We start from the raw sequence: 72,089 nt of genomic DNA, 5'->3' as shown, positions 1-72,089 counted from the left end.
CCTAGGCGTGCCCTCCACCCTGGTGGGCCTCCTGTTGCTCCACCGGCGTACTCCTTCCTCCTATATATACCTACGTACCTCCAAACGATCAGATACGGAGCCAAAAACCTAATTCCACCACCGCAACTTTCTGTATCCACGAGATCCCATCTTGGGGCCTGTTTCGGAGCTCCGCCGGAGGGGGCATCGGTCACGGAGGGCTTCTACATCAACGCCATAGCCTCTTCGATGAAGTGTGAGTAGTTCACCTCAGACCTACGGGTCCATAGTTAGTAGCTAGATGGCTTCTTCTCTCTTTTTGGATCTCAATACAATGTTCTCCCCCTCTCTCGTGGAGAACTATTCGATGTAATCTTCTTTTTGCGGTGTGTTTGTTGAGACCGATGAATTGTGGGTTTATGATCAAGTTTATCTACGAACAATATTTGAATCTCCTCTAAATTCTTTTATGTATGATTGGTTATCTTTGCAAGTCTCTTCAAATTATCAGTTTGGGTTGGCCTACTAGATTGATCTTTCTTGCAATGGGAGAAGTGCTTAGCTTTGGGTTCAATCTTGCGGTATCCTTTCCCAGTGACAGTAGGGGCAGCAAGGCACGTATTGTATTGTTGCCATCGAGGATAACAAGGTGGGGTTTTCATCATATTGCATGAGTCTATCCCTCTACATCATGTCATCTTGCTTAAGGCGTTACTCTATTTTTAACTTAATACTCTAGATGCAGGCTAGATAGCCGTCGATGAGTGGAGTAATAGTAGTAGATGCAGGCAGGAGTCGGTCTACTTGTCTCGGACGTGATGCCTATATGCATGATCATACCTAGTGTTGAGGCATATCTCTCTCGAGGTAGTTTTGGTGATTGATGACAACATATTTGTGGACTAATCATGTGTGTTGAGTAGTTCACAGATTCATCCTTGGCACGAGACGTTTTCTTCCCTTCGGAGTGTCATTCAAGACGGTGTAGCTCTTTCGTTTCTCTTTCGGTGGACTAGTTGCGTATAGGGCACTGTACTATCAAGAGGGGGTCCGCTGGGGTATTGCTTGGGTGGAATCAACACGTACACATCAGCTTCTCACCCTCAGAGCTCTTCCACTTTATTGCAGAGATCTCTTCTCTTTCTGTGTCCTGTCTGGGTTCCAGCGGTAGTACCGCGCAACCCAGCGGTAGTACCGTTGAGGAGTCGCAAGCGGCAGTACCGCTTCGCAGCGGTAGTACCGCCAGTGACTCCACATCAGTAGTACCGCTGGCCTGCCTGGCACCACCGCCTCATCCTTAGCCTCGACGGAGAGATCTTCTCTCTCTCTTGTCTGTGTCCCAGCGGTAGTACCGCACTACCAGCGGTAGTACCGCCAAAGGGTCACAAGCGGCAATACCGCTCCCCAACGGTAGTACCGCCGGTGACCCTGCAGCTGTACTACCGCTGGGCTGTCTGGCCCCTACCGCCTTGACTCGAGGGCTCTTTTTCTCGTGTCAGGTTTTGCGGCACTAGTTGCGGCAGTAGAGGCAATAGTACCGCTTTGGAGCGGTAGTACCGCCCTTACCACCGCGGTAGTATCGCGTTGGGTCCAGATCCCTACTGCTCTTCTCTGCGCAACAGTACCGCTAGCTGGAGTGGCAGTACCGCTGGCTCAGCGGTAGTACCCCCCCTTAGCAGTACTACCGCCCTGTGCGGGGCTGGTTGGTGGGGCAACGGTTGTATTGTTGCCCCCACTATAAAAGGGGGTCCCCTTCTTCCCCTTTGACTCACCTCTTCCCCCTCAAGCTCCATTAATGCTCAAGCTCCATTAATGCTCCAAGCTCCATTTTCGCCCGATCTATCTCTCTAGCCAATCAAACTTGTTGATTTGCTCAGGAGTGGTTGAGAAGGCCCCGATCTACACTTCCACCAAGGGATTTTCGATTCCCCCACTCATCCCTAGTGGATCTTGTTACTCTTGGGTGTTTGAGCACCCTAGACGGTTGAGGTCACCACGGAGCCATAGTCCATTGTGGTGAAGCTTCGTGGTATTGTTGGGAGCCTCCGATTAAGTTGTGGAGATTGGCCCAACCTTGTTTGTAAAGGTTCGGTTGCCGCCTTCAAGGGCACCAATAGTGGAATCATGACATCTCGCATTGTGTGAGGGCGTGAGGAGAATACGGTGGCCCTAGTGGCTTCTTGGGGAGCATTATGCCTCCACACCGCTCTAACGGAGACGTACTTCCCTTCAAAAGGAAGGAACTTCGGTAACACATCCTCGTCTTCACCGGATCCACTCTTGGTTATCTCTTACCTTTACTTGTGCAAGCTCTTTAGTGTTACTTCTCTTGCTTGCTTGTATGCTTGTTGTTATTACATCATATAGGTTGCTCACCTAGTTGCACATCTAGACAACCTACTTTGATGCAAAGTTTAATTTGGTAAAGAAAAGTTAAAAATTGGTAGTTGCCTATTCACCCCCCTCTAGTCAACCATATCAATAGTTTCAATTGGTATCAGAGCCTCGTATCTTTATTAAGGACTTTACCGTCCAAAGAGTATGGTTGATACCGTAGACGGTGTGGAGGAACACTCCAGTGTGAATCCGACCTCGTCTACGGGCGATGGGGGAACCTTGGTCTCTCGTGAGGAGTTCAGTGTGGCCTTGGAGACATTGAAAACCTCCATGACGACCGAGGTTGAAAGCATGTTTACTAAATTTCTTGAGGGGCTTAAACTATCCACCGCACCGTTGAAAGTGGGTGACCCCACCGACAAGGTGACGGATGCTATCTCCGACAAGGGGGAAGCTAGTAGTGAAAAGGCTCCTTCTTCTAGTGGTAAAAATGGCACCGGCATCTTTGCTCATGTGGAACCACCACTTGTTTATGGTGGACCGGTTCCTTCCACTCATTTGAATCATGCCGGTCCTCCCCCTAAGATTGTGAAAAATGAGGACTTTGATTCTTGGGTTTACCGCTTTAAAAGTCATTTAAATCATGTGAACACTAACCTTTGGAGAATCATTGAAGAAGGTTTCTATCTGCATGATCCAAGCAACTTCACTCCTCGAGAAGCCGCGGATAATCAATTCAATGAGAATGCTCTCTTCATCATTCAAGATGCAATCCCACCCGAAGACCTACCTCATTTTCGGCCCTTCGCCTTGGCCAAAGACGCATGGATTTGTGTTGTCTCCCTCTACCGGGGAAGCGCAAGCATTCAACGCTCCAACTATGAAGTGGTGCAAGATGAGGCCGATGAGTTTGCAATGAAAGAAGATGAAGAACCTCGTGAGCTTTATCGGAGGGTAACCAAACTCGCGGTCTCACTCCGAGATCACGGGAGCAAGGACACGGATGACAATTTGATCAAGCGCAAATTCCTCAAGGCAATGATGCCCTACCACAAGGCCATGTCCTCCGTCATTCGTCAAAGACCGTACTTCCACACTTTGACCTCAAGCGAAGTGTTGGATGAGTTTGTGGCCATGAACATTTTGGACAAGACCGCCGACAATGCGGTGCTTCGTTCTCAAAGGGCAAAGAAGCCCAACCTTGCTTTGAAGGACAAGCTCTCCATTGAAGAATAAGAAGAGGAAGAAGAGGAGAGCAACCCCGAGGATACGAAGTATGCATATCATGAACACATGGCACTCGCTTCAAGGCAATTTTGGAGCAAGAAAAACTCGAGGCCAAACTTTAACAAGAACAACTCAAGTGGCACGAAGAGCAAGCAACGTGTAAGGACTTGCTACAATTGTGGCAACGTGAGTCATTTTGTTGCGGAGTGCCCGTATGAGAAGAGGGAAGACAATGGTGGCAAGCTCATCCGAAAGGACAAGGCCAAGTCGTTCCCCAACAAGAGAAACTTCACCAAGAAGACTCCTCCCAAGGCATTGGTGGTACAAGAAGAGTACAATGAGGATGACGACGATGATGAAGGTGATGAGTCAGTTGCCATGGCCTCCGTTTCCATTGTGACGACTCCACGGGTGTCCCTCTTCGACTCACCCAATGAGAGCATCACCGCCAAATGCCTCATGGCTAAAGCCACCAACAAGGTAACCCCCAACATCAAAACTACCATCATTAATCATCCTTCTCCGACGGATAGCATTAATGAACTTGACGGAGCGAATGTGGAGACAAATGAGTTTGAGGCCTTTATGGGCAAACTTAAGGGAAAATCCAAGAAGCACTTTGTTGCTCTCTTGGAACAACTTGGTGAAGCCAATGACATGATCGAGGCTCACGAAGACACCATCACTAAGATGGAAGAGCATAGTCGTGACTATGCCGATGAGATTTCGGATCTTTCCAATGCTCTTGAAGGGTGCTCATGCTAGCCTCAAAGAGTCTCATGATCAACTTCAAGTAAAGCTAACCAAGGAAAAAGCCATTTTCCTCGTGTGATGTTAATTGATAATGCAAATGCTACTAACCCGTGTTGTGAGCATGTGCATCTCGTTGAGGAGAACGCTAAGCTAAAGGGGCAACTTGAGAGAGGTCTTGCGACTTGCAAACAAGGCAAGAAGAACCTCAATGACCTCTTGATCAACCAAAAGGGAGTGGTGGCCAAGGAAGGGGTTGGATACGTGCCCGACTCCAAGAACAAGAAGAAGAATGACCAGACCAAATGACCTCCTCCTATCATGCAAACCTTTGTGAAGGAGGGAGAGAGTGCCTCCGAGGAGAAGAAGAATAACAACAATGAGAAGGGTGGCGTTTTCAAAAAGGGCAATGCCACTCCTCGCATCAAAGCCGGCGACTTTAATCCTTCATATGTGTTATGTCGTGCTAGTGATGGGCATGTCTATGCCAAATTCGTTGGTTCTCCTCATGAATACATTGAATGGTCTATTTGGGTTCCAAAGACCCTTGTTACTAACATCAAAGGACCCATTACAAAATGGGTACCTAAAACCAAGCATTAATCTCTTGTAGGTGTTTGCTTCCGATGGGGGATCATGGTTGCTCGATAGCGGAGCTACAAATCATATGACCGGAAGCAAGGACTTGGTGGCGGATGTGCACAAGATTCCATCTATGCCCACCAATGTCGAGTGGGGTGACGCCTCATCCTCTAAGGTATTGGGACTCGGCAAGGTGGTCATCTCTCATGATCTCACGATCGAGAAGGTCATGCTTGTTGAGTCCCTTGCATACAATTTACTTTCCGTTCGTCAACTTGCAATCATGGGCTTTGCCACTTTCTTTGATATCTATACCGTGGCCCTCTTGTGGAGCAAGACTCTTAAAGTAGCCTTTGTTGGGCATGTCGAGAACGGTCTATATGTGATTAACTTTTCAGAGCGACCCACTAAGACCGCGACATGCCTAATGGCTAAAGTTGTTGTGTGATGGCTTTGGCATCGTCGTCTAGCCCACGTCAATATGAGATATTTGCAAAGTCTTCTCAAGGGGGACCATGTCCATGGACTAACGAATGTTAGTTTTGCTAAAGATCGTGCTTGCAGTGCTTGTATCGAAGGAAAGCTACATGAGAAGGCTCACCCTCCCACGACTATCATTTACTCAAAGAGGCCTTTGGAGCTCCTTCACATGGATCTCTTTGGGCCTCCATCCTTCGATAGTCTTGGAGGTAGGAAGTATTTCTTGGTGATTGTGGATGACTACTCAAGATACACATGGGTGTATTTCTTCAAGAGGAAGAGCGAGACCCAACAAACCATCATTGACTTTGCAAATGAAGCACAACGTCAACACAATGCAAAGATCTTGACAATAAGAAGTGACAACGGCACCGAGTTCAAGAACTACACCTTGGATGAGTTTCTTAGTGATGAGGGGATCAAGCATCAATATTCCGCACCTTACACCCCTCAACAAAACGGTGTTGCGGAGAGGAAGAACCGGACGTTGATGGATGCGGCAAGGACCATGATGGCGGAGTTCAAGTCTCCGTACAACTTTTGGGCCGAAGCCATCAACACCGTGTGTCATGCATCCAATCGGCTCTACCTCCGCAAGGGCTTGAACAAGACTCCATATGAGATACTCACCGGTAACAAGCCCAACCTCAAGTACTTTCGGGTGTTTGGGTGTAAGTGTTTCATTCTCAAGAAAGGTGTTCGGTTGTCTAAATTTGAGGCTAGAGCTTATGAGGGCATATTTGTTGGTTATGCTACAAACTCTCATGCTTACAGTGTCCTTAATAAATCCACGGGACTTATTGAGGAGACATGTAACGTGGAGTTTGATGAGAATAACGGCTCCCAAGTGGAGCAAAGTGGCACTTGTGATGTAGGTGATGAAATTCCTCCTCAAGCCATAAGAAGAATGGGTGTTGGTTTTATCCTACCCATTGAGAAACCCCTTGTGGCCGAAGGAGAAGGACAATGCTCCACTCAAGTGGAGCCATCACCAACCCAAGGCCCACACGCTTCCGAAGAACAACATGAAGGCCCTCGTCCTCAAGAGCATGACCAAGGGCAAGATCATGCTCAAGACAGTGTTGACACATCAAGTGATGCCCAAGGTCAAGTTCTCTCCTCCGAGCAAGTTCAAGAACAAGAACAAGCTCAAGACGACGCTCAAGATAATCAAGTGATCACTCCTCGTCTCACCCCCGAGGAGGATTTGGAGCGTCGTGCCGCCAAGGTTGCTTCCAAGCTCTCCACCAAGGATCATCTCATGACGAATGTGCTTGGAAGCTTAAGAAAGGGGGTAAGTACTCGTAGACAATTAGCAAACTATTGTGAGCATCACGCGTTTGTCTCTTGTGTCGAACCCCACAAGGTCTATGAGGAGCTAGAAGATCCGGATTGGCTCAATGCCATGCATGAAGAACTCAACAACTTCGAGTGCAACAAAGTGTGGAGATTGGTGCCAAGACTGACGGGGAACCACAATGTCATTGGAACCAAGTGGGTATTTAAGAACAAGCAAGATGCCCATGGGATTATCATTCGCAACAAGGCTCGTTTAGTAGCACAAGGCTACTCCCAAGTCGAGGGTATCGACTACGGTGAAACCTTTGCTCCCGTTGCTCGTCTTGAATCCATTCGCATGTTGATTGCATATGCTTCTCATCATAACTTTAAGTTACAAAAAATGGATGTGAAGAGTGCTTTTCTTAATGGTCCTATTAATGAATTGGTTTACGTCAAGCAACCCCCCGGGTTCGAGGATCCCTACTTTCCCAATCATGTGTATCAACTCGATAAGGCACTCTATGGCCTTAAACAAGCCCCACGTGCGTGGTATGACCACCTTACCGAGTTGTTACAAGACCGTGGTTTTGAAGTTGGGCTAATCGACCCCACTCTTTTTACTAAGAAGGTCAAAGGGGAGTTGTTTGTGTGCCAATGATATGTTGATGATATTATCTTTGGTTCACTTAACAAAGCTTTCAATGAGGAATTTGCCGCTCTCATGACCTCAAAGTTCGAGATGTCTTCCATGGGAGAGTTGAAGTTCTTTCTAGGGTTCGAAGTGAAGCAAAGAAGAGAAGGAACCTTCATCAACCAATCCAAATACAATCAAGATATGCTCAAGAGATTCAAGCTAAGTGACGTCAAGCCGGCTTCCACTCCAATGCCCACCAAGTGCCAACTTGACATAGATCCCAATGGTAAAGTGGTGGATCAAAAGGTATATCGCTCCATGATTGGATCCTTGCTTTACCTTTGTGCATCTAGACCGGATATCATGTTGAGTGTGGGAATTTGTGCATGGTTTCAAGCCGCACCTAAGGAAAGTCACTATGTGGCGGTCAAACGAATCTTTCGATATTTGGCTCATACCCCAAACTTTGGCTTATGGTACCCAAGAGGATCAAACTTCAAGCTTGTAGGGTACTCGGATTCCGATTGGGCGGGAGACAAAGTGGATAGGTAGTCCACTTCCGGAGGGTGCCAATTCCTTGGTTGCTCTTTGGTAAGTTGGTCTTCCAAAAAGCAAAGTTGTGTGTCTCTCTCGTCCACCGAAGCGGAGTATGTAGCAGCCGGTAGTTGTTGTGCACAACTCCTATGGATGAGGCAAACTTTAAAGGATTACGGTGTCACTTGTGACAAAGGGCCTCTTTGGTGTGACAATGAAAGTGCCATCAAGATCTCTCTCAACCCGGTGCAACACTTCAAGACGAAGCATATTGAGATTCGGTATCACTTCATCCGGGATCACATTAGGTGAGGAGAGATCGAGCTCAACTATGTCAACACTCATGATAACCTTGCAGATATTTTCACGAAGCCCTTGGATGAAGCAAGATTTCGCGAGTTAAGGCATGAGCTAAATATCATTGATTCGAGCAATGTGGCTTGAACCCTTGCACACCCCACCACGCTCAATTTGTTGTCTAGTTTAGGTGTAGGCATGGACATAGGGGGAGTGTTGTTCTCTAAATGAACTCTTCCTCCCCCAATTATGCATAAATTGATCAAGTTAGCCATTGTTGATGGTACTTGTGTTTCAAAGACGAGTTTCGGTCATGGGCCTAAGGTTAAAATCTTCGCGGCGCCGTACCTCTTGACTCAAACATAGGTGGCCTCGGCCACCGCCCTCTCTTGAAGAGGTGTGTCTTGGCCGTTTGCTGGTGTGCTCTCTCTTCTTGCCTTTTGTTTTTCTGAGCTAAGCCTTGTTGTTTGGTTGCTGTGGCGTGCTGGGCGGTACTACCGCTGGTGGTGCGCGGTACTACCGCTGAGGGACGGGACCAGGGGGTTATATCGGGGCAGGGGGAGGTTTCTTCTCCCCCATACCCATTCACTTTGCCCCCTCGTTCCTCTTCCTCTCTCTCCAGCCTCGCCACACCGCGGGAGGGCTCCGGCGGATCTTCGTCTCCGGGGCGTCCCTCTCCATTTCCTTCGGTGGAGTCGATCCCCACCTCGTTCTCTTGCCATGGATGCCGGTATTGCCCCCGTTCCTTCTCTCTCTTTGTCTTGTTTTCAGATCTTGCTTCTTAGGGGGAATGGTGGTTGCATCTCTAGATTTTTGGCTAAATCTAGGCTTGAGTAGGTTGGAGAAGGAAACTAGACTATCTAGATTAGAGTTTGGTAGGAATATTTTTGAATTTGGCAGGCCGGTAGTGCCGGATCTAACCACGGTAGTAGGAAACCGCTGTTTCCCCGCCTCGAGCGGTACTACCGCTCTCGTTGGAGCGGTACTACCGCTTGACCTCGAGCGGTACTACCGCTCTCTTTGGAGCGGTACTACCGCTTGGGCGGTACTGCCGCAGGCATGTCACGGTACTATCGCTGCCTGCCAAGTTCCATCATGTTCCTGCCTTATCTTGATCCTTTTGTTGTGTTTGTTGGCTTATGCTCGTTCTTTCTGATTGTTTTGTGCGTTCTTGTGTTTGGCTCCAGGTGATGAACATCCTGAGCATCAAGCTCGCCGTATCAACCCCAGGCATGCAATGTCAAAGCGCTACCGCACCTCTGAGTCAGTCGGTGGTTCCTCTAGCACCCAACCGCCACCAGCAGGTGCATCTACAAGTGTTCCTCCACCTCCTCAGCAGTCGAAGAGATCCGCCAACAAGCCAAAAGGAAAGACTGACTGAGATGACTGCCAACGAGTTTTGGGAAAGGCGTCGTCGCAATACCTATGAGGTGGACCAAGATCCCACTTTGGTCAACCACCCGTTCTGGAACCGATTTCAGTTTGCCATCTATTTTGATGTGATCAAGGCCAAGAAGAATCTCTATGTTGATGTTCGCTCCATTGACACTGATGCCATGGAGAAGGACCCTGAGTACTTTGGCGAAGCCCTTCAAATGTGCACTCAGTTGAACATTCTCAGGATCATGCAGTTCAACAAGGATTTCGATGCAGAGTTGGTGGCTCAATTCTATGCTACCGTTCATCTTGGAATGGATGCCGACAGGACTCTGACTTGGATGACCAATGGCAAGTTGCTTTCCGTCAAGTGGAAGGCCTTCATGGAGTTACTTGATATGGAAGATCGCGGGCTTGAGACTTCAGTAGGTTTCCGCCCTCACCGCAATACTACATCCACCCACAAGCAAGCCCTTTGGCCCTACTGCATTGTGAAGGTTCACCTAGTTACTAAGAAGGAAACCTATGAGCTGTCTCCGTATCTGGACATTCTTCATCGTGTCTTCCGTGAGACTCTCTTCCCTCGCATCGGGAATCTGGATATGGTCCACTCATATCTCGTGGACATGCTTCTTTTCTGTCAGCATGAGAAGGAAGCAAACACTGGAGAGAGCCTGGATATTTCTCATGTTATGTGGTCTGAACTTCTTTTTGCCGTTTCTGAGCGCAAGTGCCCGATATATGGTCCATTCATCATGAGGCTCATTGAGAGGGCCTGGGCACAGATCTATCCCAGAGTGATGCTAGAAACTGGAGACTTGGTTTCCCATGAGATCAAGCGTGTGAGGAAGAAGGACAATTGGGTCACCCCAGCGCCTAAACCCGAGGGTCCGTCTGCTGCTGCTGCTGCTGCCATGGAGACTGAGGGTGGGGCTGCCACTGATGATCACGAGGAGGACTTTGGGCCCTCTAGTCCAGAACCTTCGTGGGCGAAGAAGCTTAAACGCAAGATGAAGAAGCTTTTCTGCATGGAGTCTCATGGTCAGTACATGACTCATGTGGCGGAGAAGCATGCCAGGGTGCGCCACAAGGAGCTCATGCGTCACCTGGGAGCAACAGTTGCCAGTGGTTCTGAGGGACAGATCACTGAAGAGGAGGAATGGATTCATCAGCATTGCCCTTGGACTGACTCCGACGCCGAGCAGTTTCCGACCAACGACGAAGATGCAGACGATCACGCTGAGATGTGATGTTCGAGATCCTCAGCTTGCCATCACCTGGAGTCGTAGCGTCGCTCTTTGCCCTTTTGGTGTCTCGATGCCAAAGGGGGAGAGAGTGTAGGGATTTGTGTTGTTGCCGTGCTTTGAGTGTGTCTTTGTGTCGTCTTGTGTTTTCTTGTGTGTTCTCTCGGTGTCTTTGTTTGGTTTGGTTTGGTGCCTGTGAGACCTAAGTTCTAGACATATGGTGTGAGACATATGCTCCCTATCACTACCTTATTACTTATGTCTATTCAGTACTGTAGTATATTATGAGTTGCATGCTTGTCCTGTTTTATACTCTTCTCTCATATATCATGTGCTTAGAATTGTTGGACTATAAAATATAGGGGGAGTGTTGATCCGGATGTGTGTTTCTTGCTTTCCTAATGCTCCTCTAACTAGGTGCACACATTCAGGGGGAGCCCGTCTATATTTTGTAGTTCTTAGTTTTCTTACTTTTATATCTTTTCCTTGTGCAAATCCCTAGTTGTCATCAATCCACCAAAAAGGGGGAGATTGTTGAGGCATATCTCTCTCGAGGTAGTTTTGGTGATTGATGACAACATGTTTGCGGACTAATCATGTGCGTTGAGTAGTTCACAGATTCATCCTTGGCACGAGACGTTTTCTTCCCTTTGGAGTGTCATTCAAGACGGTGTAGCTCTTTCGTTTCTCTTTCGGTGGACTAGTTGTGTAGAGGGCACCGTACTATCAAGAGGGGGTCCGCTGGGGTATTGCTTGGGTGGAATCAACACGTACACATCAGCTTCTCACCCTCAGAGCTCTTCCACTTCATTGCAGAGATCTCTTCTCTTTCTGTGTCCTGTCTGGGTTCCAGCGGTAGTACCACGCAACCCAGCAGTAGTACCGTTGAGGAGTCACAAGCGGCAGTACCGCTTCGCAGCGGTAGTACCCCGGTGACTCCACAGCAGTAGTACCGCTGGCCTGCTTGGCACCACCGCCTCGTCCTCAGCCTCGATGGAGAGATCTTCTCTCTCTCTTGTCTGTGTCCCAGCGGTAGTACCACACTACCAGCGGTAGTACCGCCGAAGGGTCACAAGCGGCAGTACCGCTCCCCAGCGGTAGTACCGCCGGTGACCCCGCAGTTGTACTACCGCTGGGCTGTCTGGCCCCTACCGCCTCGACTCAAGGGCTCCTTTTCTCGTGTTGGATTTTGCGGCACTAGTTGCGGCAGTAGAGGCAGTAGTACCGCTTCGGAGCGGTAGTACCGCCCTTACCACCGCGGTAGTACCGCGCTGGGTCCAGATCCCTGCTGCTCTTCTCTGCGCGGCAGTACAGCTAGCTGGAGCGGCAGTACCGCTGGCTCAGCGGTAGTACCGCCCCCCTTAGCGGTACTACCGCCGTGTGCGGGGCTGGTTGGTGGGGCAACGGTTGGATTTTTGCCCCCACTATAAAAGGGGGTCCCCTTCTTCCCCTTTGACTCACCTCTTCCCCCTCAAGCTCCATTAATGCTCCAAGCTCCATATTCGCCCGATCTATCTCTCTAGCCAATCAAACATGTTGATTTGCTCGGGAGTGGTTGAGAAGGCCCCGATCTACACTTCCACCAAGGGATTTTCGATTCCCCCACTCATCCCTAGCGGATCTTGTTACTCTTGGGTGTTTGAGCACCCTAGAGGTGACCACGGAGCCATAGTCCATTGTGGTGAAGCTTCATGGTATTGTTGGGAGCCTCCGATTAAGTTGTGGAGATTGCCCCAACCTTGTTTGTAAAGGTCCGGTTGCCGCCTTCAAGGGCACCAATAGTGGAATCACGGCATCTCGCATTGTGTGAGGGCGTGAGGAGAATACGGTGGCCCTAGTGGCTTCTTGGGGGAGCATTGTGCCTCCACACCGCTCTAACGGAGACGTACTTCCCTTCAAAAGGAAGGAACTTCGGTAACACATCCTCGTCTTCACCGGATCCACTCTTGGTTGTCTCTTACCTTTACTTGTGCAAGCTCTTTAGTGTTACTTCTCTTTCTTGCTTGTATGCTTGTTGTTATTGCATCATATAGGTTGCTCACCTAGTTGCACATCTAGACAACCTACTTTGATGCAAAGTTTAATTTGGTAAAGAAAAATTAAAAATTGGTAGTTGCCTATTCAACCCCCCCCCCCTCTAGTCAACCATATCGATCCTTTCACCTAGATATTCTCACAACTATGCTCAATTCTGTCAATTTCTCAACAGTAATTTGTTCACCCACCGTAGAATACTTATGCTCTCGAGAGAAGCCACTAGTGAAACCTATGGCCCCCGGGTCTATCCTTGTCATATTGATCTCCTACTACTTAGTTATTTCCTTTGCTGTTTACTTTGCCTTTATTTTACTTTGCATATTTTATCATAAAAATACCAAAAATATTATCTTATCATATCTATCAGATCTCACTCTCGTAAGTGGCCGTGTAGGGATTGACAACCCCTATTCGCGTTGGTTGCGAGGATTTATTTGTTTTGTGCAGGTATGAGGGACTCACGCGTAGCCTCCTACTGGATTGATACCTTGGTTCTCAAAAACTGAGGGAAATACTTACGCTACTTTGATGCATCATCCCTTCCTCTTCGGGGAAAACCAACGCATTGCTCAAGAGGTAGCACCTAGCCATGAGGTGTGCTACTCGAGCACCTGGTGGCCCCTCTTGGATGCCCTTTCTACCATGTCTATGTCTTGCCCTGCAATCCTAATCAAAATTTCGATAGATTTTATCAGGGCGACTGTCGGTGTCAAAACCGGCGGATCTCGGGTAGGGGGTCCCGAACTATGCGTCAAGGCCGGATGGTAACAGGAGGCAGAGGACATGATGTTTTACCCAGGTTCGGGCCCTCTTGATGGAGGTAAAACCCTACGTCCTGTTTGATTAATATTGATGATATGGGTAGTACAAGAGTAGATCTACCATGAGATCACAGAGGCTAAACCCTAGAAGCTAGCATATGGTATGATTGTATGTTGTGATTGTTGTCCTACGGACTAAAACCCTTCGGTTTATATAGACACCAGAGAGGGTTAGGGTTACACAAGGTCGGTTACAAAGGAGGAGATATCCATATCCGTATTTCCTAGCTTGCCTTCCACGCCAAGTAGAGTCCCACCCGGACAGCTTCAATCTTGTATCTTCATAGTCTAACAGTCCGGCCAATGGAGATAGTCCGGCTGTCCGTAGACCCCCTAATCCAGGACTCCCTCAGTAGCCCCTGAACCAGGCTTCAATGACGATGGGTCCGGCGCACAGTATTGTCTTCGGCATTGCAAGGCAGGTTCCTTCTCCGAATACATCACAAAAGAATTTGAATACGAGGATAGTGTCCGACCCTGCAAAATAAGTTCCACATTCCACCCTAGAGAGAATAATATTTTCATAGATCTAATTTGCTGGCTTGTTTTGGCAGCACGGCGTTATGTCATGGCCCGGTGATTATTCGAACCGTTTCTTTTAACCAGCTCCGCACATAACGCGAGGCAGTTTATCGACACGTCTTGTCAAAGCAGAGATCGTGTCCCCTTATTACGTGATTCTTATCAATACGGGCGTGGGTAACCCAACCGCGCCATCAATTGCGGCGCTTGGGGGATAAGCGAGTTTTACCAGGCAAGTGGGGACGCTTAGTTCCGTCCGCCCATATAAAGGGATAAGGATTCACCTTTCCATCCACGCCTTCTTCCTCCTTTGCTCATCCATTTTCGCACACTCGAGCTCTAGTGCCCAAGTCCACACTTCCACCTCAACCTTCTCCAACCATGTCTGGAGCGGGAGGCAAGTGGATGGTCTCCTCCGTCATGGAGGGAGACATCAAGAAACTGAGAAGAGCCGTATACCTGCCCAACGACATCGTGCACCGGCTCCCAGATGAGGTGCAGCTCATCCCCACCCCCAGGCCCCATGAGAGGGTAGCATTTCTCACCCATTTCCTCCGTGGACTAGGATTCCCTCTCCATCCATTCGTCTGGGGGCTCATGTTCTATTACGGCCTGGACTTCCATAATCTGGCCCCGAACTTCGTCCTCAACATCTCGGCGTTTATCGTCGTGTGCGAGGCCTTCCTCCGCATCAAGCCCCACTTCGGCTTATGGCTGAAGACCTTCAATGTCAAGCCGAAGGTGGTGGGCGGCCGCCAGGCGGAGTGCGGAGGCGCCATGGTGGGCAAGATGCCCAACATAACATGGCTCGAGGGCTCCTTTGTGGAAACCATAAAGGCCTAGCAATCGGGATGGTTCTATATCACCGAGCCGCGCGACCCTGCATGGGCGGCGGCCCTAGAGTTCCGATCTGGCATCCCCACGCGGCTCACCTCCTGGAAAGAGAAGGGCCTGTCCCGGGGTAGTTCGAAAGAGCTGACCGGACTCCAAACATGTATTAAAACATGGTGGACAAGAAGCTCAAGCTTGTCAACATAGTCCAAGTTATGCTCATCCGCCGGATACTCCCGTGCCAACAACGGGAGTTCAACTTGTGGGAGTTCAATCCGGTGCTGCACCGAACTCTGAACAGGCTCTTCGACACGACTCATGAAGACGCCTGGAGGGTGCTGTTCAAAAGTGCCGAGTCCCCCCCCCTTTACGGAGGATCGTGGATTTAGCGCGAAGCGCCAAGCCAGTGCGGTAAGCTGCTTTACCTTTCACAGGATACTTATTTTTTCATATAGATTGACTCTATGCGGGATCTAAACTCCCGTACCTTTGAGAGGACTGGCAGAAGATGGCCGGACAGATCGACTGTCCGGCTCCTTTGCCCGAAGGCCCCGCAGACGCTCTTCTGGCGAAGATGTTGACTCCGGCCCCTTATAAGGTGCCGGAGAAGACCAAGAAGGCCAAGGGAACTGGAAAGAGTTCCCGACGCCAGGCATCGTCGGACTCACCGTCCGATGACTCTGCGGCGCACTCTTCCCCCGAAGACGAGGAGGAAGAAGAAGAAGATGCTCCCCCACCGACTGGGGGGATAGAAAAAGGAAGGCCGCCCCAACTGGGGAGGGGCGAAGGGTCCAAGAAGGGAAGGACTCTCCTTCCGGACAGCTCCACCGCCGCCGACGAAGGTGAAGATGAGTGGTTGCCCAGGTCCAAGCCCCCGGGGAGATCGTAAGTATTCGGATACCAAAGTAACCCATAGGATTCCTTTGTCGCACTGCTTTCCCTAATCGCCGAACATAATTATGCAGGCCGCCACGAGCCAATATCAAGGTATCATCGGACGGCTCCCTGGGCTCGTCGGACATGGATAGCGATCCAGTCCCGACCGCCACCTCCCCTCATCCTGCCGACGACACCGAGGTGTTGTCTCAAGAGGCACCGGATCGAGGGGAGACAGTCCCGGAGGCGCCTCAAGGCGACTTTCCGGACTCCGGGAGCCGAGGGGACAGGGCCCCCGAGAGCTCCGAGTTCGGCCCTCAGCCGAACACCGCGCCGGACCCTCCAGCGGTTCCGGGCTCGGGCAGGCGGCCTCCTTCTAAGAGGGGCAAGACGCTTGTGCCGGTGACCTCTGTCCATCCGGAGGCGCCGGACAATCTGCTGGAAGCACTTCGCAGCGCTTCCATCGACGAGGAGCACCGCACTGTCATGAGTGCGGTGATCCAGAAGGTTCAGTCCGCCAAGAGCGGATTGACTGAAGCCTGTGCCAGCCTTCTAACAGGCTTCGAGGTAAGTGTTTTAAAATGTAGTAGAAATATTACCACATAGACAGTAGCCCCTGATGCTTTGTTCGGTGTTCACAAAGAAAAGCCGAACAAAGGATCAAATAATATCGCAGGAGTCTAATATAAGTGTGTCAATATGCATATGCAGGCTTCGCTGCTGGCGTTCGCTGCACTGACTGCGGAGGTCGCCGTACTGAAGCAGGACCTCGAGGAGTCCAGGAAAGAGCTCGGCCTTGCCAAGAGGCAGCTCGAGGAGAACAAGGGTAAGTAATACCCTGTCTACAGAAATGTATATATAAAAAAGGACGTGATTGCAAAATGACAGGATCATTGTATGTTTGCCATGGGCCACGACCGAGGTGGCGAACCTGAAGCAAGCGCTAGCCAAGGCCAAAGATAAAGCGGCCAAGGAGCGCACCAAGCGAGAGAAGCATGAGGCTTGGGTGGGCGAGGTGCAGCAAGAGCTCCAGGCTCTCATGGCGAAGCGAGGCGTTGGAGCTTGACTCAAAGACGTGGGAGTCTGAGCTTGACGCGGCCCTCGAGAGTGTAAAAAGTGCCAAGGCTGAAGCCCAAAAGGCCCTCCAAGAGATCGACGCGATGAAGAAGATAGCGGCGGGTAAGGCTTTCTATATGCAAAGCAAGCATGTAAAAGTAAATTACCGATTACTTACCCGGATCCGGAGCTCTTTAGGAGCATTCGCAGATTTGCCCCGCAGTGTGTCCGATGCCGCACAATTTTACCAGGCCGAGGACGGAAGCTCGACGGAGAAGCTGTTCTGGTCTCAATATACTGAGGCTGAACATCCGGTGCCAATGAGCGACCAGCTGAAGCAGATGGTCGAGCTACATAAGGCGGCCGATCAGGCCATGAAGAGCTTTATAGTCCAGCTGTGGCCTGGCGACGCCCTTCCGAACAGCTTCTTCGGCCTGGTGAGGCGGCTCGTGGATGCCTGCCCGCGGCTGGAGGTCGTCAAGCGATCTGTCTGCATTGAAGGTGCACGTCGGGCTTTCGCCCGTGTGAAATTGCAGTGGGTCAAGCTAGACGCCGTGAAGCTGATCAAGGAGGGGCCGCCAGAGGGCAAGGAGCACCGCCACCCCGAGATGTACTACGAGGGTGTTCTGCTGGGCGCCCGTCTCATCGCGGACGAGTGTTCGAAAGATATAATATTTGAATGAGACTTGCTCGTTTTATCCTGTATGTATGAAAACTTGTTTCATATGCGCTATGCAACGCTTGTTGGAATTTAAAATATTATCTTCTGTTTGGCTATTTATCCAATCTGAGAGATGGCTAGTCCTCGGCTTCTGCCCCCATGCCACGAGTGCTGGGGTGTTCGGGATAAACCTGAGCACTCTTGTTCCCATGTTTGGGTCCTTCGAGGAAGGTGCTCAGCACAACGAACAAGGCAACCGGACTGATAATGCTTTATCACTCTTACTTAGCCATAGAATTCTATAATTTTAAATTTCGACAAAGCCCCTGGTATTCAGAAGGCCGAATTCGGGGCGCGATACACGCCTGTAAGCCGGACAGGGCCAGCCCCTCGCCCTAAGCGGCGTAAGTCTTTAGGGACTCGAAAAACCTCGCCGAACAGCGACCAGTCTCTCGCCTTATCATGACAGTCAGTTTTAGCTTTCTCTACTGAGGTGCTAAGCCTGGCAGAACCGGGGCACAATCGCAGTAGTTCTCCTAGCGCTACCTTAGCCGATAGAGCGGAACGTAAGGTACCAAAACATAGGAGCCGGGCAAACCCAACGTTTGACCAAAGACATGATTCGGAGCTGATGCATATAATGCTATAAGTTCGGGGTGCCGCACTTATGAAAGCGTTCGGACTTTTCACACCACATTGTGGGGTACGTAAGCCCCTGGTGTATTGGCCGTACCAGAGTGTACGGTTGCAAGGCGTCATTAATGAACACACACACACACACACATATATATATATAACAAGAATGCAATAATAGTCGTAATGTCATGCATTGTTTATTAAAAAATTGCGTTAAAGCAGAGGGATACAGATAGTGCGATAAGCAAAGAGTAGGACTATGTCCCTTCCAAGGGCAAGCTGAGGAATGATATTAAATTGAATATTTCACTCGTTACTATAATCAACCTGGGAATTCCGTGGTATAATGTAGCTGTCTGCCTCCTTGGTTGCTGGATCATGTGTTCGACAATAGTGCTGCCGGACAGTGTTTCCAGAGATTAAGGTCCTGAAAGAAAAAAAAGGAAAATAACCAAACGGGAAGCCCCTAGTGCGGTTTAGGCCGCGTTTTGGGGCGTGCCGCGGTTGTGCCCCCCTCCCCACCTGTGCCCATGGTATTTTTAATATGTAATTATGTACGTGCGGCACGAATGTCGCCATTGGGCTGGGATTGGGGTGGCCGCTGTATTTCTACACGAGCTCAGATCGCGCCAGGCGGTCTATTTGCCGATTGCCCCGAGCGCGCTTGAAGGTGTCCGGGCTTTGAAGCGCTGAACTGGTTGATTGCCTTGAGAGGTTGCTTTGTGCTTCTGCCGCGAGGGCCGCGGTGTGCTCCTCTGTTCGGAGAGAGCGCTCTGTGTTTCCATTGACTGTAATAACTCCGCGAGGTCCTGGCATCTTGAGCTTGAGGTATGCATAATGTGGTACCGCATTGAATCTAGCAAATGCGGTTCGCCCGAGCAGCGCGTGATAACCACTGCGGAATGGGACTATATCGAAGATTAACTCTTTGCTTCAGAAGTTATCCGGGGATCCGAAAACCACTTCCAGTGTAATTGAGCCTCTGCAATGGGCCTCTACACATGGAATGACGCCCTTAAAGTTCGTTTTTGTGGGTTTAATCCTTAAGGGGTCTATACCCATTTTGCGCACTGTGTCCTGATAAAGCAGGTTCAGGCTGCTGCCGCCGTCCATAAGGACTCGAGTGAGGTGAAATCCATCGATGATTGGGTCTAGGACCAGTGCGGTGAATCCGCCATGACGAATACTAGTGGGTGGTCCCTGTGATCGGACAGGAGGACCAAGGGTTGAACTTTGGGGCGACTGGCTCCAACGCATATACGTCCCTGAGCGCACGCTTCCGCTCCCTCTTGGGGATGTGGGTTGCGTATATCATGTTCACCGTCCGCACTTGCGGGGGAAACCTCTTCTGTCCTCCAGTGTGCGGCTGTCGGGGCTCCTCCTTGTCATCGCTATGCGGCCCCTTGTCCTTGTTTTCGGCAATTAACTTGCCGGCCTGCTTGAACACCCAACAATCCCTGTTGATGTGATTGGATGGCTTGTCTGGGGTGCCGTGTATTTGACACCAGCGATCGAGTATACGGTCCAAGCTGGACGGACCCGGCGTACTTTGTTTGAATGGTTTTTTCTGCTGACCGGGTTTAGAGCCTTTGAATCCGGCATTGACTGCCGTATCCTCAGTATTTTCGCTGTTAATGCGGCGCTTATGCTTGTTGCGACGTGACCTGCTATTGCCGTCCTTGGTATCTGAGGTACCATGGTTCTTTGATCTGTTATTACTGCGAGCCAACCAGCTATCTTCTCCCGCACAAAAGTGGGTCATGAGCGTCGTGAGAGCTGCCATAGATTCGGCTTTTCCTGACCAAGGTGCCGGGCTAGCCACTCGTCTCAGATGTTGTGCTTGAAAGCCGTTAAGGCCTCCGCATCCGGACAGTCGACGATTTGATTTTTCTTTGTAAGGAACCGAGTCTAGAATTGCCTGGCCGACTCTTCTGGCTACTGAATTATGTGGCTCAAATCATCGGCGTCTGGTGGTCGCACATAAGTGCCCTGAAAGTTGTCGAGGAATGTGGCTTCCAGATCTTCCCAACAGCTAATGGAGTCCGCTGGCAAGTTGTTAAACCAATGCCGCGCTGGTCCTTTGAGCTTTAGTGGGAGGTATTTGATGGCGTGTAAGTCATCGCCGCGGGCCATGTGGATGTGGAGGAGGAAGTCCTCAATCCATACTGCGGGATCTGTTGTGCCGTCGTATGATTCAATATTTACAGGTTTGAAACCTTCTGGGAATTGATGTTCCATTACTTCGTCTGTGAAGCATAATGGGTGTGCGGCGCCTCTGTATTGGGCTATATCTTGACGCAGCTCGAATGGGTCTTGCCCGCTGTGTTCGGCCCGGCCGGATTTGCTTTTACTGTATCCGCGTGACATTTGTCGTCTCGCAGAGTGGTGCGCCCTCGTGATCCGTAGATCGATCTTGAATGCTTTGCCTTGTCCTCCAATATGTCTCGCAGGTCTGGCGTATCTCCCCATGCCTTTTTATTTGAATTGCGTTGGGGTGGAGGCTGAGCTTTTGGCTGGAATGCCTCTCTATCGTGGCCACGAGGTGGCCGGTCAGCCGGATCATACGCTTCTTCCTCCAGTCGGGATAGTAACCCGCGCCTTGGGTAACTCTTGGAGGGGCGTTCGAGTTTATATTCCTCGGCCGCGAGGACTTCGGTCCATTTGTCAGCTAGCAGATCTTGGTCAGCTTGAAGCTGCTGCTGCTTTTTCTTCAGGCTATTTGCCGTGGCCATAAGCCGGTGCTTGAAGCGCTCTTGTTCGACGGGATCCTCTGGGACGGCGAATTCATCATCGCCGAGGCTTGCCTCCTCTTCGGAGGGGGGGATGTAATTGTCATCCTCCTCCTCTCCGTCTGCCGGTCTCTCAGGAGAGCTGACTCCTTCATTCTCCTGCTCTAAATCTTGCTGGAGGAGATTGTTGTTTTCTTCGGCACTATCCGGAGTGTTATTATCTCCTGTGCCGGTATCACCACTTTTTCTTTGGCGGGACTTAGAGCGGTGCCGCTGACGTTGGCGCTTGGGTTGCTTCTTGGAGGGGTCATCCTCCGCTATCCCGTCGCCATTGCCTTCTTTGGGTGTATCCAACATGTATATGTCATATGACGAGGTGGCTTTCCAGTGCCCTATAGGTGCTGGTTCATGTTCATCTCCGACATCGTCGTCCATACCGTCGTTGTCTTCGGAGTCGAAGTCGAGCATGTCGGTTAAATCATCGACAGTGGCTACGAAGTGGGTGGTGGGTGGGAGTCAAATTTCTTCGTCGTCCGCATCCCAATCCTGTTGGCCATAATCCGGCCAGGGCTCTCCTGACAAAGAGAGAGACCTTAGTGAATTCAGAATATCGTCGAAGGGCGAGTGCTGAAAGATATCCGCGGCGGTGAATTCCATGATCGGCGTCCGATCGGATTCGATTGGCAGGGGCATGGATGGTTCGGAGTCCGGAAAAGAGTCCGGCACCTTGGAGTCACGGGCTGCGCAGAGGTTTAGGCTGGTGTTCGGCTCAATCGCTGTTGAGACTGCAGCCCTGAGGCAGTGTCTAACCACCCGTCCTCGACTGGCGCAGTTGGCTCCGAGCTAAGGGTCGGAGCTGATGCGGGCGCAGCCTCTAGGGTACTGTTCGGCGGTAGAGCTAGGTCATACCCATCGCGACAGTGCGGCGCGCCCGGCTGTGGCTCGAATCCGTCGAAGATCAAGTCTCCGCGGATGTCGGCCGTGTAGTTCAAACTTCCAAATCTGACCTGATGGCCAGGGGCGTAGCTTTCAATCTGCTCCAGATGGCCAAGCGAATTAGTCCGCGGTGCAAAGCCGCCGAATACGAAGATTTGTCCGGGGAGAAAAGTCTCACCCTGGACCGCATCGCTATCGATGATAGTAGGAGCCATCAAGCCTAATGGCGACGACACAGAGGAACTCTCAATGAAAGCACCAATGTCGGTGTCAAAACCGGCGGATCTCGGGTAGGGGGTCCCGAACTGTGCATCAAGGCCGGATGGTAACAGGAGGCAGGGGACACGATGTTTTACCCAGGTTCGGGCCGTCTTGATGGAGGTAAAACCCTACGTCCTGCTTGATTAATATTGATGATATGGGTAGTACAAGAGTAGATCTACCACGAGATCAGAGAGGCTAAACCCTAGAAGCTAGCCTATGGTATGATTGTATGTTGTGATTGTTGTCCTATGGACTAAAACCCTTCGGTTTATATAGACACCGGAGAGGGTTAGGGTTACACAAGGTTGGTTACAAAGGAGGAGATATCCATATCCGTATTGCCTAGCTTGCCTTCCACGCCAAGTGGAGTCCCACCCGGACACGAGACGAAGTCTTCAATCTTGTATCTTCATAGTCTAACAGTCCGGTCAATGGAGATAGTCCGGCTGTCTGGAGACCCCCTAATCCAGGACTCCCTCAGCGACAATACAGAAAGGCACTCCTTCACTCGGAGGGGCTAGATTTTCCGATTCCACCATCTCCACCAAGAGAACTTGTCTATGTATTGTCAACACTAAGGAAACATATGAAGCATCATCTCTGTCATTTTCTTCGTCCAGATCTCCATCTTCAATGGTATCCATTGTGTAATTGGTATATCAAGCATTGTAACTATTTCACAATGTTGTCTATTGTTGATTGCCATGTTTGTTTATTTAGTATAATATTTTGTTCAGATTGTATCTTATTACAATATGTGATTGGTTTGTTATGCTCTTGAGGACATTTGTTGTACGAAATATCAGTTTGCATTGCAATTTTTATTTCTTTAAAATAAGTCACTTAATTATTATTAAAAAAACACATCTATCACCGTGGTTTCGTTGCATCGTGTGCTGCTATTTATTTTTATTATGAACAAGAGTATATATTTGTTTTTTCATGTAGTTTGTTCATCCACAACATAAGGTAGAAAATGTTATCATTGGATGTTCTTGTTGAAGATTATAATACAACATGTCTTCATTTCTATTGGATGTTATTTACTTATGGAATAATATTGTATAAATTTTGAGATTTGAAAATGTCATGAATAAAAACTAATAAAATTAATTTATCTATTTATCACTCAATAAATGTATTTTGTATTTCATTGTTATTCTAGTGATTTTTTTTCAATTCACATTAACATAGTTAAATTTAAATCCCAGTATGTGAAGTAGTTTTTCGATTATAAACTCGGTACGCTTGGTAGAAGAGGCTAGAGTTGGGCCCAGGATACATGCGAGTTTTGTTAAGTTGTACTTATTCATATATTTTATCGAGGTAGCATATGATAGTTTTTTATTGCTTAATTGAGATAATAAATCACAACTTTAAAGCACAAAACAAATTTCACGCGTCTTTAAAAACATTTTATACAATCATATTATACTCAAAGAGCTTCTAGTAGGTCCGGTGCTGAAGCGTAAGCCGCTTATAGTGTACATAATAACATCGACAACTGTGCACATACATGAGATAAGAAATGCACTCCCTCCATTTCAATTTATATTACACGTATTATTTTTTGTTTAACTTTTTCAAGTTGCATCACGCATTAAGAGATTGAAACACACCAATCAAACACCTGCATAACAATTGTAACCAACAACTCCATGAGCAAATGCATGACGCTTAAACCCTTTTAACTTCTTGTTAGTTTTCCTTTTTGTTTTTGATAAAGAGAGTGTCCTCTCCGATTTCCATTATTAGCAACCATCATGTCTTATAGACCAGACTACTGCAAACGCTACTGCCAACACCTAGCTAGCCAGCATGTCACACGATGCACGCTCCTGCAGGATGATGGGAAATCTTAACTTATTATTAGTATTGTATAAATTTTCTATAATGAAAGGTAAAATATAAACCACGGTAATTTTCTATAACTTATTATTAGTATTGTATAAATTGGATGATCAATTGGATGGTTCCACATGGAAATGACCATCGATGCAACCACGGTAATTGCCCAGACGTCATGGTCTTCCAGAAAACGCTGATGACTCGATCAACTCACCTAACTAGTGACCGACTCATAGATTTCGTGTTAATTAGTTGTCGCTGTCAATAATACGTTTTCGAACGAGAAAAAGCGCACCCCTTCATGCGTGTCAGTATACATATGCCCGGTTGTCCATGTCACAGCAGCGTGTCCGCGTTACAATTCAAAGCGGTGGTGCTCGTCGGTCAGGCTCCACAATGGGCGGCCGACGACGAACTTATCTTTAAACCTTGCCGATTAAGCGGCTGATTAAGCTAAGAATAGACGGGGGAGCGGAGCGCTGTCCGAGTAAGCGGCCACTGTCGCGTAAAGCGCGAGGCAAAGCCGATCCGTCCGTCGCTCCGGGAAGAAATTAAAAAGCAGATCAAGGTTGGCCAATATCGCATTGTTTCGGGTGCTCTTGCAGCTGCGAGCATGCATGTCGGCTGCCAAATCGACCGCACGGCGAAGAAAGCCGATCAGTTCCTTGGACGGACTAGTTTGTTTTTGTACGTACTCCGGTCATTGAAGCACGATTCGAGCGCCGCCGTTCTTGAACCGTCCCTCGCCGCTCGCCCTCGACCCCCCTCGTGCGCGGCGGCGGCGCGACCAACACGAGCGGCCGAGCCTATCCCCACACCACGCGATGCGCCGAACCCACCGCCCGCGGGGCATTCGCTTCCGTGGCAGCGGCGCACGCACAGGTAGTAGTCTCGGAGGTAGCTAGGTCAGCTGAGGCGGTCCAGGGATTTCTTCGGCGCCCGTGGCAGCGGATGTGGAGAGGCGGCCGCTTTTCTTGGCTCACACCCCTCGCGCCTCTTTCCCACGGGCACAGGGGCTAAATTTCGTGTTTTGATCTTTTTCTCAAATCTATTCAAGATTTAACTTTAATTTATTTATTTTTCGATATCTGATCCTTTTGCTACCGCCAGGGACCATGACGATAGGGTATAACAGCCTATCGTCAAGGACCCTGGCGATAGGGTTGCATGCCCTACCGCCAAAAACCTCGTAAGTATTGAACACAATGCGTGCTCGTGCCTACCACCAAGCACCTTGACGGTAGGGTTGTGCAGGCTACCGCCAGCCTATTTGACCCTATCGCCATGGACTCTGGCGATAGCAAAAGGGTTAGATCTTGAATTTTTTTCAATTTAGGATCAGATTTTGAATAGGTTTCAGAAAATGATCAAAACATGAAATTTTGCCGGCACAGGGTGTAGACTACAGACGGTGGGTCATTTTCGACCAAAGGCATTTCAGCCACTGTATGGCCCACTTTTTCTTGTGAATTATCGTTCTAGTACAATCCACTGGTGTGAGTCTGGGATTTGACGGCTCGGCTATGGATAGTACTAGTACGAACCTAACCTTGATGCTCTTTTCGAAAAGAGTGGTGGGATGCTCAGCTTACCAACTGAGGGTCCAGACCATGCTCGGCTACAATACACTACTAGTATAGGTTGCTTGCTGCAGAATGAAGGAATACGTACAGCCCGCGAGCGTACTTATTATGGGCACGTTCCGAACAGTGTCGTGTACTCTTCCGTGTACTTTATTGAGCGGTTATATTGCTTGTTTAAAGAAAGATTGCCACCTACGTAGTATACTACTCCCTCCGTTCCTAAATACTTGTCTTTCTAGTCATTTCAACAAGTGACTACATACGGAGCAAAATGAGTGAATCTACACTCTAAAATATGTCTACATACATCCGTATGTAGTAGTTATTTGAAATATTTAGAAAGACAAATATTTAGAAACGGAGGGAGTACTATACAGTTGTTTGCTGACTGCCGAGACTTTTTCTGTTTTTTTAGACGAGTTTGCTTGGTGAGACTTGAGAGCGAGATCCTGAGGTGGGTGTGGCTCCGGTTTTCTCGATAAGTAGGAAACCCGAGGGCCAAAGGGTGAAAAAAGGGGCCGCCCAGCCCACCCGCAAGGCTCTGCTTCCGCCGGACTTCCCCTGCCTACTCTACCAGAGTAGGCTCTGCCTCGAGCAGCGCAGCTGCTTCCCAACGACAACGCCACGCCTCCTTCCTCCCCCCTCGCTCTCCGTTTCTCGCCCCGGATCGGGACGCAGCCTCTCGCTCCGCGCCAAACGCACCGCATCGAATTGTCCGCGGCCCCGCGCCCATGGACCGCGCCGACGGGCCGGCGCCGCCACGCTCCGGCGACCGCGCGGTGAGATCCCGACCACCCCCGCTCCTCTATGCCCCGGCCTCGGCTACCTCCCTTGCTTTTCTGCGCAAATTCTGCGGCGCTCTGCCGACTGCTCGTACCCGTGCCGCCGTTCGTTTACCATCTAGGAGTACTGATTGCTCGACTCTGCTTCCCGTTAAATTCTGCGGGTAGTTCGGTGCTCGGTTGATTTTTCGGCTGCTCCTGCTCGGGAGATGCGGGCTTTGGTTTTGAATCGAGGCTGCGCTGGGCGAATCTTTCGGTTTTGAATCGGGGATGCCTTCCTTTTCTGCTGGGGCAGGTTCAATTGCTAGTGGAGGATCGATTTGTTTCTTAGATTATTTTGCTCTTAACAAAGCGGCTTTCCTCAATTGTCAAAAACGGGCCATGTGTGCCTACCATGGTCTCCATCTCCGTCTGTCACCGTCCTCACATGAGCTCTAATTATAGCAGCAGTAGCTAGCGTCTATTATCAGGTTTCCTGACAGTTTCTGGAGAATTTGCACCACTGAAATGGCTTGCTCGATTTGTGTTCATGTAGCTACTAGTGTGATTTTGTCGGATACATTGTTCATCACAAAAATAAATGAAAAAACAGTTGTATACATTATTGCCTTGGGAATAGAGGACCATCGTTCAATTTTTAACATTGGAAATGGTATGATCATTCGGGTAGGTATTTTATTCTAAGCCATGGTCCTCGTAGACTCATGCATCATGGTGATGGTGCTGTCACACTCCTCAGATTCTTGTTTCTTATCAGTGTGTGAATCACTGAATTTAGAGTGCTAGACTATGTGGAAGAGCGCTGAAAGAGAACATCTGATGGTGCTACTCCATGTGTTTATAAGCTATAAGATGAGTGCCCTGAGCTTGATATTAAGAGTACCGGCTCAAGAATCATTACGCGTCTCTTACATCTTTGTATGCCTTGCTCTTCTTTCTACTCCATTACTTTTACAAGCTCAATTTTAATTTTGTTCTTTGCTTGACCATGTAGGTGCATGACCAGGATGACACTGCCCAAGGTGCACAGGGGAACAATTCGCGAAGGCCAAACCTTTCTTTGCAAATACCAACCAGGACCTTGGATAACCATATACCTAGTTCAACGAGGATTAATATATCCGCCAGCCCCAGTTCGACAAGAGCTGGACTGCCGCCAAGGCCTAACTCAGCTAGACCAAAATCATCTATCAAGCAGCAGAGTTTCAGGTTAAGGAATTCAACACAGGAAGGTGACCGGACAATCCTTCTACTTCCTGGGACGGCGTCGGAAGGGTCGCAAGATAATCCAACTCAACCAGGATCTTTCTCTTTTAGAAAGGTCATTAACTCATTATCGGCAAAACGTACCTATTCTTTGCCAGTCACACCTGTTGGAACCTCTGATAAAGCTTCTTCTCCGGGAATTCAGATAGTCGACCACCCAACTACATCCGTAAGTACATTCATATTTTCTGCTGTATCCAGATAAATGCAAGATTATATACCTTTTACACGGGCCAGTTGCAAATGGGGCCTTGCACTGTCTTAAGCAATTGCAGTTTTGCAAAGGTCCTATTTTTTTAACAGTATGTTTTATGATGTTGTCAGAAACAAGAAGTTCAAGCACAAATTAGGCGATCACTTTCAGTACCAGGAAATCGCAAAAACAGGAGTTTGAGGAGAGCAGATTCATTGGGTGTCATCCGTGTGATTCCAGCAACTCCGCGACCTGTTCCAGCTGATACAGTTGCACCGACTGATGTCATTGAAGAAACAGTTGACGGTATCTACTCTCTTTAAACCTTTACCCTGATATTTTATTAGACCAAACCATTTCCTTCCAGAAGCAGCATTTGTTCATTCCAGTCGTCCTGTCAGGTCCTGAAGATGGAGGTGAAGATATTCCTGAAGAAGAGGCAGTCTGCAGAATTTGTTTTGTTGAACTCAACGAAGGCGGAGAAACACTTAAAATGGAGTGCAGCTGCAAAGGAGAGCTTGCCCTCGCGCACCAAGATTGTGCTGTCAAATGGTTTAGCATCAAGGGTAACAAGATATGTGATGTCTGCAGACAAGAAGTTAAGAATCTGCCGGTGACTCTGTTGAGAATTCCGACTCAAACCGTTACCAGGCGACTAGCAAATGGTGCTCAACAAAGAGCTGCTCAACAGTACAGGTAAGAATGCTTCAGAGAATAGTTTGGTTAGCAAATACGAAGTATTTTTAGGTTCAGTGCTATCTGGATTGATAGGTAGGAATGCCGCCATTTTCTCCTGGTTATGTGCACTTTCTGAAACAGAGAAGAGAAAACTAATTTCAAATGTATTTTCCAGTAATTTTTGTGATTGATCTACTCTTAGAAGTTAGAAAACAGCAATATACTCCCTCTGTTCCTAAATATTTGTCTTTCTAAAAATTTCAACAAGTGACTATATACGGAGCAAAATGAGTGAATCTACATTCTAAAATATGTCTATATACATCCGTATGTGGTAGTCCATTTGAAATCTCTAAAAGGACAAATATTTAGGAACAGAGGGAGTAATAAATATTGATTGATGAGTTTGCATGTTTGGCAAAATCTGATACTTCCAATTTCGTGCAGATTTTGGCAGGACATTCCAATTTTAGTGATGGTTAGCATGCTTGCTTACTTCTGTTTCTTGGAACAACTTCTGGTATGTGTTTGTTGCTTGTTTCTTTACCAGTTCACTTGAATGTAATTCAACCTTTTTTCCATTTCTGTGAAAGCCATCTAAATTGCATCTACTCTTTCACTGGAACAGGTCACTGATTTGCAGTCACGTGCACTGGCAATTTCATTGCCTTTCTCATGTGTGTTGGGCCTCCTTTCTTCCATGATAGCATCTACTATGGGTAAGTAAGCATACTCTATTCTTTGGGCCATTTTTGCTACTGTCAGAGGCATTTCCAGCATGACGAACACTAGATATTTTATTGAGAATTTGAGATAGTAAACAGGCTTTTCAGTGTTGTCTATGCAGTGAAAGACCAAAATTCTAGTGTTCCACTACTGCGCCTTCCGATTTCTAACTCAAATTAGTGTTGAGTTTGCTGAAAATTTTGAGTAAATCATAAGTTTATAATGTATAACAAGTGTCAATGGTGGCACATTCGATTCCAGTAGTGCTGCAGTTGAACTGTTGCGCCAATTTGCTGTGGGTTATTTATCTGTTATAGGTAGTGGACTTCTTGTCAACATTATAATCCGAATCTTCTTTGCTCCTGCAGTGACCAAGAGCTACCTATGGGCCTATGCATCCTTCCAGTTTGCTATCGTGATCCTGTTTGCTCATATCTTTTACAACGTGGTATGAAGCTTCTTCCCATAATTACATCCGATGCAGATACAACGCCTTTACAGCACCTCTTAATGTTATCGCCAAACTTGCAGCTAAGAGTGAATGCAGTCCTTGCGGTCCTACTGTCATCATTCACCGGGTTCGGGATTGCTATCAGTACAAACTCACTGCTAGTAGAGTGCATGAGGTGGAGATCCAGGAGGAGGAGCCAACGGTTAGCCCAGGCGCACCCTCAGCCTGCGAACGAAGGTCAGCATCCAGGATCCGGGAGTAACGCCATGAGCGAGAACAGCGGTGATAGGCAGCAACAAGGGCAGCCTCCACAATCTGGCGTTCACATCGTCTGATCATTCAGGTTTGTTACCAACAAAATGTTAGAGATTCACTTTGTCGCTTCTCTTTTTCTCTAGTGAGAACATTAACTGATATTTATACCCGTGCTTACCACCGCTCTTGCTGACGGCTTTCTGCAGATCGAGACGAGCAGTGATCCAAATGTGTGAATAGCTAGCTTTGATCTGCGCAGTAGTCATAGCTTGTCGGACTTCAGAACCATAATGGTGGCAAGAATAGATACACGGGAGAAGATCTTCCTGGCCTTTGCATCGGAGGAGGCAACATGCCGCCTGAGTTTGGCCATGGGTATAGTTAGTCTAGCAGTTTGTGACATAAAATACCGGGTTTCTTGAGGGTAAGCATTATACAAAATCACACCAGAAAAGCAGAGTGCAGCGATGGCTGTTGTGTTTTAGTGGCCACACAGGAATATAGGCAAATGAGACGTAGTATGCGAGAGCTCCTTAGCTTTGCTTGTGAGAAGCTTTTACGAATTATAATTGTCTCTTTTTTATGAATTATATTTGTCAAGAGTGATTTTTTAGTGGGTGTGACACAATTTGTCTGAATTCACAACTATATACGTATATGATTGTGTATCTCGAGAGAATGAGTAAATAGCATAAAACTACCACTTTTCGTGCTAGGGTTCCAAAAAACATCACTTTTTTGTTTGTGACTGATACCTATCACTTTTCTCGTTGGCTGTCTCAAAAAACCCAAATTGCCCGTTGCTAGCGTTTTAAACCGTTTTTTGAAGGCCCGGGCCCGCCTGTCAGGCCACGTTAGCGCCGCGCGTGACGGCGAGGCCGTTAACGGCCGTTACTCGGACCGCACCTGCTTTTGCGCTCATTAAGTCGTCTCCCTCCCTCTCACTCTGCTCCGCTGCCCGCACTCATCTTTGCTCTCACTCTCACTCTCCTCTCCTCTCTGCTCTTCGACGCCGGCGGTGACTTGCGCTGCTGAAGCTCCACTGCCGCCATGCCTTCCTGGAATGACGGGGATACGAGCTTAGAGGATGAGTGCGACATCACAAGCATGGACATGGCTCTTTGGGTAAGTTTTTCGATCTGCCGAGCTAGGGTTAATCTAGGAGCTAGATTAGGTTAGGGTTCATCTTGGTGAGCTAGGGTAAGCTTTGGTTACTGTTATTTAGTAGGCAGGGTTATGGTTGCTGTTTGAGCTAGGTTTATGTATGCTTCAAAACTAGGGTTAGGGTTAGGGTTCTTCCTGGATTGGGGAATTGATTTTCGATCTATGTCTGGTTCTGTAAGCTAGCTAAGGTGATTTTGTTGATGTGTTCATGCAGGAGACTCCTGACACCACCGTGGAGCCTCTTTTCTGTGGCCAGATGGAGCTTTTTGAACCCACCTGCATGATGCACCACATGAGGCCAATTAAGTGTGTGGCATTTGAAGGAACCTTAACTGGAAGGCGTTTCTATGGTTGTCCAGTGCAGCAGGTATAGTACCTTAATTGGAATCATTTTCATCTGAACCCACACATGTATTTACTATGATGACAAGTTGCTGTTCTGAACCCACACAATATTAAGGTATTGAGGGATATGGTACTATCAAATATGCTTTTGTATAGGAAGCATATATCTGTGAATGAACTTGTACAAGCAGGTTGGGTTTCAGTTATAGTTTGAGTTATATTAAACAACATATTCAGCTTACTTAAGCATCACCTTCAGTTTCTTAGTCTGATATGATTTGTTGTTATGAAATTGAGTGCACTTAGTGATGTATATTACAATTTTCAAATGCAGAGTGAAGGTGTTAACTGTGGTGTTACTGAGTGGGTTGACCAGCCCTGGCCTACAATTCTTCAGAATTGCTTGTCAAGGTTGTGGGACATGTTCCATGAACATAATTGTGGCAGGGTAGTTGATAAGCAGAAGTATGAGAAGCATTTGGCCAAGCTTAAGACTGAAAATGACAAGCTGTGCATTGAGTACACAAAGCTTGTCGAAGATGTATCCAAGATGTTTGATTGGCAGGATGGTAGGGTAGACCACATGGTTTACCAGAAGGCAGTTGAGGAGGAAGACCTTGAGAAGAAGAAGAAAGAGGTAGAAGAGAGTGCTAGGTTGGAGGTTCAGATGGAGAGGCTCAAACTTGCCAAGGAACATAGGTGCATTTTACAGAGTCAAGCTGACATTATCAAGAACACCAGGAAGGCAATGAAGGAGGTTCAACAGGAGAGAGATTTGCTTAAGATTGAGAAGGCCAAGCTTGAGCATGTGGTGAATGAGCCGCGGAAAGATGGTCATGCAAGCAAGGAGAAACTTGAGAAAATCAAGGTCATCCTTGATTCATGAAGTGTGTTCTGCAGTTGGTGAAGTACATCTAAGGCCTTTATAAGTATGTGCCTAACAATCTGATGTGAAGATATGGGGTGTACATTTTGGGGAATGTGAAGCTAATCTAGTCTATGTCTATGCCAATGTTAAGAACTGTAGTGTATGCTACTAGAACCTTTAATGCTAAGTTATGAACTATGTTGTAATGAATGTTCTGCCTGTATTTGAACCTCTTATGCTATGTTATGGAGTCAGTGATAAGCACAGCTGGACTATGATATGTGTTTTTTTATCTTTATAAGATAGTTGAAGTGTGTTTATTAGTGCTTTGTACCTGGACTTTGTGGCCCAGTTATGTTTGCAAACCTAGGCCTACTAACTCTAGATGCCTCTCCACTGCTCATAAATAGCCTCCTCCACCCACCCTCCTCCCTGTCCAGAACCCAGCCGCCACACCCCACCTCTAGAAACCCTAGATGGATCCAGAGCTTGGGGAGGTGACAGATGAGGAAGAGGAGGCAGTGCAGGCAGTGGACGTGAGGAGGCAAAGGGCTCACTGTGCGGTGCCCATGCCATCAGATTGGGAGCTGGAGTTCAAGAGGAGGCTGGCAGAGAAGATCTTGGAGAAGTGCAACCCAAATGAGTTCTCAGTTCTTGTCCCTGGCGGCAGGCGCAAGAGCTCAGGGAAGATCATCAAGTGGGCTAGGGCACAAGCAGTACTCGATCCTCACCCTTCTACCAGAGCAAAGTGGCACCGTTTCTTCGATCGTTACGATTGAGAGTTGTTGCTAGTAGTTATTTTAAGTATGAATGAGAGTCTGAGCTATGTATCCATTCCATTTCTGTACAACTCTTTGTATGAAAGAATGTTTGGATGGTGGAATCTATGAATATTTGAATAAAATGAATCAATGTTTGCATGAGTGTTGTCTGAATCTATCAATCTTTGCATCAGTATTTTGGGATTCTATCAATCTATCAACCTCACCAAGCTGCCAAACCAGAAGTCACAAACACTCAGGTTTCATAATGCAACCACTTAGGTTTCAGCAAGCAAATACATAGGTTTCATAATGCAAACACTCAGGTTTCAGGAAGCAAATACATAGGTTTCATAATGCAAAAACTCAAGTTTCAGCAAGCAAATACATAGGTTTAAGAATGCAAACACTTAGGTTTCAACACTCATACAACAAGACAGCTTTCTCAAATGTTGGAATCTTTAGTAGTTACCACTAGCAGTGAAATATGCCTTCCACTTTCTAGTTGGCTTCCTAACCCTCTTGGACCCAATCTCCATCTCAGAGTTGCCAGCTTGCCTTGGAGCATTGAAAACTGTGTACCCTCCTCCTCTGCTAGCTGTTGATGCTCTGGTGTTCTTTGCTGGAGAGGCAATGGATGACCTTGTGTTCTTGCCTGGTGAAGATGTGCTAGGAGCCCTTGTCTTCTTGGTTGCTTTGGTCTTCTTGGTAGGTGCTGATGTGGCAGGTGCTGGAGTAGCAGAAGCAGCAGCCTTGTTCCTCTTTGCTGGTCCTGGAGTAGCCGTGGATGTTGCAGGCCTCTTCCTAGCTATGGCTGGTGCTGTTGGTGCTGATGGTGGTGGTGGGGGTGGTGGTGGGGGTGCAACCTGATACGTCTCCAACGTATCTATAATTTTTGATTGCTCCATGCTATATTATCTTCTGTTTTGGATGTTTATGGGCTTTATTATGCACTTTTATATTATTTTTGGGACTAACCTATTAACCCAGAGCCCAGTGCCAGTTTCTATTTTTTCCTTGTTTTAGTGTATCGCAGAAAAGGAAAATCAAACAGAGTCCAATTGACCTGAAACTTCACAGAACTTATTTTTGGAAGGAAAGCAACCCGGGAGACTTGGAGTCCACGTCAAGGAAGCTTCAAGGAAGCCACGAGGTAGGGGGGCGCGCCCACCCCCCTGGGCGTGCCCTCCACCCTTGTGGGCCCCTCATGGCTCCCCTGACGTACTTATTCCGCCTATATATCTCCATATACCCTAAAACGATCAGAGAGCACAATAGATCGGGAGTTCCGCTGCCAGAAGCTTCTGTAGCCACCGAAAGCCAATCTAGACCCGTTCCGGCACCCTGCTAGAGGGGGAATCCCTCTCCGGTGGCTATCTTCATCATCCCGGTGCTCTCCATGACGAGGAGGGAGTAGTTCTCCCTCGGGGTTGAGGGTATGTACCAGTAGCTATGTGTTTGATCTCTCTCTCTCTCTCTCTCGTGTTCTTGAGGTGGTACGATCTTGATGTATCGCGAGCTTTGCTATTATAGTTGGATCTTATGATGTTTTCTCCCTCCTCTACTCTCTTGTAATGGATTGAGTTTCCCCTTTGAAGTTATCTTATCGGATTGAGTCTTTAAAGATTTGAGAACACTTGATGTATGTCTTGCCGTGCATATCTGTGGTGACAATGGGATATCACGTGATTCACTTGATGTATGTTTTGGTGATCAACTTGCGGGTTCCGCCCATGAACCTATGCATAGGGGTTGGCACACGTTTTCGTCGTGATTCTCCGGTAGAAACTTTGGGGCACTCTTTGAGGTTCTATGTGTTGGTTGAAAATATGAATCTGAGATTGTGTGATGCATATCGTATAATCATACCCACGGATACTTGAGGTGACATTGGAGTATCTAGGTGACATTATGGTTTTGGTTGATTTGTGTCTTAAGGTGTTATTCTAGTACGAACTCTAGGGCTGTTTGTGACACTTATAACAATAGCCCAACGGATTGATTGGAAAGAATAACTTTGAGGTGGTTTCGTACCCTACCATAATCTCTTCGTTTGTTCTCCGCTATTAGTGACCATGAAGTGACTCTTTGTTGCATGTTGAGGGATAGTTAGATGATCCAATTATGTTATTATTGTTGACGGAACTTGCACTAGTGAAAGTATGAACCCTAGGCCTTGTTTCAATGCATTGCAATACCATTTATGCTCACTTTTATCATTAGTTACCTTGCTTTTTTTATATTTTCAGATTACAAATACCCATATCTACTATCCATATACCACTTGTATCACCATCTCTTCGCCGAACTAGTGCACTTATACAATTTACCATTGTATTGGGTGTGTTGGGGACACAAGAGACTCTTTGTTATTTGGTTGCATGGTTGCTTGAGAGAGACCATCTTCATCCTACGCCTCCTACGGATTGATAAACCTTAGGTCATCCACTTGAGGGAAATTTTCTACTGTCCTACAAACCTCTGCACTTGGAGGCCCAACAACGTCTACAAGAAGAAGGTTGTGTAGTAGACATCAAGCTCTTTTTTGGCGCCGTTGCCGGGGAGGTTAGCGTTTGAAGGTATATCTTTAGATCTTGCAATTGAATCTTTTTGTTTCTTATTTTATCACTAGTCTAGTTTATAAAAGAAAATTACAAAAAATGGAATTAAGTTTGCCTCATACATTTCATCTTTTTAATATCTTTCGTGAGTATGATGGAAAGGAAAATTGTGCCAAAGTGTTAGAAGAAGAATGCATTAAAATGTTTGGCATTAAATCTTTGAATGATGAGCATGATTGCAATGTTGTTAGTGTGAACTCCTTGAATATTCATGGTACTAATGATGATTGCACTAGTTATGATGAAAATGTCTCCTATAAACATGTCAATTTTTGCGGAGTGCATTGGGTTTGTAAGTACACGCCAAATAGGGAAGATAGATATTGCATGAGGCATAAGTACTTAGAAACTAAATTGTTGCAAGAAAGGCTAGATAGTTGTGCTGGAAATTTAAATTTTCTTGGCCGTACTTGTGGACTTTGCAATGAAAGTGGTCATTTAGCTATCCGATGCAAATTGTTTCATGATCTAATCGTGTCCAAAAATTGTGATGAGTTGATTTCCCTTGCACATTATAATGAACTTAGCTTGCTTATGGGTTGTGAAGAAATGAAACACATAACTAAGCATCTTCCAGAATTTGCCCGTTATAAACTTCTTGGTTTTGATCTAGAGGAAATTTATATGTATTGTGCGGTGAATTGCATTGAAAATCCTTATATTGCCAATTACATAAAGAAAAGAAAGCAAATAGAAGATGGAGAGAACACTAATGAAAGGGAAGAGACTTCCCAATATCCTCCTATTATTTCTTATGATGAATCAGGTAACGAGGAGGAGCCTTCTATTCAACCAATCTCATTAATAAGGAGCTCCAAAAAGAGGATTGAACCCACACATGATGTGGTGAAGAAGAAGAAAAGAAAAAGGAAGAGAGGTAAAAAGATATCTCACCCAAACAATGTTGCTCCTATTACTATTGTGCCTCATGAAAATATAATTGTGGAAGATAATGATACTTATTATGATCTTGAAAATCTTTTTGGCACTTGCTTGGAAGAATATGATAATTTCTATACTATTGGTGCTATCCATACTATTAATGATGAGAGTGATTATGCTTATGATATGAAAAGGCCCAAGCTTGGGGATGCTATGCTTGATGAAGATGATGTTTTTGATAATATATTTGCTGCAATTAATGTTTGTCCCAAGCTTGGGATGCTATGTTTAATAATGATGATATTTTTAGCCTCCCAAATTTTGATATGCAAAGTTGTTATGATGATAGCATGCCTCCTACTTATGATGATCATTATGATGATACTTATGCTATAAAAAGTAGTGATTATATTTATAAAACTTGTCATGATTATGGTTACCCCTTTTCTGAACATTACTCTTTTAATGTGGAAACAATTTATAGTATTCGAGTTTCTTATGATACTCCCACTTTTCCGAATGAGAAGAACTTTGCTTATGTGGAGAGTAATAAAATTTCTACGCTTGTAGATCATGAAAAGAATGCTTTAGGTGCTAGTTATATTGTTTAATTCATTCATGATGCTACTGAAAATTATTATGAGGGAGGAACTTATGCTTGTAGGAATTGCAATAATATCAAGTTTCCTCTCTATGTGCTTAAAGTTTTGAAGTTATGCTTGTTTTACCTTCCTATGCAAGTTGATTCTTGTTCCCACAAGTTGTTTGCTCACAAAATCCCTATGCATAGGAAATGGGTTAGACTTAAATGTGCTATTCATATTCTTCATGATGCTCTCTTTATGTTACAATTCTTATCTTTTATGTGAGCATCATTGAAATCATCATGCCTCGCTAGGGGCGTTAAACGATAACGCTTGTTGGGAGGCAACCCAACTTTATTTCGTTCCTTATTTTTTGTTCCTGTTTAGTAATAAATAATTCATCTAGACTCTGTTTATATGTGGGTTTATGCTTTTAATTAGTGTTTGTGCCAAGTAGAACCTTTGGGAAGACTTGGGGAAAGTCTTTGCGATCATGCTGTAAAAAACAGAAACTTTAGCGCTCACGAGAATTGCTGCCATTTTTATTTGGATAGTGATATTTAGTTAATTCTTTTTCAGATGATTAATAGATAAATTCCTCACGTCCAGCAATTTATTTGAGAATTTTATGAGTTCCAGAAGTATACGTTTGATCCAGATTACTATAGACTATTCTGTTTTTGACAGATTCTGTTCTCGTTGTGTTGTTTGCTTATTTTGATGAATCTATGAGTAGTATCGGAAGGTACGAACCATAGATAAGTTGGAATACGGTAGATATTACACCAATATGAATTTAAAATGAGTTCACAACAGTACCTAAGTGATGATTTATTTGAGCTTACGAGTTTTCTGTTAAGTTTTGTGTTGTGAAGTTTTCAAGCTTTGGGTAAAGATTCGATGGATTATGGAACAAGGAGTGGAAAGAGCCTAAGCTTGGGGATTCCCAAGGCACCCCGAGGTAATATTAAAGGACAACCAAAAGCATAAGCTTGGGGATGCCCCGGAAGGCATCCCCTCTTTCGTCTTCGTTCATCGGTAACTTTACTTGGAGCTATATTTTTATTTACCATATGATATGTGTTTTGCTTGGAGCATCATTTTATTTTATTTAGTTTTTCTTGATGTTGGAATAAAATACCAAAATCTGAAATTCTTTAATGTTAGAGAGTCTTCACATAGTTGCATAATTATTCGACTACTCATTGGTCTTCACTTATATCTTTCGGAGTAGTTTGTCATTTGCTCTAGTGCTTTACTTATATCTTTTCAGAGCACGGTGGTGGATTTGTTTTATAGAAACTATTGATCTCTCATGCTTCACTTAGATTATTTTGAGAGTCTTAAATAGCATGGTAATTTGCTTAAATAATCCTAATATGCTAGGCATCCAAGAATAGTAAAAACTTTCTTATGAGTGTTTTGAATACTAAGAGAAGTTTGATGCTTGATGATTGTTTTGAGATATGGAGGTAATAATATCAAAGTCGTGCTAGTTGAGTAGTTGTGAATTTCAGAAGTGCTTGTGTTGAAGTTTGCAATTCCCGTAGCATACACGTATGGTAAATGTTATGTAACAAATTTGAAACATGAGGTGTTCTTTGATTGTCTTCCTTATGAGTGGCAGTCGGGGACGAGCGATGGTCTTTTCTTACCAATCTATCCCCCTAGGAGCATGCGCGTAGTGCTTGGTTTTTGATGACTTGTAGATTTTTGCCATAAGTATGTGAGTTCTTTATGACTAATGTTGAGTCCATGGATTATACGCACTCTCACCCTTCCATCATTGCTAGCCTCTTCGGTACCGTGCATTGCCCTTTCTCACATTGAGAGTTGGTGCAAACTTCGCCGGTGCATCCAAACCCCGTGATATGATACGCTCTTTCACACATAAACCTCCTTATATCTTCCTCAAAACAGCCACCATACCTACCTATTATGGCATTTCCATAGCCATTCCGAGATATATTGCCATGCAACTTTCCACCGTTCCATTTATTATGACACGCATCATCATTGTCATATTGCTTTGCATGATCATGTAGTTGACATCGTATTTGTGGCAAAGCCACTGTTCATAATTTTTCATACATGTCACACTTGATTCATCGCAATCCCGGTACACCGCCGGAGGCATTCATATAGAGTCATATCTTGTTCTAAGTATCGAGTTGTAATTCTTGAGGTGTAAGTAAATAGAAGTGTGATGATCATCATTCATAGAGCATTGTCCCAAAAAAGGGGCCAAAAAAAGAAAAAGGAAATGCCAAATAAAAAAATAAAAGGGACAATGCTACTATCCTTTTTCCACACTTGTGCTTCAAAGTAGCACCATGATCTTTATGATAGAGAGTCTCTTGTTTTGTCACTTTCATATACTAGTGGGAATTTTTCATTATAGAACTTGGCTTGTATATTCCAACAATGGGCCTCCTCAAGTTCCCTAGGTCTTCGTGAGCAAGCAAGTTGGCTGCACACCCATTTAGTTTCTTTTGTTGAGCTTTCATACATTTATAGCTCTAGTGCATCCGTTGCATGGCAATCCCTACTCCTTGCATTAACATCAATCGATGGGCATCTCCATAGCTCATTGATTAGCCTCGTTGATGTGAGACTTTCTCCTTTTTGTCTTCTCCACATAACCCCCATCATCATATTCTATTCCACCCATAGTGCTATATCCATGGCTCGCGCTCATGTATTGCATGAAGGTTTATAAAGTTTGAGATTACTAAAGTATGAAACAATTGCTTGGCTTGTCATCGGGGTTGTGCATGATGAGAGCATTCTTGTGTGACGAAAATGGAGCATGACTAAACCATATGCTTTTGCAGGGATGAACTTTCTTTGGCCATGTTATTTTGAGAAGACATGATTGCTTAGTTAGTATGCTTGAAGTATTATTATTTCTATGTCAATATGAACTTTTATCTTGAATCTTTCGGATCTGAATATTCATACCACAATTAAGAAGAATTACATTGAAATTATGCCAAGTAGCACTCCGCATCAAAAAATTTGTTTTTTATCATTTACCTACTCGAGGACGAGCAGGAATTAAGCTTGGGAATGCTGATACGTCTCCAACGTATCTATAATTTTTGATTGCTCCATGCTATATTATCTTCTGTTTTGGATGTTATGGGCTTTATTATACTCTTTTATATTATTTTTGGGACTAACCTATTAACCCAGAGCCTAGTGACAGTTTCTGTTTTTTCCTTGTTTTAGAGTATCGCAGAAAAGGAAAATCAAACGGAGTCCAATTGACCTGAAACTTCACGGAACTTATTTTTTGGAAGGAAATCAACCCGGGAGACTTGGAGTCCACGTCAAGGAAGCTTCGAGGAAGCCACGAGGTAGGGGGGGCGCGCCCACCCACTACAAAAAAATACACTTTCGTGATGATACGTGTTTGTCAAAGTAGGTCGCGTTTTTTGTCATGCATGTACATCCATCACAAATTTATGACAGAATCAAGATAGTCATACCTGTGCTGTCGTAGAAGTGTTCCATGACATTACCAAAATTATCATCACAGAAGTGTACACTTCCATGATGATAAATCACGCATCACAGAAGTGCTTTCGTCAAGGGTGATCGACACGTGGCATCCACCGTAACGGAATGCCGTTAAGCTATCGGGTCTGGTTTTGGATCCGATAACCCGTTAACAGCCCCGACCAACGGGAAATTTCCATGTGTAAAATTCTTATTGGCCGGAGGAAACACGTGTCAGCTCGTCAGTGGGTCAGATAGGCTCCTATGATATGTCGACACGTGCCATGGCCCACCACTGGCCCATTTAGCTTACAAAGCCGGCCGTTTGACTTGGTCAAAAGTTAATGGGGTGGCCCATGAAAAGCCTGTTAACGGTCTCTTCGCAAATAGCCCATTTTACGACTCATTAACTCACGGCCTGTTAGGCCCTAAAGGAAATCGGCCCAACAACGTCATGTGGGCCGTCGAATATAACACCAGCCCATTGCACTTTCGGCCCATGTATGGCCCACGACGTCTTTCGGGCCATATGAGGTGAGGGAGTCCTGGATTAGGGGGTGTTTGGGTAGCCGGACTATACCTTCAGCCGGACTCCAGGACTATGAAGATACAAGATTGAAGACTTCGTCCCGTGTCCAGATGGGACTTTCCTTGGCGTGGAAGGCAAGCTTGGCGATGCGGATATTCAAGATCTCCTACCATTGTAACCGACTTTGTGTAACCCTAACCCTCTCTGGTGTCTATATAAACCGGAGGGTTTTAGTCCGTAGGACAACTTCATCATACAACAATCATACCATAGGCTAGCTTCTAGAGTTTAGCCTCCTTGATCTCGTGGTAGATCTACTCTTGTACTACCCATATCATCAATATTAATCAAGCAGGACGTAGGGTTTTACCTCCATCAAGAGGGCCCGAACCTGGGTAAAACATCGTGTTCCTTGCCTCCTGTTACCATCCGGCCTAGACGCACAGTTCGGGACCCCCTACCCGAGATCCGCCGGTTTTGACACCGACATTGGTGCTTTCATTGAGAGTTCCTCTGTGTCGTCGCCTTTAGGCCCGATGGCTCCTTCGATCATCAACAACGATGCAGTCCAGGGTGAGACTTTTCTCCCCGGACAGATCTTCGTCTTCGGCGGCTTCGCACTGCGGGCCAAGTCGCTTGGCCACCTTGAGCAGATCGAAAGCTACGCCCCTGGCCATCAGGTCAGGTTTGGAAGCCTAAACTACACGGCTGACATCCACGGGGATTTGATCTTCGACGGATTCGAGCCACAGCCAAGCGCGACACACTGTCTCGATGGGCATGATATAGCTCTGCCGCCGAACAACGCTTTGGAGGCCGCACACGCATTGGTTCCGACCATTGATTCGGAGCCTACTGCGCCGATCGAGGATCAGAGGCGATCGAGCCAAACTCCAGCCCCGCACTCCGCATGGCCCGTGACTCTGAGGAGCCGGATTCCTTTACGAACTCCGAGCCCCCCGCGCCCCTGCCAATCGAATCCGATTGGGCGCCGATAATGGAGTTCACCGCCGCAGACATCTTTCAGCACTCGCCCTTCGGCGACATCTTGAATTCGCTAAAGTCTCTCTCTTTATCAGGAGAGCCCTGGCCGGACTACGGTCAGCAAGGATGGGATTCGGATGATGAAGAAATTCAAAACCCACCCACCACCCACTTCGTAGCCACTGTCGACGACTTAACTGACATGCTCGACTTCGACTCCGAAGACATCGACGGTATGGACGACGATGCAGGAGACAATCAAGAACCAACGCCTATAGGGCATTGGACAGCCACCTCATCTCACGATGTGTACATGGTGGATACCCCTAAAGGAAGCAACAACGAGGAAAACGGGGATGGAAAGAGGGATCGATCTCTCGAAAAACAATCAAAGCGTCGGCATAAACGCCGACCCAAGCCCCACCTCGATAAAGACCCAGCCATAGAGCAGGATGAGCCGGCAGACGACGAGCATGCCTTAGAGCAACCGTCCCAACAGGACAACCCGGATAGAGAAACCGAACATCCCTCCCCCAGCGAAAATGGCATTCCGGACGACCCTACGCCGGACAAGCCCACGAAGCAGAAGAACCTCCACAAACGGCTCGTTGCAACCACACACAGCCTGAAAAAGCAGAAGCGGAAGCTAAAAACTGCGGAAGATGCACTCAGGATCAGATGGAGTAAAGTAATCAATACCGCAAACAAATACGGCGACAGTCGCCGCACTAAAAGCTATCCGAAGAGAAAGCTACTGCCTAAATTCGACGAGGAGGCCTTAGAGCCCTCGCATTCCAAAAGTGAGAAAGCCACACGGTCGGATAGACGACCCCATGGCTAGCATAAAGCGGCAAGCAGCACCGCACTTAAGCCGGCATGCGGCCCACTTAAGCATTCGCATCATGGCCCAGCCAGGTCCATTTACGGGCCAAGAAAGCAAGCTCTCGTAAGCAATGCAATAAAGCCATTATCAGAATCCGGCACACCCAAATACAGGGGTGCCGCACACCCCCTATGTTTCACCGATGAGGTCTTGGATTATGAATTTCCAGCGGGATTCAAACCCGTAAACATAGAGGCATATGATGGAACAACAGACCCTGGAGTCTGGATCGAGGATTATATCCTCCACATACACATGGCTAGAGGAGATGACCTCCATGCCATAAAATACTTACCCCTCAAGCTTAAAGGGCCAGCCCGGCATTGGCTCAAAAGCCTTCCTGAAAACACAATCGGAAGTTGGGAAGAGCTCGAGGACGCTTTCCGAGCAAATTTTCAAGGGACCTATGTCCGCCCTCCGGATGCAGACGATCTTAGTCACATAACTCAACAGCCCGAAGAGTCAACTAGGCAATTCTGGAATAGATTTCTTACTAAAAAGAATCAGATAGTCGACTGTCCGGACGCTGAAGCCTTAGCGGCTTTCAGGCATAATGTCCGAGACGAATGGCTCGCCAGACACCTCGGCCAAGAAAAGCCAAGAACAATGGCCGCACTAACAAGCCTCATGACCCGCTTTTGCGCAGGAGAGGACAGCTGGTTGGCAAGATGCAGCACCAGTGACCCAAGTACATCCAAAACTAGGGATGGAAACGGAAAACCATGACGCAATAAGGACCGTCGCCGGACTAAGGAAAAAAGTCCGAAGAGCGCGACAGTCAACGCCGGATTCAAAAGCTCACGACAGAATCAGAAAAAGCCGCCCCTCCAAGATAACAGGGACGACATATCCAACCTAAACAAAATCTTGGATAGGATATGTCAAATACACAGCACTCCCGGAAAGCCTGCTAACCATACCCACAGAGATTGTTGGGTTTTCAAACAATCCGGCAGACTCAACGCCGAACACAAGGGGCTCGACACACCAAGAGAAGACGAGGACGAACCCCAAAAGCAGAGTACCAAGAAACAAAAGAATTTCCCACAAGAAGTAAAAATAGTAAACTTACTCCACATAACAAAATGTGCGACGCCCATAAAGGTATGCGCCCCAGGGCCTATCCCAAAGGAATCCCGCCACTGGTTGTCAAAACCAATCATCTTCGATCATCTGGATTATTCTAGAAGTGTCAGGAACCCAGGCTGGACTGCCCTGGTACTCGATCCAATAATTGGCGGACTCCAGTTTTCAAATGTCCTTATGGACGGTGGTAGCGGACTCAACCTGATATATCAGGACTCAATCCGCCACATGGGGATCGACCCAAAAAGAATTCGCCACAGCAAAACCTCCTTTCAAGGAGTAACACCAGGTCCGGACACCCATTGCATGGGTTTTCTTCGGCTCGAGGTTATTTTCGGCTCTGCCGATAACTTCCATCGTGAAAAGCTGACTTTCCACATCATCCCATTCTCAAGTCGCTATCAAGCACTACTGGGATGCAAAGCTTTCGCCCACTTTAACGCAATACCGCATTATGCATCTCTTACGCTTAAGATGCCCGGTCCACGCGGCATCATCTCCTTAAAGGGGAAGCAGTGAGAACACCTCCCCCAAGCGGAGGATTGTGCGGCCGCTTTAACAGCCCCACAATATAATGGCTTCACCAGCCAGAACATCGGAACAGGTCATTAAGACCATGGACACGGATAGACGAGTCCGACACAAAAGTATCGTTGATAAAGGCTTAGTGGCCATATACCCCTGCACTAGGGGCTTCACACGTATAAAATAAGAGACAATAAAGCTCAATTTTTCATATTTTACTTTACACTTTGTTTATTTCATATAACCCTTTTTCCACTTAGTTGCTCTCTTTTTACAGATGAACGTCGTGCTGCACCCGTCCAGGATACGGCACAATGGAGACACAGGCGCAGACGTGCAGTAGGGACCCGTTCCAAGGCTTCTTTTCAGATTAAGACCCTGCGTAAACCTTTTTTACTGTCTCTTGTTGATACACATCCCCTGGTTCTATGACCAAGGAGGAGGCTGGCGTCTTGGCATGTGGCCACGTCAGAATTCTTGCGCGTACCTGGACACTAGGGGCTTATACCTCGGAGCGTTACCTCGCCCGCTCTCATAAAGATCGAATACCTTAGGGAGTGTTCGGCGTCGCGAGTTTGGCCTTATATGCATCAGCTCTGAGTCATGATTTTGGTCAAATGTTGGGTTGCCCAGCTCCTGTGTTCGATCGCCTTACGTTCCGCTCTATCGGCTAAGGCGGCACCAGGAGAGCTACTGCGATTGTGCCCTGGTTCGGCCAGGCGAGCACCTCAGTAGAGAAAGCCGAAAACCGACTGTCATGATATGGCGCGAGACTGGTCAACCACTCGATGACTCTCCGGAATCTGTAGGATTCCTCCACATTAACAAAGGGCCGTTTCCCGGCCAGGCACATACGCGCCCCGAATTCGGGCGAGCGCAGTCACCACCAGGGGCTACCTAAATAGTCCCATTGTCAAGCTCCTATGGCTAAGTGAAAGTGTTAAAGCATTATAGTCCGGTTGCCTAGCTCGCTGCGCTATCACCTCCTTTGTAGGACCAAGACGTTGGATTAAGTGTGAAAATGCGCCTTCTGCGAACACCCCCACACTATGTGCGTGGGGGCTGAAGCCAACGACTGCAATCTTTCAGATTTTTTATATATATCTTAAAATGGCCGCACAGGAGGTGTTCCAAATACTTGAAGGCACAAGTATAAAAGGATACTACAATTCATCAAAATATTGCTTTATAATTACATATGCTATCAGAACATAGCATCCTTCGAGCACTGCGTCTCTATTACACGAGCGCCTTCAAGGACTTCCTGAAAATAGTGCTCGGAGGGTACTCGGCTTTTGTCTGAATCTCGGGATGCAACAACGGTGGTCTCCATCTCTGCCCAGTATGTCTTGACACGGGCAAGAGCCATCCGTGCTCCCTCTATGCATGCTGACCTCTTCATCGCATTGATACGTGGCACCGCGTCAAGGAATTGCTGCACCAAGCTGAAATAACTCTTCGTCTCCGATCTCCCCGGCCACAGATGACCCATGACGCACTTCATGGCGAGTCCGGACAGTCTATTCAGTTCGGCCCATTGAGCCAGACGATCGTCAACTGCCAGTGGACGCTCTGGATTCTGGAACTGCGACCAGAAAAGCCTTTCCACTTCGCGATCTTCTTGATCTCGAAAGTATTCGGTCGCATCAGCAGCACTCACTGCCAAATCCAGATAGGTGTCCTCCGCACTCCACATCCGGTCCAACGGAGCAAACTTCGGATCACAAAACTTCCTCCGCAGCATAAAGGGCTTTCCAGATGCAATCTGTCCGGCCTGACGCAGCTCCTCCTTCGCAGCTCTCATCGCAGAGCGAGCGTCCTTGGCATTAGCAACGGCCTTCTCTAAGTCCGTCTGTCTCACCCGGTCTTCTTTCTCAAGAAACTTGCAACGGTCAGCAACACTTTTTAACTTCACGGCCATCATGGCCATCTCCTTCTTGCTTCGGCAATGAGCAGCCTGTTCGGCTCTCAGCTCTTCAAGGGCCTTCTCGGCAGCCGCATCACTTTTCTTGGCTTGTTCCTTAGCTCTGGCAAGTTCTGCCCGAAGACTCTCCATGGCGGCTGCACCATCTGCGTCAAGCACACACATTGTAAGATACTGGCATAAAGCTCCTCTTACCAGATGCCGCCCGAGGAATTGCATACCTTGAGCCTCATCAAGCCGCTCGTTGACGAGCGCGATGTCGGCATCTGCTACGTCAAGTTGCTGCTTTAGTTCGACAAAATCATCAGTTTGGCTCGATTCCGGACACTTCGCCACCTGTATACAAAGGCGACATTTTAGACCTGGGATTATGATCCTCTGCGCGCCGTCAATTTTGACAACATAGAGTCTCAGGGGCTACTATCTACACAGGGCGCATCTTGTTTATGCGCAACTGACAAAGAAGTACATTATCAAACGTACCTCAAAACCCGTCAGCAAACTTTTGACGGCCTCGTGCAATCCGCTTTCCGCGGACGAAATCCTTCCAATCACCGTAACCATCAATGCACGATGCTCCTCTGAGGTAGAAGCTCGCCCCAGCAGAATCATCAGCTCCTCCGACCGCGCATCAGACGGTGCTGGACTCGTCCTATGACCTCCATCAAAGGCCGGACGCGGAGAACCTTGGGGGACATATGGCTACCTTCCACCCCTGCCGGATTCGGAGAAACCCTCCACGATGACACCTCAGGGTCGCCCGCCTCGCCAGGCGGTACGGCAGGGGGAGGCATTCCACTCTCCATCATCTCCGGAAGAAGATCCCCCGAAGACGAGCTCTGCTGAGAAGGGCTGAGGTCCGAGCTACAAAGTAAAATTTCGGTTAATCTTCTCAGATAAAAAGCAAGGATTTCTCTCATCCCTCTAAAGGAAAATCTTTCTCTACTTACGGCTCGCTGGAGGGCTAATCCCTTTGAGGGCGTAGTTCGGCCGAGGGTCTCCCCGGCGTCGGACCCTCTGACGAGGACTTTTTCCCCCGCTTTGAGGCCATGGTCTCCGGGTCGTCAGAGGCGGCCCTCTTCTTCCCCTTAGGAGAGGAATTGTCGGTTCTTCCCTTCGGAGCAGCCTCCTTCGAGGAGGCCATAGTTTCCTTGTCCTCCCCCTCACTTCCCTCCAAAGGCACGATCTTCAACATCCTGACCAGCACGGGATCCGACCTGGTCTCAGGAAGGGGAGCCGGACACCTGATCAGCTTTGCCTTTGCTATCCACTCATGTTTAAAAGGACAGCTCTTTTAGGGGCGAATTTATGACAATTTTACGGATAGCGAGTCCGGGCACACGGTTACTTACTTGAGTATCCGGGCGATTGCAGCTTAAACCTGCGTCCTCGGTCAAATCCGGACACATTGCTTGTGATCCGAAGAACATTTTATACATCTCCACGGGCGTTGCGCCCATAAAATGCTGGAGAGCTCGTGGTCCCTCCGGATTAAACTCCCACAGACGAAGGGAGCGACGTTTGTCGGGCAGTGTTCGGCGAATCAGCATGACCTGCATCACCTTGACCAGGTTGAGGTCTCTTTCTAAGAGATCCCTAATGCGGCCCTGCAATAAGGGCACGTCTTTGGATAACCCCCAATATAATCCTTTGTTGACCCATGACGCTAGCCGTGGCGGGGGACCTGAGCGAAAGGCAGGATGCGCCACCCACTTGGTGCTCCTGGGAGTGGTGATATAGAACCACTCTCGTTGCCACAAGCCGAGCTCCTCTTTAAAGGAGCCCTCGGGCCATGGAGCATCAACATTCTTACTTATGACAGCGCCTCCGCACTCTGCGTGCCGTCCCTCGATCATCTTCGGCTCCACTCCAAAAGTCTTGAGCCATAATCCAAAGTGAGGAGTAACACGGAGGAACGCTTCACACACAACGATGAATGAGGAAATGTGGAGGATGGACTCTGGAGCTAAGTCATGAAATTCCAGCCCATAATAGAACATCAGCCCCCTCACGAAGGGATCCATCGGGAAGCCTAACCCCCGAAGGAAGTGAGACATGAACACTATGCTCTCACCGGGCTGGGGACTGGGAATAGCCTGCCTTTGAGTAGGCAACCTATGAAAAATTTTGGCGGTCAAGAACTTAGCCTCTCTCAACTTTAGCACGTCCTCCTCCGTAACGGAGGAGGGCATCCATCGGCCTTGAAGGTCGGAACCGGACATTGTCGAAGGTCCGAAGCGCCGGGAATTTGGAGCCTAGGGTGTTGGAACTCGAGGCGACGGGTGAACTTGTTTTGAGATTGGAGAAAAGGAGCAAGGCCATGGTCCCTTTATAAGAGGTTGAATACCAGGAGCCCTCCCCGCAACCGTTTGGGACTCGCCTTTAATCGAGAAGACATGTTAACGGGCACGATTGGGTTACCCACATCCGTATTGATGAGAATCCCGTAAATAAAGGGGACACGATCTCTGCTTTGACAAGACGTGCCAAGGAAACCGCCTCGCAAAACACGCTGAGGTGGAAAAGTGAAAACGATTCGAATAAAGGCTTGGCCGTAGTGTGATGTCACGCTGCGGAATACGTCAGCGGATTAGATTTGTGTTAATATTATTCTCTCTGTGGCGATACGTGGAAACTTATTTTGCAGAGCCGGACACTACTCTTGGTGTTTACAAACTTTTATGAAGAATTTGGAGGAGGAACCCGCCTTGCAATGCCGAAGACAATCTACGCGCCGGACTCGTTGTCATTGAAGCCTGGTTCAGGGGCTACTGAGGGAGTCCTGGATTAGGGGGTGTTCGGGTAGCCGGACTATACCTTCAGCCGGACTCCAGGACTATGAAGATACAAGATTGAAGACTTCATCCCGTGTCTAGATGGGACTTTCCTTGGCGTGGAAAGCAAGCTTGGCGATGCAGATATTCAAGATCTCCTACCATTGTAACCGACTTTGTGTAACCCTAACCCTCTTCGGTGTCTATATAAACTGGAGGGTTTTAGTCCGTAGGGCAACTTCATCATACAACAATCATACCATAGGCTAGCTTCTAGGGTTTAGCCTCCTTGATCTCGTGGTAGATCTACTCTTGTACTACCCATATCATCAATATTAATCAAGCAGGACGTAGGGTTTTACCTCCATCAAGAGGGCCCGAACCTGGGTAAAACATCGTGTTCCTTGCCTCTTGTTACCATCCGGCCTAGACGCATAGTTCGGAACCCCCTACCCAAGATCCGCTGGTTTTGACACCGACATGAGGCCTTCGTATCTTTCGGCCCTTTACAGGCCCACGGTGACTCTAGCCCATAATGAACAGTAATTTTCTATATACCCATTAACGGCCCGTGATTTACATGGGCCGTTTCTAGCCCGTGTTAGATTTTGGCCTATTGACGGCCGATACATTCTTGGGCTCCTTTTCGGACCTCGATTACTTCCGACCCGTTACTGGCCTGTTCCCCTAATGGGCCAAATTCGGCCCATGGCAAGAGTCGGCCCGTTTCTGGCCTGTTCCCCTAATGGGCCAAATTTGGCCCATGGCAAGAGTCGGCCCATTACTGGCCTGTTACCCTAATGGGCCAAATTCGGCCATGGCAAGAATCGGCCCGTTTCTGGCCTGTTAACCCATTGCGCCGTTTCCAGCCCGTCCTATATTCTGGCCCATTACCGACCCGTTATGCCTGTGATAGAATTAAGCCTTTGCTGTCCTACGGCCTGTTAACGGCCTGTTATCGTGCTGGGCCGATACCAATTACACCCGATTACGGCCCATGTAGACCCATTTATCCGACGTCCCAACGCCCACTGATACAGGCCCATTTATCGACGGCCCGTAGGAGACCCATGGATCCTACGGCCCGTATATGGCCCATGGTAGTTGCGGCCACTAGCAAACCAGGGAAAAAGAAGACTAGGAAATAAATAAGGCTGAAACTAACGCTAGGCTATTAAGGAGATTGCACAGATTACATCCACTCGGCATCAAAGATCGCCACTAGTGCAAATATAGGGAACACCCTAGATTATACAAAAATGGCTTACTGTTTTCTTCAGCCGGTGGCTGCACGTTAAGAATAAATTTGGTATCGCACCAAAACAAATTACAACTATATAACAAAAGGAAGGTTGGCATAAAACTTAACAGTCTAGCTGATAAATGCACCACTAGAAGTTCAGAAGCTCAGTTCATTTTACCTGACTGTTATGTTTTCATGCTGTATTGTCCGATGGAGCACCATAACCCTCGCCTTCATTTCCCCTAGGCTCCTGAACAACATAGCAAATGTCTGATAGTCTGGTTTCAAAACCATGCATATCTTGACGACATTGAGCAGTGTTTCTCCTTGTTTCACAAAGGGTCTCTGTTAGGGAATGGACTTGTGTCTGGAGCGCAGATACAACATTGCTTTGAGCTTGCATATCTTGATCATGAGGTGATGTCTACTACACAACCTTCTTCCTGTAGACGTTGTTGGGCCTCCAAGTGCAGAGGTTTGTAGGACAGTAGCAAATTTCCCTCAAGTGGATGACCTAAGGTTTATCAATTAGTAGGAGGCGTAGGATGAAGATGGTCTCTCTCAAGCAACCCTGCAACCAAATAACAAAGAGTCTCTTGTGTCCCCAACACACCCAATACAATGGTAAATTGTATAGGTGCACTAGTTCGGCGAAGTGATGGTGATACAAGTGCAATATGGATGGTAGATAATAGTTTTTGTAATCTGAAATAATGAAAACAGCAAGGTAGCAAGTGATAAAAGTGAGCGTAAACGGTATTGCAATGTGTGGAAACAAGGCCTAAGGTTCATACTTTAGCTAGTGTAAGTTCCCTCAAGAATACTAACATAATTGGATCACATAACTATCTCTCAACATGCAACAAAGAGTCACTCCAAAGTCACAAATAGCGGAGAACGAACGAAGAGATTATGGTAGGGTATGAAACCACCTCAAAGTTATTCTTTCCAATCAATCCGTTGGGCTATTCCTATAAGTGTCACAAACAGCCCTAGAGTTCATACTAGAATAACACCTTAAGATACAAATCAACCAAAACCCTAATGTCACCTAGATACTCCAATGTCACCTCAAGTATCCGTGGGTATGATTATACGATATGCATCACACAATCTCAGATTCATCTATTCAACCAACACAAAGGACCTCAAAGAGTGCCCCAAAGTTTCTACCGGAGAATCACGACAAAAACATGTGCCAACCCCTATGCATAGGTTCCCAATGTCACGAAACCCGCAAGTTGATCACCTTAACATACATCAAGTGGCACGTGGTATCCCGTTGTCACCACAGATATCCACGACAAGACATACATCAAGTGTTCTCAAATCTTTAAAGACTCAATCCGATAAGATTACTTCAAAGGGGAAACTCAATTCATTACAAGAGAGAAGAGGGGGAGGAGAAACATAAGATCCAACTATAATAGCAAAGCTCGCAATACATCAAGATCGTATCATCTCAAGAACACGAGAGAGAGAGAGAGAGAGAGAGAGAGATCAAACACATAGCTACTGGTACATACCCTCAGCCCCGAGGGAGAACTACTCCCTCCTCGTCATGGAGAGCACCGGGATGATGAAGATGGCCACCGGAGAAGGATTGCCCCCTCCGGCAGGGTGCCGGAACGGGTCTAGATTGGTTTTCGGTGGCTACAAAGGCTTCTGGCAGCGGAACTCCCGATCTATTGTTCGTTCTGGAAGTTTTAGGATACGTGGGTATATATGGGTGAAAGGAGTACGTCGGTGGACCGAAGGAGGGGGCACGAGGCAGGGGGGCGCGCCCAGGGGGCTGGGCGCGCCCCTACCCTCGTGAGCTCCTCCTTCATCTTCTGACGTAGGGTCCAAGTCTATCCGGTAGGTTTCCTTCCAAAAATAACTTCTCCAGTTGATTTTGTTCTGTTTCGACTCCGTTTGGTATTCCTTTTCTTCGAAACACTGAAATAGGCATAAAACAACAAATCTGGGCTGGGCCTCCGATTAATAGGTTAGTCCCAAAAATAATATAAAAGTGGAAAATAAATCCCAATATTGCCCAAAACAGTAGATAATATAGCATGGAGCAATCAAAAATTATAGATACATTGGAGACGTATCAAGCATCCCCAAGCTTAATTCCTGCTCATCCTCGAGTAGGTAAATGATAAAAAGATAATTTTTGATGTGGAATGCTAGTTGGCATAATTTCAATGTAATTCTTCTTACTTGTGATATGAATATTCAGATCCGTAAGATTCAAGACAAAAGTTCATATTGACATAAAAATAATAATACTTCAAGCATACTAACAAAGCAATCATGTCTTCTCAAAATAACATGGCCAAAGAGAGCTATCCCTACAAGATCATATAGTCTGGCTATGCTCCATATTCACCACACAAAATATTTAAATCATGCACAACCCCGATGACAAGCCAAGCAATTGTTTCATACTTTCAATGTTCTCAAACTTTTTCAATCTTCACGCAATACATGAGCATGAGCCATGGATATAACACTATAGGTGGAATAGAATGGTGGTTGTGGAGAAGACAAAAAGGAGAAGATAGTCTCACATCAACTAGGCGTATCAACGGGCTATGGAGATGCCCATCAATAGATATCAATGTGAGTGAGTAGGGATTGCCATGCAACGGATGCACTAGAGCTATAAGTGTATGAAAGCTCAAAAACAAACTAAGTGGGTGTGCATCCAACTCGCTTGCTCACGAAGACCTAGGGCATTTTGAGGAAGCCCATCATTGGAATATACAAGCCAAGTTCTATAATGAAAGATTCCCACTAGTATATGAAAATGACAACATAGGAGACTCTCTATCATGAAGATCATGATGCTACTTTGAAGCACAAGTGTGGAAAAAGGATAGTAGCATTGCCCCTTTTTATTTTTTTATTTGGCCTTTCTTTTTTTATGGCCTTTCCCTTTTTTTATTTGGCCTTTTTTGGGACAATGCTCTATTAATGATGATCATCACACTTCTATTTATTTACAACTCAATGATTACAACTCGATACTAGAACAAAGTATGCTCTATATGAATGCCTCCGGCGGTGTACCGGGATGTGCAATGATGCATGAGTGACATGTATGAAAGAATTATGAATGGTGGCTTTGCCACAAATACGATGTCAACTACATGATCATGCTAAGCAATATGACAATGATGAAGCGTGTCATAATAAACGGAATGGTGGAAATTTGCATGGCAATATATCTCGAAATGGCTATGGAAATGCCATAATAGGTAGGTATGGTGGCTGTTTTGAGGAAGGTATATGGTGGGTTTATGGTACCGGCGAAAGTTGCACGGTACTAGAGAGGCTAGCAAAGGTGGAAGGGTGAGAGTGCGTATAATCCATGGACTCGACATTAGTCATAAAGAACTCACATACTTATTGCAAAAGTCTATTTGTTATCGAAACAAAGTACTACGCGCATGCTTCTAGGGGGATAGATTGGTAGGAAAAGACCATCGCTCGTCCCCGACCGCCACTCATAAGGAAGGCAATCAATAAATAAATCATGCTCCGACTTCGTCACATAACGGTTCACCATACGTGCCTGCTACGGGAATCACAAACTTCAACAAAAGTATTCCTCAAATTCATAACCACTCAACTAGCATGACTCTAATTTCACCATCTCCATATCTCAAAACAATTATCAAGTATCAAACTTCTCATAGTATTCAACACACTTATAAGAGAATTTTATTATTCTTGAATACCTAGCATATTAGGATTTTAAGCAAATTACCATGCTATTTAAGACTCACAAAATAATATAAGTGAAGCATGAGAGTTCATCTATTTCTTCAAAATAAAACTACCACCATGCTCTAAAAGATATAAGTGAAGCACTAGAGCAAACGACAAACTACTCCGAAAGATATAAGTGAAGATCAATGAGTAGTCGAATAATTATGCAACTATGTGAAGACTCTCTAACATTTAATAATTTCAGATCTTGGTATTCTATTCAAACAGCAAGCAAATCCTAACAAAATAAATTGACGCTCCAAGCAAAACACATATCATGTGGCGAATATAGCTCCAAGTAATGTTACCGATGAACGAAGACGAAAGAGGGGATGCCTTCCGGGGCATCCCCAAGCTTAGGCTCTTGGTTGTCCTTGAATATTACCTTGGGGTGCCTTGGGTATCCCCAAGCTTAGGCTCTTGCCACTCCTTATTCCATAGTCCATCGAATCCTTACCCAAAACTTGAAAACTTCACAACACAAAACTTAAAGTAGAAAACTCGTAAGCTCCGTTAGTATAAGAAAGCAAATCACCATCATAAGGTATTGTAATGAACTCATTATTTATTTATATTGGTGTTAAACCTACTTTATTCCAACTTCTCTATGGTTTATAAACTATTTTACTAGCCATAGATTCATCAAAATAAGCAAACAACACATCGAAAACAGAATCTGTCAAAAACAGAACAGTCTGTAGTAATCTGGATCAAACGTATACTTCTGGAACTCATAAAATTCTCAAATAAATTGCCGGACCTGAGGAATTTATCTATTAATCATCTTCAAAAATAATTAACTAAATATCACTCTCCAAATAAAAATGGCAGCAGTTCTCGTGAGCGCTAAAGTTTCGGTTTTTGACAGCATGATCAACAAGACTTTCCCCATGTCTTCCCAAAGGTTCTACTTGGCACAAACACTAATTAAAAACATAAAAACACATCTAAACATAGGATAGATGAATTATTTATTACTAAACAGGAACAAAAATCAAGGAGCAAAAATAAAGTTGGGTTGCCTCCCAACAACCGCTATCGTTTAACGCCCCTAGCTAGGCATGATGATTTCATTGATGCTCACATAAAAGATAAGCATTGAAACATAAAGAGAGCATCATGAAGAATATGACTAGCACATTTAAGTCTAACCCTCTTCCTATTCATAGGGATTTTGTGAGCAAACAACTTATGGGAACAAGAATCAACTTGCATAGGAAGCAAAACAAGCATAACTTCAAAATTTTAAGCACATAGAGAGGAAACTTGATATTATTGCAATTCCTACAAGCATATGTTCCTCCCTCATAATAATTTTCAGTAGCATCATGAATGAATTCAACAATATAACCAGCACCTAAAGCATTCTTTTCATGATCTACAAGCATAGAAATTTTACTACTCTCCACACAAGCAAAATTCTTCTCATGAATAATAGTGGGAGCAAACTCAACAAAATAATTATCATGTGAGGCATAATCCAATTGAAAACTAAAATCATGATGACAAGTTTCATGGATATCATTATTCTTTATAGCATACAAGTCATCACAATAATCATCATAGATAAGTGGCATGCTTTCATCATAATAAATTTGCTCATCAAAACTTGGGGGACAAAAAATATCATCTTCATCAATCATAGCTTCCCCAAGATTGTGGCTTTGCATATCATTAGCATCATGGATATTCAAGGAATTCATACTAACAACATTGCAATCATGCTCATCATTCAAATATTTAGTGCCAAACATTTTATAGATTTCTTCTTCTAGCACTTGAGCACAATTATCCTTTCCATCATACTCACGAAAGATATTAAAAAGGTGAAGCGTATGAGACAAATTCATTTCCATTTTTTATAGTTTTCTTTTATAAACTAACTAGTGATAAAACAAGAAACTAAAAGACTTGATTGCAAGATCTAAAGATATACCTTCAAGCACTCACCTTCCCGGCAACGGCGCCAGAAAAGAGCTTGATGTCTACTACACAACCTTCTTCTTGTAGACGTTGTTGGGCCTCCAAGTGCAGAGGTTTGTAGGACAGTAGCAAATCTCCCTCAAGTGGATGACCTAAGGTTTATCAATCCGTAGGAGGCGTAGGATGAAGATGGTCTCTCTCAAGCAAGCTTGCAATCAAATAACAGAGTCTCTTGTGTCCCCAACACACCCAATACAATGGTAAATTGTATAGGTGCACTAGTTCGGCGAAGAGATGGTGATACAAGTGCAATATGGATGGTAGATAATAGTTTTTGTAATCTGAAATAATGAAAACAGCAAGGTAGCAAGTGATAAAAGTGAGCGTAAACGGTATTGCAATGTGTGGAAACAAGGCCTAAGGTTCATACTTTAGCTAGTGTAAGTTCCCTCAAGAATACTAACATAATTGGATCACATAACTATCTCTCAACATGCAACAAAGAGTCACTCCAAAGTCACAAATAGCGGAGAACGAACGAAGAGATTATGGTAGGGTATGAAACCACCTCAAAGTTATTCTTTCCAATCAATCCGTTGGGCTATTCCTATAAGTGTCACAAACAGCCCTAGAGTTCGTACTAGAATAACACCTTAAGATACAAATCAACCAAAACCCTAATGTCACCTAGATACTCCAATGTCACCTCAAGTATCCGTGGGTATGATTATACGATATGCATCACACAATCTCAGATTCATCTATTCAACCAACACAAAGGACCTCAAAGAGTGCCCCAAAGTTTCTACCAGAGAATCACGACAAAAACGTGTGCCAACCCCTATGCATAGGTTCCCAATGTCACGAAACCCGCAAGTTGATCACCTTAACATACATCAAGTGGCACGTGGTATCCCATTGTCACCACAGATATCCACGCAAGACATACATCAAGTGTTCTCAAATCTTTAAAGACTCAACCTAATAAGATTACTTCAAAGGGGAAACTCAATTCATTACAAGAGAGAAGAGGGGGAGGAGAAACATAAGATCCAACTATAATAGCAAAGCTCGCGATACATCAAGATCGTATCATCTCAAGAACACAAGAAAGAGAGAGAGAGAGAGAGAGAGAGAGATCAAACACATAGCTACTGGTACATACCCTCAGCCCCGAGGGAGAACTACTCCCTCCTCGTCATGGGGAGCACCGGGATGATGAAGATGGCCATCGGAGAAGGATTGCCCCCTCCGGCAGGGTGCCAGAACGGGTCTAGATTGGTTTTCGGTGGCTACGGAGGCTTCTGGCGGCGGAACTCCCGATCTATTGTTCGTTCTGGAAGTTTTAGGATACGTGGGTATATATGGGTGAAAGGAGTACGTCGGTGGACCGAAGGAGGGGGCACGAGGCAGGGGGGCGCGCCCCTACCCTCGTGAGCTCCTCCTTCATCTTCTGACATAGGGTCCAAGTCTATCCTGTAGGTTTCCTTCCAAAAATAACTTCTCCAGTTGATTTCGTTCCGTTTCGACTCCGTTTGATATTCCTTTTCTTCGAAACACTGAAATAGGCATAAAACAACAAATCTGGGATGGGCCTCCGGTTAATAGGTTAGTCCCAAAAACAATATAAAAGTGGAAAATAGAGCCCAATATTGCCCAAAACAGTAGATAATATAGCATGGAGCAATCAAAAATTATAGATACGTTGGAGACGTATCATGAGGCAGTTTGGACGATATTGCCTTAACAACCAACCCAGTATTACGCAGGAACGTGCTTTTGGCATTGTTAGTGGACAGGTACTGACCCACTGTAGCAAGAGCTGACATTGTGGTTATAGTTGCCTCGCCACCTTCAGAAGGTGGCGGTTCCACCATTTTTTCCATAGCTGCTGAAAAGTTGAGGTTTTACATTAGTAGTACCAGAAAAGAAGATATTAAGGAGGCAGCAAAACCAAAAAAATAGCTTCGGTCTATATACAGAACTTATTCTGGTGAACCCATGTAAAATATTAGTTGTATTTCATTGCAAAGTACATAATAAAACCAGGTTCCAAACATATGACCATGTACCATCGCTAATGTATTGTCTATTTCTTCACATTGTATTGAGGGCTAATGATAAAGAGACAAAGTTTATAATATGGTAAGCATAGTATGACATCATTCATATCATAAAACCAATGTTGGGGATATCACTTATCGGGAACTTATCGGCCGACCCATGATAAGGGGTAAATCGGCCAGTTTATCAGCATATCGGCCGATTTATCGTCATATCGGTTGACTTATCGGCCGATATATCTTATCGGTCAGACACTGGTAAGCGATAAATCGGCCGATTTATCGGAATATCAGAAGATATCTTGAACAGTGCACAAAACAACTGAGAACAGACAAACAGGCAATTGTAATGTTGTGTGGGCAAGTCCAGCATGGAACTAGATTACGGGTCAAGATCAAAGGAACATCACTCCTCTCTTTTAAACCTTGTAAGGTGCAATGATACACTAAGAAAATTGTGTATAAAATTGAAAAGAGTAATAGACATTGGCTGCAAACCATGCAGTTCAAGGCACAAGTCAGAGTAAGTAGTAGTTAAAAGGCATGAGGATTAAGGACTTACAACAGCGACTTTGACTGGTGTAGTCATGCCCTTCTTCTTGCTGGTGTGACAGTCCTTGAAGATTTCCACAACATTTGGTTCAGGTACTTTTTGGTCCTTGCAGGCTTTCCTCTGCATTTCGAACAAGTCAATATAGATCTGATAATATGGTACAGTGAAAAGAGTGAAACAACATCTAATTACAAGAGCCTTGTAGTGTGCAATATAGCTACAAGCTCCTGTCGTCTATTGGAATTTCACTTTCGTACGGTTTGCCTTGTTCTTTGAATAGTTCACCTACAAGAAGATAGATTTGTGTGGCACATGCGTAAATAGGACTTCAACATGTGATTTGATCACATATATATAATGTACCTGATACTTTGGATCAGACCAGTGTTTAACAAGGCCCCTCCAATCTTCATCCGATATATTTTCCACTGGAGATGTTTGGGAAAGTTCACTGTTAGCCTTGCCTTCAAAGTGAGTTTTCCTCATGTTATACCGATAATGTCGCAGAGCAGACTTAAAAACATGGGTGCAAGCTTGTTTGGTTGCATCATCTTGGCTATCCAACTTGAACCTCATCTGTTGAAAATTATGGGAGTCTCATTATCAGCAACCTAGAAAGTATGGGACAGAGCAAGACGATATTACTAGTTTCCATACATAACCATACTACAGATAAATGGTCGAGGAAGGTGTTGAACTGGGTTTCGTCTTTATCATTCCTGTACTGAATCCATGTTGGGAGGATACGTACATGACACCTAACGGCAACCGCTGCCTCTGATACTAACTTGGTTGACTCTGTAGCATCACATGGCCTTTTTAAACCTGCCTCAAAACGGATCTCCATTCTTCCTCCTCTAGATTTAGTTAACATATCGAGCATTATCCATGATGTTTGTTTCCTCTTGCTCCTAGGTGCTAGTCCAACAGCGAACATAGGAAGTGTTAGTGTACATCAAACTATGAGACTACATATAAAGAAGCATGCAACTGTAACTTGACTCCAGCAACTACCTTCTTGTTGTTGAAGCCCACAAGGTTCATCTGGTATTGCCAACTCGTCTTGTGTCAAGAGTGCTTGGGAAGTAGTGTCAGGTGGCAAGGGAGCTTGGGAACATGCTGCTAGCTCAGTTGATGCACGAGTAAGTCGTGCAGCTGGTAGTATTGTGGTAGGTGTTGCAAGAACTAGGGCTATCTCTGCTTGTTTGGTGGCGGCTATTTGTTTCTGTTTGGCTTTTTTGCAACTCGTGTAGCATGGGATGCCATGTTTGTAGAATTTTCCGCTGGACTTTGACCTTCTATTGCACCATCAGTACCAGCAGAATCTGTAGGATTCATCCGCTTCTCATTCCCTGCCATTCTGTGTTTCTTCCTCTTTCTCTGTGCCATGTTAATTTAAGCCGACAAGAAAAACGAATAACAATTTAGTTCTTCAGAACAAATTGATGCGTGATGCAGACGAACTGAACTTTGATGTTAGACAACCACATGATAGGAGGATGTAATATGTATGAAAAACAGGACAGAAGAGATAACTAGAACTATGATGTGTAAACTAAGAAGAAGACATTTCACCAAATTAGGAGCAATGCAATGGAAGGTAGACACCATATGAAAGATGCTACAAATATCGCTCTGCCAAGTTAACAGTGTCTCATCATAAATGGCGTTTAAACAAATGTGAAGCAGTACAAGAAATAAATTATATGCAAGATGCAAGCAACATCACACTACCATGTTAGAGGTCTCTCGTCATTAGTGCCATTGCATATTCACAGCTTATGATGTGTAAACTAAGGAGAAGGCATTTCAACAAATTAGAAGCAATGAAAGCTAGACACCATATGAAAGATGCAACGAATATCACTCTACCAAGTTAAAACTATCTCGTCATAAGTGCCATTTCAACAAATTAGTAGTACAAGCTAGAAAAGAATGTGAGATGTAACCTATATCACACTCCGAAGTCAAACATGTCTTATGATAAGTGATTATTGCAGGTTACACAACAGTAGCAATTTGATGTAAGAACATGGTTTGATAGACAGATATTGTATGTTCTAGAAACAGGAACACGTGTCTTATTCAAGTATAATGTGTAAAGTAAGCAGATGGAATTCAACAAAATTAGAAGCAATACAAGCTAGACATCACACATAACATGCAACCACATATAACAGTGCCAAGTTAGAGGGAGCACCGGTGATGCTGCACTAGGGGAGACGTGCTCATCATAAACACAACTTTGTTGAGTGTCTATGCATGTGTTGTCTTGGAAATCATCTTGGGGGTGTGGAGGACTAGAAACTGTAGAGGCCCTCCGTTCGGAAGGAGCACGTTTATCCGCTGCCTTGCTAACTTCCTTCCGCTTTATTGATTTTGAATTGTCAAGTAAAACCAACAAGAAAAAGCAATAAAATTCTCTCTTCAGAACTCATTCATGCATGATACTGACAGTCACTACTTTGATGTAAGGCAAACACATGATACCATGATGTAATATGTACGAAAAACAGGACGACATGGCATGATCACAACTGTTTGTGTAAACTAAGCAGAAACCATTCCAGCAAATAAGAAGCAATGCAAGCTAGACACCACATGAAAGATGCAACCAATATGACTCTACCAAGTTAAAAGCGTCCCATCATAAATGGAATTTCAACAAATTAGAAGCAGCGCATGCTATAAATCATATGAAAGATGCAACTAATATCGCACTGCATATACTAAAGGTGTCTTGTCATGTTGATTGATGCGGGATACAAAAAACAATAGTTTTATGTAAGGACATGCTTAATAGACAGATGTACTATGTACTAAATACAGGAAGGCATGTCACATTAACAGGTATAATGTATAAGCTAAGCAAACTAGCACATGCAGTTTAACCAGATTGGAAGAATTACAATCTAGACACCATATGCAACATGCAACCGCATATCACGCTGCCAAGTTGGAGCAAGCACCTGCTATGCTAGTGTAGGGGAAATGTTGTAATCAACTACAGAGCTACGTTCACTATCTTCATCTAGCATTTCTGTTTCTTGAGAATCATGTCGGGAGGCTGACGCTGCATTCTTTAAATGAGGAGTAGTCCCCTTGCCTGCCTGCCTCGTCATAAGTGATTGATGAGGGATACACAAGAACATTAGTTTGATGTAAGAACATGGTTAATACACAGATGTACTGGTATGTACCAAAAACAGAAAGGCATGTCATATTCAAAGGTATAATGTGTAAGCTAAGTAGATGCAATTTAACCAAATTGGAAGCAATACAAGCTAGACATCCGGCTGGAGTGGTGAGCATGATCATCTAGGACCTGAGAGCCTGGTGGGAGGCGGGCTGCTTCGCCACCATCGCAACTTTTTAGTTGGCTTCCAGGTGATGCCTATCTTTGCTGGGCTTGTCACTTGCTCGGCCAGTGCCCTGACTAGCTATTTGTCTTTTGGTGCTCACGGGATGGTGGTTCATGTAAAAAATATCTTTCCTTATCTTACCGACTTCGGACTTTCAAATACAAGCTAGACACCATATGGAACATGCAACCACATATGACACCGCAAAGTTAAAGCAAGCACCTGGGATGGTGGTTCATTGCGAGTGAGGTCATCAACTCCAGAGCTACGTTTACCGTCTCCATCTGCTGACACTGCACCCTTTATAGCGTTGTAACGTGTCTTGCCTACCCACATACGAAGCTGGAGCGACTTCTCTCTTTTCTTTTTGGCTTCTCTCATGGCAGCAGAGTCTGAAATACCCTTGCATAAAAACACAATAGTGAGAGTAAGGGTGAAGTGTGTGCAGAACTAGTGCACTGTAAAAGTAGCAGATAGAAGGTGGCTGAAAAATAAATGACAGGAGACATATGATAGCTCTACAAGATTGCATGGCAAACAAAATTAGATTCTACTCCGTATGATTTTGTAATATATGAGCACAGGAAATGCAGGTACTCCTCTAGCACACCACCACATGTGGTCATATCTAAGATAACAATCGACTAAAAATAAATAGGTCAATCGATTTTTAATGAACCGTCCGATCTATAAGGAACGGGCAGATGGCCTTCGTCTACCTCCCGCCAGTCACTGTTGATGATCTTTCTCGAACCGCCAACGACCACCAGCCCAGACCACTGCCTCCGCCGCCCCGCCCTCCCATCGATCTCACACCACCGCCGTGCTTGGCAGCGCGCCCAGGCCATCCCTTTAATCCCGGCCGACCTCCAGATCGGGCGCCAGTAGCTCTAGGCCGCACACGCCCCTAAGATAAACACCAAGGCGCTGCTTCCCCGGTGTAATAGGCATACTAGCACCTGTTACACCGGGGAATGCTTCCGTTAATTGGGAATCAACTGGCCAGAAATTGAAATTCAGGGGGGCGACGGACCTCTAGCTAAGGTGAAATAGTATATGAGGAGAAACCTTGTGCATCGCGAGTTACTAGGAACATCTAGTATCAAGAAGAAGCAGTCAACTAGTGTCTTCTGTGGGATGAATACCGTGCAAGCAGATACGTAAGATTTGCACGAATAAGGGAAGAGGAGTACCTTTTTTGGTTGCCGGTGTGGTCACCTACACATGTCGCGCCGATCTTCTTCTTTTTACCGAGGAAACCGATGTTCTGGAGGGTGCAGGCTTGGACGAACCCATGGTCAAATTGTTGACTGTGTTGCCGTGGCCGTATGTCGGCAGAGGGGAAGCAGATCCGAGGCGGCGAAGGATGGCGTAGCAGGAACAGCTCCAGTGCGGTGGAGGGTGGCGAAGTTGGAGCGGCAGCGGTGAGGCGCTGGATGGCATGGTTGAACTGGCTCGGGTACGGACGGCTCGGCCTCGGCTTCAACTACTAGCCGTGGAGGGCATTGTGGTTGAGGTTGAGGTGGACGACGACGTCGGGGTATCGGCTCTGGCGTGATGGAGGAGGGCGGCGGTTGATGGAGAGGTAGTTTTGGCGCCCACGGAGTACGAATGGGGAATCGGACGGGTGGGGGGGGACCATGTTTCGGTCTGGGACACTCTTGTTTTTGGCTTTTTCGAACAGAAGATGGGACGCGCATGTTTGAAATTTGGGGAAAGTACAAACTTTGCCCCCCTCTTAAATTTTGGACCTACTGCGGGTCGGGGGTAGGATGGTAATCCCAGGTGTCCCAAATAGTGGGCGGGAGCGATTTCGGCCGCGCACATGTGTGCTTAAGCGGCCATTGTGTATGAATGTTTTTTGGATGCGGTTGCGTGGCGTCTAGATGAAGCTACAAACCTACCCCGGTTTAGACCTTTGGACGTCGGGCCGGTAGGTTTCACGGGTCGGAGTTATTAGGAAAGTAATTTCCTTGTACTACCAAACATTGGTATCACGCGGTTTCGGGCGAGTAGATGCTCTTTTGGTGCTTCGTTCGAAATTTTGAAACACAAGCATTCACGTTTAGAGTACTCTTGAACTATTAGGATTGACCTAAATAGACAACGTTATATTTGACCTTGTATGTTTGAAAACCTCATTAAATTATCCGCTTCTTTTTGAAATTTTGACACTTGAAAATCCTATAACTATGATTATTTTGGAATGGAGGAGCTAAATTTGAATCTATTTTGTACACGACTACATATGCTATTATGTGCAAAATCAGAGCAAAGATTGGTGCCCCCATAATTTAGGTATGGTTTACAAATGCCATGATATCAAATTCAAATAATTGAATGGACTTCATGTTGAATTCGATTTTTTTAAACCACCTTAAGTTGAATTCAAATGTATGCTAGTTCATAGGTAGCTATTTATAATGTCCATTGTGTAACTTTCGTATGTATAATGTGCTTTACACACACAACATGAACTATACTCACGTTTATATTCGATTGCTAAAGTAATGCATTGTCTGGACTTCAAAATACTAACTATGTGGATCAATTGTGTCGAATAATAACATAGACATGCTCAAATTCGATAGAATCTAGATGTTTGATGCATCAATGACCGCTCCTTACGCGAATTGCAAATATCATGATCCCATCCTAATATTTGGATACAATTTATATATTTAATGAATGTGTAGAGCAGTCTTTTACGTGTAGTTTCACTCTCCATCGGTGGTCTCTCACACATGCTAACACACTCTCTCCCGAGGTGTCTTTCTCGCACACATGCTCTAGATATAACCCTCCCTCCCTCTCGTAACCATTTACAATTGTTTCCACTAACCTTTGTCACAAGCACTCTTCCTCTCACAAACATACACATGCACAATCCTCATCGACCCTTTCTATATACATGGACCAGCCTACGTGTCTCATGTATGCACATTATCTTTACGCCTGTCTCTCACGCATTGTCTCACACATCTCTTCCTAATCGACGAGTATGATTCTAGCAGAGCATTCTGTAGGATGCCCCTTAAAGTTAGGTTGGATGAATAGTAATATCAGAGATAAAGGGGTTAACTTAGTCCAAGAACCTAGGGTTACAAATCCTAGCCGGCTTTGTCAGTGGACACAGAGTCCTTCACAATTCTGCTATCTTTGTATTGTGCGACTAGTCATCCATGGGTCTTCCTAAATGCGTCACGGGCCGACCATTGTGGCGCAGGACGGAACCGAACGAAGGGCCTCACCTCGACCCACCGGACCTCATGCGGTGACACACCCTCTGCCCCCACGTCTCATTATCTTCTCACACCCACACATACCAACACAAACACCACACACACAGAAAATTTCTCCTGGTGCCTCTATTCCCTCCCCCCTTGCATATACACACTCAAGGGAATAGAATCTCTTGTCGTGACGTCATATTCATCTCTCTCTAGACCACTCTCATTTCTCGTGCTATCTCTCCCACGCCCCCATCGTCGGCCCCTCTATCCATGCCTCTCTCGAATACGTAATACACACACATACCTCTCTAGGCCCCGCCAAATGCATCAACTACACATTCACACATGTTACATCACGTACCCCATTGATCTAAAAAGCCATCTCTTCATGTTTATTTCGCATACAACATTCCTTTTGAATAAAGTGTGGCCAAAAAATCATTTTAGAGTTTCTACGTATATACAACATTACAAAGTTATATGGAGGAGTACGAACGCTAATTTGCATTGCATGGTGCCCACAATGATATTTATTCCGCACTGTGAATTTGTATATTTTTATACTATATACAAAGTTAGTCATAATAAAGAGAAATGAAGAGCATCTCTCTCTCCATCTCATACCCCCCTGTACGCCCCTTTCACGTATGCACATAAAACTATCTCCAGGTCCTCTAAAAGCAAGCCCCCAGAAAATTCACGCATGTTTATCTTTCTCTCGCGATATATGCAATGACGATCATTGTATTTGAAGCGAAAGCACGATACGTACATTGGACTTCAGAATCCACTCATTACGGTCACCATTTACGTTTAGTGGTTATTATACAGTCACGGGCTCACCGTACAACTCTGTATTTGCTCATGACATGACTAGTTGACCAGTTAAACGCTCCATGTGGCACCTCTAGTGTTGCATCACATTATCTCACTACCATCGTGCCCACCTGTCGACTTGTATCTACTCTACATCTACACTCTTATAAAATACATAAAATACACTCTTATAAAAAACAGAGTTGGTGATGATGGTGTGCCTGCCATCCTGCAATATAGGCCGTCCGATTTATATCTGACGGATAGGAAAGAAAATATGGCAATTTCACAAAAAGGTACCCACACACCTCTCCACATTTGCAAATAAGGCCTTCCCTCGTTCATCCTTTTCTCTCACAAGATAAACAAGTCATACAAATGCATCTTTATTTTACGTGCAACGCACAGGTATCTTGCTAGTAAGAATGAAAACAAACAACAAAAAAATATTTGGACGGTGGTTCGAAGTCATGACCGCGGGCACAACGGACAAGGTGGCCTTGTATTGGTATGCTGAGCCGTCTGTTTTAACACACAGGAGCTGGTGTGGTGATTATACACACACGCACCATGCACACGAACTGCATCCACGCAACACATGCACCCACGCACGCACGCAACACTCACACATACACACGCAGCCACGCACGCACGCAACACTCACGCACCACGCATGCATGCACACACCAGTACACCACATGACCAACACACACTCTCACGCTCAAGTGCTCAACCTACACGTGCATGCGCACACATCAGGCCCTGACAGACACATACACAACCAGGTGATTCCCGCGCACGGGTTGGAGCCTTGTCGCGCCTGCGTAAATTTGTGTTTATCTGACCTTTTGCCTATGCGAAACTGACAGGTGGGACCCACAAGGAACATGGTCAATTTAACTAGTCAACATGGACCCACGTAGACTATTTGGCCGGTCAACAGAGTGCAATCCGATGCTGAACTGTGAGCAAGTGACCGTGTAATCACCGCAAAACATATATAGTGACCGTAATCAGCTTATTCTGAAGTTCGGTGACCGTATTACGCTTTTCTCTCTGTAGGCCCTCCAAAACTACATCTCTACACGTTCTCGCATGTTACATCTAACAACTATGCAATACAACACTACTACTACACTCTAACACAATAAATCATATGTGTTTTTAGTTTTACTAGATATCATATTGTTACTTATAATTATTCAGTTTGCATACATTAAAATTGCCTTTGAAATGTATGGCCAGTATCATCTACCGCGCGGGAAAAATCCCGCCCTTTCCTGTTTAATCGGGTTTGTATCGATGGATCGTGCGAAACAGCAAAACTATAGTACTATACAGTACAAGTGATAGTTCACTGGGCCGTCGTGTCGTCTACTCCTCCATCGTAAGAGTGGAGCGCTCGCTTTCATAAATCTTCTAGTCCCTTTCGCCGACATGTGGGACATCAAGCTACCGGGTCCACGTGCCATACCGGAATACAGTGCAGAGCAGCCGGGGTGAAGCACCCCAGTCATGGCGCCGGCGTAGTAATGAGCAATGAGGCGTCAAATCACAAAGCTGCACCTTTCCCGCAGTTAAGTTGGAGGGACGAAGCAACCATCATTTCACTCGTTGCTGAATCCGCTTCTCCCTCATCTTCTTCAACTTAACCACGTGTTGCTTCTGCCGTTGTTCTGCCTCATGTGGGACGCGGATCGGCTTGGTAAAGCACTGACACGTGGGACCGCATGTTAGCAAACCGTGAGGACAACGTCCTCCGAAAATAAGAAGCCTAATCCTAGACTTACAAAGGGCTACGTAGCTGCTACGTATACTTTCCATCTAATCTATATATGCCCCCCTGATTTTCAGGTGGGGTGGGCCTAATCCTCTCCTTTAATCCAATCAAATAGTCCCACATCACATCAGTTTGTAACTTTACGTAAACCATTACGTGGATGTAGCATTGCTCAAATAAGAAACCTCCCCCGCCATCCGCGCGGCAAAATCACCTCCTTTTTACTAATCTTGATTCTATAATTTTTTAGATCAATATAATTGAGATTTGTATAGATAGCACACAGGAGCAAAACCAAGTGGTACGGTTAAGGGCATCCACAATGTGTAGCCAAATGTGAAAATAGCTTTTGGCATCGTGGGAACCATTGTGGACGGTGTTGCCAAAGCCAAAAAGATGGAACCGAAGCTCCCTGATTGATTGATTGAAGGAATAGAAAAATGCAACGTCTCTCCTCTTTCTCCCATGCTTGGACGCATGTAGTACAGTATAGAGCACAGAGTCTACTCCCTGTCCCTTCTATCACAAATCACAAAGCAGTGAGGCGTCAAATCACAAAAGCACGGACGAAGCAACCATCATTTCACTCTTCGCTGACTCCGCTTCTCCATCGTCTTCTTCGAGAAACCATCTCACCGCACTAGTACTCCTAGTAGTACTCCCTCCGGTCCTTTTTTGTCTGCGTCTAAGAAAATTTCGTTTTCCCCATAATGCTCTGCGCATTGGCATTTTTTCGCTGCTCTTTCCAACGGGCCCTCCATCCCTTTCCACCGCATGCGTGCCTGCAGTAATCCCATCTCTCTTTCCCATGTGCTTCGCATCTTCCCAAGGCAGAGAGAGCTGCTTGCATGCAGAAACAGGAGAGAGAGCGAGAGGCGCATGCGTGCAGAGAGATGGACAGGGAGAGAGAGAGACGACATGCATGCATGCGGAAGTGAGAAGGTTGGTTTGCATGGCGCTGCATTAATCAAGCGATGAGGAGTGAGATGGTTAGCTCTTTGGTCTTTGGAGAAAAAATACGCATTAATTGACATGTGAAACGAGGATTTGTATCGATTAAATCCCGCGAAGGAAAACCCCGCCTTTCTTTTTTAACACTAGTACTCCTAGTACGTACGTACTTATCCTGTTTGGGTCTAGGCCTTGCATTGCCAAACTTCGCCACACATTTTTGCCAAGCTTGCCTAAAGTTTTCAAAATGAGAAGGAGGTACACTTGCGCACGGCTGTCGCGGTCGCACCGCACCCTCACACGGTCGCTCCTGCACGCCGCGGTCGCACCGCACCCTCACACAGTCACTCCTGCACGCCGCAAACCCAACCAAGGGAACGCACCCTCACTGACACGTGTTGTCGCATGTGAACAAACCAAACTCAGCCATCCTATCGCTGACACATAATTTTCGTTCATAGAGTATGTTTATCCAACCGCATGTTGGGGAGTATCCGTACGGCTCGTGCGGTGGTCTGTTAGGGAAGAAGAAGAGGTGAGGAAGAAGGAAAGAAGGGTTAGGAGACGTAGGATATTCCCAACCGCCTGAAATGGTAGACTGACCCAAGTCAGGTGACTTGCATAACAAATATATGTTTTTACACAGCAAAAGATCCATAAAAACAACAGCATAAAGAAAAACTATCACTGCTCGCGGAAAGAGACGGCCTCGTCGTCTTTGGCTGCCGGCGCAAACCAGCCGTCGCTGCCGACGTGTGTCTCCGCACTGTGGTTGTCCTCGGCCTCCAGCTACTCATTCAAGCAGAGTGTGCGGGCGCTCTGCACGGACGAGAGCACAGCCCGGTTCAAGTCGACAACGTACGGTTCCGCCTGCAGGAGGGCCTCGATGGCAGTGGCATCCACGCGCTCCGCGTTGAGTCAAGCCTCCGCCGCCCGGTTCAAGTCCAGGACGTCCGGTTCCGCCTGTAGGAGGGCGTCAATGAGAGTGGCATCTGCGCGCTCTACGTCGAGTCGAGCCTCTGCCGCCCGGTTCAAGTCCAGGACGTCCGGTTCCGCTTGCAGGAGGGCCTCGATGGCAGCGGCATATGTGCGCTCCGCCTCAAGTTGAGCCTCCGCCGCCCGGTTCACATCCACGACATCCGGTTCCGCCTGTAGGAGAGCCTTGATGGCAGCGGCATGCGTGCGCTCCATGTCGAGTTGAGCCTCTGCCTCCCGGTCCTCCTTTAGTATCCCCATGTTGAACCGCTGGTCCGCCTGCACCATGGGGGACTCGGACGCCGGCACGAAGTCGACGTCCATCGTCTCATACCCATCGGGGGCCTTTTGTGCCGCGACCTCCGCCCTGAACATTGGATCGGCTTCCTCCTCCTCGTAGCTTGGCTCCAGAGAACTCGGGGATTGGCCCGCCGCAAAGCGAGCTTGGGAACGGAGGTCTGTGGCGCCGACCGCCGCCGCGATTTCTGCGCGGCGCTCCGGCGTCAGCATCTTGTAGTAAGTGATCTTGCGGCGCACCATGGCTTTCCGGCGAACTAGGGGACGCTTGATGCGGGCTAGGGGATCGAAAGGTGGGGGAATGGGCTGGAGATTTGGTGTGGTTTTAGGGCAGTGGCTGGCGTAGGCCGAGCAGCGAAGGTTCTAGTGTGAATAGTGGTTCCGGTGACGACCGGTCAATCGGTTTTGACTGTACATCGCTCTTGTCGCGTTCGCGTTGCAGCCCGGCACGCTGGACCCTCCACGTCGCTCACCGAATGGAACACGCTTCGTCTTGCATTTTCGCTCGCTTGTGGGACCGCAGTTGAGAGCAAACCGACGTCCCTCCCCCTCCCCCGCCCGCGTCATTTATTATACCACCACTCCCTCCGTTTTATGCGGAGTAAATAAAAACAGAGGGAGTATACTACGGATGAGGATCCCCTGACGTGGCCGAACCCATTGAGTAACTGACATGCGGGGCCTAGCAAGCATGGGGTCCGCCAGTAAGTGACCGAAAGGGAGGGTAAGGCAGGGATACCTACGTCAGAGGATCCACTTCCACTATACTACTTTGACCAAATGTTAGAGTAATAATATATGACATGTAACTTACACAAATGTTAGAGTAATAATATATGACATGCAACTTACACAAAGCATACAGGGTCTAATGCATTTTTCGAGGCTAACTTTGACAAAATGTTAGAGTAATAATATATGACATGCAACTTACACAAAGCATACGGCCAAATTCGTATGTGAAAGGAGTTTCCAATGATATAATTTTCACATTATACATCTCATGTACTATTAATCATGTCAATAGTCAAATTGGAAACCATCTCGAGTACAAATCTAGGAGTACGTATTGATTGGGCGTTGTTGAATGTTGATACCTTTTTGATCAAAGTAGAGATACTTTGACTACACATAAAACTTATATGTAAAGTAGAAAGGATAGGAGGGAGTATATTGTACGTTCAAAAACGAAACGAACATTGAATACCCTTTATATATGATTTGCGGATGCTATGATCATTGGTTCAAAATTTTGAATCCGCCTTAGGTATCATGTGCCCCCACTCGTTCCCTACAGATTTCATCTCGGGGTCAGGAGATCTATTGAAAGAGGACTAGGGTGGGTACATGCGAATGATACTCGACGGAATGTTCAAATGAGGCATGCGGGAGGATGGACTCGACTGGAGGGCGACATGATCGATGGAGAAGAGGGTTGGAGAGGAATGAGAAATAAGCAAACGCCACATGATTATACTTGAACGGCTCAAATAAACAATAAGTTGTCTCGCTTGGCCTACATAGTGAAAGGCCTAATGCGCAACGCGGAGCACTGACGCTCGAATATGGCTGGGAAAACAGGGAAACCGACATGTGGGGCAGACTAGTCCAATGGAGGAGCTGGCCCACGACCTCCTCGCCACCGACAACCGTTCATGTGGGTTGTTGGGGCCAACAACGGGGCGCAGCTCCAGCACCGCCTCTGGACACGGCGACCGCGGTGAGCGACACGCTCATATCGTAGCTAGACACGGTCGGTTTCAGTGTGCCGAGGGTGGCGTTAGTGCTGTGGCCCGACCAACGGTATGTTTGGTTTGTGCCCAAGGTTGC

General features: G+C 46.3%; 2 protein-coding genes across 2 annotated transcripts; both read left to right on the top strand.

Annotated features, from left to right (window-relative positions):
* The first annotated feature begins 26,018 nt into the window (after positions 1 to 26,018).
* Positions 26,019 to 30,496, top strand: LOC123149080 (uncharacterized). Its single transcript, XM_044568611.1, has 9 exons — positions 26,019 to 26,301; positions 27,299 to 27,739; positions 27,895 to 28,069; positions 28,165 to 28,459; positions 28,889 to 28,961; positions 29,070 to 29,160; positions 29,536 to 29,615; positions 29,699 to 29,961; positions 30,080 to 30,496. The coding sequence occupies exons 1-8, from the start codon at positions 26,254 to 26,256 to the stop codon at positions 29,951 to 29,953; spliced, it is 1,458 nt and encodes a 485-aa protein (XP_044424546.1). The 5' UTR covers positions 26,019 to 26,253; the 3' UTR covers positions 29,954 to 29,961; positions 30,080 to 30,496.
* Positions 30,497 to 30,769: 273 nt separating this feature from the next.
* On the top strand, positions 30,770 to 32,462 carry LOC123149081 (uncharacterized). Its single transcript, XM_044568613.1, has 3 exons — positions 30,770 to 30,998; positions 31,252 to 31,404; positions 31,717 to 32,462. The coding sequence occupies exons 1-3, from the start codon at positions 30,924 to 30,926 to the stop codon at positions 32,266 to 32,268; spliced, it is 780 nt and encodes a 259-aa protein (XP_044424548.1). The 5' UTR covers positions 30,770 to 30,923; the 3' UTR covers positions 32,269 to 32,462.
* The last annotated feature ends 39,627 nt before the right edge of the window (positions 32,463 to 72,089 follow it).

The sequence above is a fragment of the Triticum aestivum genome, chromosome 7A (genome assembly GCF_018294505.1).
Source record: "Triticum aestivum cultivar Chinese Spring chromosome 7A, IWGSC CS RefSeq v2.1, whole genome shotgun sequence".
NCBI classification, from domain to species: domain Eukaryota; kingdom Viridiplantae; phylum Streptophyta; class Magnoliopsida; order Poales; family Poaceae; genus Triticum; species Triticum aestivum.
This window is presented reverse-complemented; position numbering and strand designations above follow the sequence as displayed.

Bases quoted from the DNA above. Each gene is read 5' to 3' on its own strand.
- LOC123149080 (XM_044568611.1), top strand. From the start codon at position 26,254: ATGGACCGCGCCGACGGGCCGGCGCCGCCACGCTCCGGCGACCGCGCG. The intron at 28,460-28,888 runs GTAAGAATGCTT...AATTTCGTGCAG, and splicing joins AGAGCTGCTCAACAGTACAG to ATTTTGGCAGGACATTCCAA. The intron at 29,161-29,535 runs GTAAGTAAGCAT...TTGCTCCTGCAG, and splicing joins CATGATAGCATCTACTATGG to TGACCAAGAGCTACCTATGG.
- LOC123149081 (XM_044568613.1), top strand. From the start codon at position 30,924: ATGCCTTCCTGGAATGACGGGGATACGAGCTTAGAGGATGAGTGCGAC. The intron at 30,999-31,251 runs GTAAGTTTTTCG...GTGTTCATGCAG, and splicing joins GCATGGACATGGCTCTTTGG to GAGACTCCTGACACCACCGT. The intron at 31,405-31,716 runs GTATAGTACCTT...TTTCAAATGCAG, and splicing joins ATGGTTGTCCAGTGCAGCAG to AGTGAAGGTGTTAACTGTGG.